Here is a 72,089-nt window from a genome sequence, read left to right as displayed (position 1 = left end):
CCAGCTACTTAGGAGGCTGAGGCAGGAGAATTGCTTTAATCCAGGAGACAGAGGTTGCAGTGAGCCAAGATCATGCCACTGCACTCCAGCCAGAGCAATTGAGTAAGACTCCATCTCAAAAAAAAAAATCTCCAATGTTGGAGGCAGAGCCTGGGGCCTAATGGGAGGTGTCTGAGTCATGGGGCAGATCCCTCGTGAATAGATTAATGTCCCTTTTAGCCTTCTTTGTTTCCTCTCAACTACCCTTTACTTTTCTCCCTCTTTTTTTTTTTTATACTTTAAGTTCTAGGGTACATGTGCACAATGTACAGGTTTGTTACATAGGTACACATGTGCCATGTTGGTTTGCTGCACCCATCAACTTGTCATGTACATTAGGTATTTCTCCTAATGCTATCCCTCCCACAGCCCCCCACCCCCTGACAGGCCCCAGTGTGTGATATTCCCTGCCCTGTGTCCAAGTGTTCTCATTGTTCAATTTCCACCTATGAGTGAGAACATACGGTGTTTGGTTTTCTGTCCTTGTGATAGTTTGCTTAGAATGATGGTTTCCAACTTCATCCATGTGCCTGCAAAGGACATGAACTCATCCTTTTTTATGATCGCATAGTATTCCATGGTGTATATGTGCCACATTTTCTTTCTTTTATTTTTTTTTAAAGATGGAGTCTCACTCTGTCACCCAGACTGGAGTGCAGTGGCGCGATCTCGGCTCACTGCAAGCTCTGCCTCCCGGGTTCACGCCATTCTCCTGCCTCAGCCTCCCAAGTAGCTGGGACTACAAGTGCCCGCCACCATGCCCGGCTACTTTTTGTATTTTTAGTAGAGACGGAGTTTCACCATGTTAGCCAGGATGGTCTTGATCTCTTGACCTTGTGATCTGCCCGCCTTGGTCTCCCAAAGTGTATGTGCCACATTTTCTTAATCTAGTCTATCATTGATGGACATTTAGGTTGGTTCCAAGTCTTTGCTATTGTGAATAGTGCCACAATAAACATACGTGTGCATGTGTCTTTATAGTAGCATGATTTATAATCCTTTGGGTATATACCCAGTAATGGGATCGCTGGGTCAAATCATATTTCTAGTTCTAGATCCTTGAGGAATCGCCACACTGTCTTCCACAATGGTTGAACTAGTTTACAGTCCCACCAACAATGTAAAAGTGTTCCTATTTCTCCACATCCTCTCCAGCATCTGTTGTTTCCTGACTTTTTAATGATCGTCATTCTAACTGGCGTGAGATAGTATCTCATTGTGGTTTTGATTTGCATTTCTCTGATGACCAGTGATGATGAGCATTTTTTCATATATGTGTTGGCTGCATAAATGTCTTCTTTTGAGAAGAGTCTGTTCATATCCTTTGCCCACTTTTTGATGGGGTTGTTTGTTTTTTTCTTGTACATTTGTTTAAGTTCTCTGTAGATTCTGGATATTAGCCTTTTGTCAGATGGGTAGATTGCAAAAATTTTCTCCCATTCTGTAGGTTGCCTGTTCACTCTGATGGTAGTTTCTTTTGCCATGAAGAAGCCCTTTAGTTTAATTAGATCCCATTTGTCTATTTTGGCTTTTGCTGCCATTGCTTTTGGTGCATGAAGTCCTTGCCCATGTCTGTGTCCTGAATGGTATTGCCTAGATTTTCTTCTAGGATTTTTATGGTTTTAGGTCTAACATTTAAGTCTTTAATCCATCTTGAGTTAATTTTCATATAAGGTGTAAGGAAGGGATCCAGTTTCAGCTTTCTACATGTGGCTATCCAGGTTTCGCAGCACCATTTATTAAATAAGGAATCCTTTCCCCATTTCTTGTTTTTGTCAGGTTTGTCAAAGATCAGATGGTTGTAGATGTGTGGTGTTATTTCTGAGGCCTCTGTCCTGTTCCATTGGTCTATATATCTGTTTTGGTACCAGTACCATGCTGTTTTGGTTACTGTAGCCTTGTAGTATAGTTTGAAGTCAGGTAGAGTGATGCCTCTAGCTTTGTTCTTTTTGCTTAGGATTATCTTGGCAATGCGGGCTCTTTTTTGGTTTCATATGAACTTTAAAGTAGTTTTTTCCAATTCTGTGAAGAAAGTCATTGGTAGCTTGATGGGGATGGCATTGAACCTAAAAATTACCTTGGGCAGTATGGCCATTTTCACAATATTGATTCTTCCTATCCATAAGCACGGAATGTTCTTCCATTTGTTTGTGTCCTCCTTTATTTCATTGAGCAGTGGTTTGTAGTTCTCCTTGAAGAGGTCCTTCATATCCCTTGTAAGTTGGATTCCTAGATATTTCTCTTTGTAGCAATTGTGAATGGGAGTTCACTCATGATTTGGCTCTCTGTTTGTCTGTTATTGGTGTAAAGGAACACTTGTGATTTTTGCACATTGATTTTGTATCCTGAGACCTTGCTGAAGTTGCTTATCAGCTTAAGGAGATTTTTGGGCTGAGAAGATGGGGTTTTCTAAATATACAATCATGTCATCTGCAAACGGAAATTTGACTTCCTCTTTTCCCAAATGAATACTCTTTATTTTTTTCTCTTGCCTGATTGCCCTGGCCAGAACTTCCAACACTTTGTTGAATAGGAGTGGTGAGAGAGGGCATCCTTGTCTTGTGCCAGTTTTCAAAGAGAATGCTTCCAGTTTTTGCTCATTCAGTATGATATTGGCTGTGTGTTTGTCATAAATAGCTCTTATTATTTTGAGATACATTCCATTAATACCTAGTTTATTGAGAGATTTTAGCATGAAGGGCTATTGAATTTTGTTGAAGGCTTTTCTGCATCTACTTTTCTCCCTCTTTCTTACTCCAATTCTCTTTTCTCTCAATTATTTCTCACCTTTTTCTTTTTTCTTTTTTTTTTTTTAAATGGAGTTTTGCTCTTGTTGCCCAGGCTGGAGTGCAATGGCCTGATCTCGGATCACCACAACCTCCACCTCCCAAGTTCAAGTGATTCTCCTGCCTCAGCCTCCCAAGTAGCTGGGATTACATGCATGTGCCACCACGCCCGGCTAATTTTGTATTTTTAGTAGAGACGGGGATTCTCCATGTTGGTCAGGCTGGTCTCGAACTCCCGTCGTGATACGTCTGCCTCAGCCTCCCAAAGTGCTGGGATTACAGGCTTGAGCCACCACGCCCAGCTGATTTCTTACCTTTTTCTTCCAAATGTCTCTTCCTCTCCCAGGAACCTCTACCGCAATCCCATGTCCAAAATACAATCAGCCTTGTCAGTCAGGGGAGAAGCTATGGTAAAAATGGGATACAAATTAAGTTTAATCTCTGTGTGACCTGCACTGTACATTTGAAATCAAGTCATTTTATGGGTAAGCAGTATCCAGCTGCGATCCAGGAAATAAGAAGCCTAAATTGCTTTTATTGGTGGGAAAAAGAGATTTTATGTTGGAGGGTTTGTTACATACAAGTGTGAAAAGATAGCAGAATTAAGGCTCTGTGTTAATCCATGTACTCTGAGAAGCAGGCATCAAGACAGAGCTAAACATACAAGGATTTTTAAGCAAATTCTTGGGGGAGAAAATGAGAGGGAGATGGTTGAGATAGCCATCAGCCTACAATGCAAGTCTGACCTCAAAAGAACCAGACAGGGACGAAAAGTTGAGTGGAAGTTTTGTATACAGCTGTGTACTCTAAGGAAGGCTTAGCAAAACTGTCAGAGCCAGTCTTAGAGAAATCCCTTATTTTCCAGGCAGAATCAGCTTAATGAGAATGTCACCTGTATAGTCACACAGGGCCAATACTTGGCTTAATCCTCTGCTGCTGCCATCTTAAATTTTTTCATCATATTTGACAAGGGGCCTGCATTTTCATTTTGCACTAGATCTTGCAAATTATGTAGCCATCTCTGTTCTCAGGAATGGGTCTGCCTAGTATCCTTGCTGAGCTGTCACTGGGCTAGGAGTAGCCCATGAGAAGCATCCTCAGTACAAACATAGCAGTACACTTCAGAGCAAAGTAACTGGGGCCCAGAAAATGAGGTTCCCTGTAGCTGAAGGTCTGTGAGGCATGTCCTAATGGCCACCACAATCTACCCCTTGAGCCGTGTAGATGTACTTCTCCACACAGGTGCAAGGAGCAGCTCCTCCGTAGTCCTCATGGGCCTTCCATCCTAAGGGGCAACTGAGCAGAGGGGGTTGGTTGGATGAATTACAGTCCCAAGATCACCACAGTTGATCACAGGGCCACAATTAGTACTTACCTTCTCCCTCTTCCACTATTCATTCTAAATCCCCTTCACCCTCAGCTATCGCCTTGGCCGGTCTTGGTGGCTTACCTGGTGGTGTAACCCAAACCTTCATTCCTGAGGGGTCTGAACTCATGATAATCATACTCTTCTAAGGCTGAGGTTGCCGCGTCTATCTATTCACAGTTATAATGGGGCTAGGGAGTACAGGAGGTACCCAAATGAATCACCCGAGTTCCACACATCTTCCTCCTTGCCCCATCTTGTAAATGAACTTATCTCCCCCTAACGATCACTTCAGTGCTTTTGCTAGTATACCAGCTCCTCTCTTGTCTGCTGGTGCCTGAACACAAAAAGTACAAAGCGCCCTGTCAGCAGCCACAACTTATAGTTCAGTGGCACCTTTATTATATCCCTGGCAAGAGTGTGTTCCCTTTGAGAATCAGGACCTCCAGTCATGCAGAGCCTAGAGTTGCAGAGAAAGAAAGCAGAAAATCCCCCAGTGGATCGCTGGGGAATGGTAGTAAGTGGGTCACTGGAAACAATGGTAAGTAGGGCCACTTCTCCTTCCACCCCTTAGTTTCCTGACCCTTGTATCCTTCCTACTAGGGAAGTAGAACCATAGAGAGGTCACTGATTTAATAAATGCACCATGTCCTGAAAGATGGCACTTCATTATTTCACATCCTTTCTCAGAGCTACCATTTCAATTGTAACTTTAGAAGACCATCTCAACAATCTATAAGGCCAGTTGCTTCTGGGTGGTGCAGTTCATAACACAACCGGAGAATCCCATGGTCAGGACCCACTCCCACACCTCCTTCACTTGAAGTAGATTCCCTAGTTGGATGCTCTGCCGCATAGGATTCCACAACTGTGGATCAAGCATTCCCTAAGCTTCCAGATGGAAGTGCTGGCTGAGGCTCTGTGGGCAGAAAAGCCATACAATATTAACTTACAGTTTGCCTTAGAGTTATATTACCTATCCCACCTCCTATTATAAGATAGTCTGAGAGATCTGGACCTCTTAAACATCCAAGAACATATCACATTGATCCATTACACTGAGATGACATAAAGCTCATTAGACAGGACCAGCCAGAGGGGCAAGTATGCTGGAGGCCTTGATGAGATGCGTGCATTTCAGAGCATAGGAGATAAACCCTGTGAAGAGTCCAGAACAGGCCATTTCAGTAACATATTTGGAGGTCTGGTGGTTGGAAGTATTCTGGAATAGCCTGTTCTAAAGTAAAAGGCAAATTGATGTATCTTCTAGGCCTGTTTTGAGGAAAGAAGGCAGTGCCTTGTGGGCCTTTTTGTGTTCTTGAGACAACATATTCCACCCCTGGGGGATATATTTCTGGCCCATGTACTGGGTGACACAGAAAGCTTCTGGCTTGAGTGGGGCTAGAACGAGAAAGGGTGCTGCAGCAGGTCCAAGCCATAGTGCAGTCAGCTCTGCCAGCCGACCCCCACGGTGTTGGAGGTGTGAGTGGTGGGAAAAGATGTAGTGTGACCACTGAATGGATCTGCAGGCCTCCTGGGCCCATTGTAAACTGGACTTTATCTAGCACCCCATTTTTTAGTTGGTCCTCCTAAACTCTGCTCTAACAGCAGGGCCATGATGCTTCTTTGGGTCTCTCAGTATCAGTGCAACTCAGACCCTTTGTCCAATAGTTTCTTTTTTTTTTTTTTTTTTAGGGGGAGGGAGTCTTGCTCTGTCGCCCAGGCTGGAGTGCAGCAGTGTGATCTCGGCTCGCTGCAACCTCCGCCTCCTGTGTTCAAGCGATTCTCCTGCCTCAGCCTCCCAAGTAGCCAGGATTACAGGCGCCCACCACCACGCCCAGCTAATTTTTGTATTTTTAGTAGAGACAGGGTTTCACCATATTGGCCAGGCTGGTCTCGAACTCCTGACCTCAAGTGATCCAGCCTCAGCCTCCCAAAGTGCTGGGATTACAGGCATGACCCACTGTGCCTGGCCTGTCCAATTACTTTATAAATGTCTGATTATTCCCCCTTCAGTGTATAGTCACCCAAGAAAATGGCCATAGGTCCCTTTGAGGAGACTAGGGGAATCATCACAGTATATGTTTGCCATCATGTTGCACGGTTCTTCCTTCAACCACCTCTCCAGTCCATGTATCCAGATCTAAAAATTAACTTAAGTCTGGGAACTGGGCAAGGGAGCCGGATTTTTATTGAAATTACTGCCCTCAGCCTCTTGCTCCTCCAATTTGCTTTAAAAAAATAATAGATCAGGGATCAGTATATGATGGCCCGGGAGCCATTGATGGCCTGATCTAGTCAATCATCTATTTTTCATAAACAAAGGTTTGTTAAAACACGGGACACTCGTTTGCTTACATATCATCTATGGTTGCTTTTGTGCTACAACAGCTGAGCTGAGCAGTTGCCACAAAGAGCGTATGACTTGCAAAGTCTAAAATAGCCCTTTACCTGAAGAGTTTGTTGATCCCGTTATAGATGCTAAAAGCATCCCTGTTGACTGCCTGCCTATTTTGCTTCTAAGTGCAAAATAGACACTATGCTCCATTAACCATGTCCACAACCCCCTGCTGGTAAAGCCCAGTGATTGTCCCTCAAACCCTGCCTTTTGGTGGGTAAGGCAATTAAAGCCTCCTGGCTCCTGGCAGTTAAGTGCCACCTCCTGGCCCCCATCATGCCGACAGATGCTGACAAGCTCAGCTTGTAACCACCACTCCTACCATCAGCGCGGCCTGCAGAACTTCTTAGTGATGGTGCCCTTCTCATCAATGCATTTCGATGGCTGGGAGAGTGGTGTATCTTGTGTGCCTTCTCATAGGACATATTCTCTGGTGGGTCTTTTGGCCATATATATATATATATATATATATAAAATATATATAATATATAAAATATATATAATATATATAAAATATATATTATATATAAAACACATATAATATATATAAAACACATATAATATATATAAAATACATATAATATATATAAAACACATATAATATATATAAAATACATATATATAAAATACATAAAATATATAAAATATATAAATACGTAAGATATATATAATATATATAATATATATTTTATATATTATATATATAATATATATCATATATAATATATAAAATATATGATATATAATATATAAAATATATGATACATATTATATATAAAATATATGATATATAAAATATATATTATAAATATAAAATATATATTATATATAAAATATGTATTATATATAAAATATATATTATATATAAAATATATATTATATATATAATATCTAATATATATAAAATGTATATTATATATAAAATATATAATCTATATAAAATGTATATTATATGTAAAAAATATATAATATATATAAATGTATATTATATATAATATATATAATATATATAAAATATATATTGTATATATAAAATATATATAATATATATGAAATATATATTATATATAAAATATACATAATATATATAAAATATATATAATATATAAAATATATTTAATATATATAATATATATAAAATATATATAATATATAAAATATATTTAATATATATAAAATATATATAATATATAAAATATATATAAAATATATAAAATATAAAATATATATAACATATAAAATATATAATATATGTAAAATATATATAATATATAAAATATATATTATATGTAAAATATATATAATATATAAAATATATATTATATGTAAAATATATACTATATATAAAATATATAATATATATAAAAAAATATAATATATATAAAATATATATTATATGTAAAATATATACTATATATAAAATATATAATATATATAAAATATATATTATATATATAAAATATGTATAATATATATAAAATATACATTATATATATAAAATATGTATAATATATATAAAATATATATTATATATAAAATATGTATAATATATATAAAATATATAATATATATAAAATATGTATAATATATAAAATATATAATATATATAAAATATATATTATATATATAAAATATATAATATATATAAAATATATATTATATATATAAAATATATAATATATATAAAATATACATTATATATATAAAATATATAATATATATAAAATATACATTATATATATAAAATATATAATATATATAAAATATACATTATATATATAAAATATATAATATATATAAAATATACATTATATATATAATATATAATATATATAAAATATACATTATATATATAATATATAATATATATAAAATATACATTATATATATAAAATATATAATATATATAAAATATATATTATATATATAAAATATATATTATATATATAAAATATATAATATATATAAAATATATATTATATATAAAATATATAATATATATAAAATATATATTATATATATAAAATATATAATATATATAAAATATATAATATATATAAAATATATATTATATATATAAAATATATAATATATATGAAATATATATTATATATATAAAATATCTAATATATATGAAATATATATTATATATATAAAATATCTAATATATATGAAATATATATTATATATATAAAATATCTAATATATATGAAATATATATAATATATATAAAATATCTAATATATATGAAATATATATAATATATAAAATATCTAATATATATAAAATATATATAATATATATAAAATATATAATATATATTAAATATATATAATATATAATATATAATATATATTAAATATATAATATATATTAAATGTATATAATATATAATATATAATATATATTAAATATATAATATATAATATATATTAAATATATATTATATATAAAATATATAATATATATTAAATATATATTATATATAAAATATATAATATATATAATATATATTATATATAATATATATGAAATATATATTATATATTATATATGAAATATATAATATATATTAAATATATATTATATATTATATATGAAATATATAATATATATTAAATATATATTATATATTATATATGAAATATATAATATATATTAAATATATATTATATATGAAATATATAATATATATTAAATATATATTATATATTATATATGAAATATATAATATATATTAAATATATATTATATATGAAATATATAATATATATTAAATATATATTATATATAAAATATAATATATATTAAATATATATTATATATAAAATATAATATATATTAAATATATATTATATATAAAATATAATATATATTAAATATATATTATATGTAAAATATAATATATATTAAATATATATTATATGTAAAATATAATATATATTAAATATATATTATATGTAAAATATAATATATATTAAATATATATTATATGTAAAATATATATTATATATTAAATATATATTATATATTGAATAATTATAATTATTATATAATTATATTTTTTATATAAGAGCATACTAGCTATGCTCTTTCTTCAAAGCTATGAAGGTGCAAAATAGATGGAGCTGAGTGGTAGGCTACAGACCCAGAAATGCAGGCCCAGGAAGGCAGAATCAAGGATAGATTTCTCCAGATGGTGGTGGGGATGAAATGTCTCAAAACAGCCCTGCCTTAACGGGAATGTCCTAAAATATATATATAATTATATTATATAATTATTTAATATAAATATATTAAATAAATATATTTAATATAAATATATTAAATAAATATATTTAATATATAATATATATTATATATATTTAATATATAATATATATTATATATATTTAATATATAATATATATTATATATATTTAATATATAATATATATTATATATATTTAATATATAATATATATTATATATATTTAATATATATAATATATATTATATATATTTAATATATAATATATTATATATATATATGGCCAAAAGACCCACCAGAGAATATGTCCTATGAGAAGGCACACAAGATACACCACTCTCCCAGCCATCGAAATGCACTGATGAGAAGGGTACCACCACTAAGAAGTTCTGCAGGCCGCGCTGATGGTCAATATTAAATTATATATATATAAAATTAAATATATTATATATTTAAATATTTAATTAAACATAATATATATTTAAATATATATTTAATTAAATATATATATATATTTTTTTTTTTTTGAGACGGAGTCTCGCTCTGTCACCTAGGCTGGAGTGCAGTGGCGCGATCTCGGCTCACTGCAAGCTCCGCCTCCCAGGTTCACGCCATTCTCCTGCCTCAGCCTCCCGAGTAGCTGGGACTACAGGCGCCCACCACCCCGCTCGGCTAATTTTTTTTTTTTTTTTTTTTAGTAGAGACGGGGTTTCACCATGTTAGCCAGGATGGTCTTGATCTCCTGAGCTCATGATCCACCCGCCTCAGCCTCCCAAAGTGCTGGGATTACAGGCGTGAGCCACCGCTCCCGGCCTATATTTTCGATTTTAAAATAAATATAATACCTTATTACAAAAATAGAGATGGGGATTCACCGTGTTGCCCAGGCTGGTCTCGAACTCCTGAGCTCAAGCAGTCCACCAGCCGCAGACTCTCAAAGTGCTGGGATTATAGGTGTAAGCCGCTGCGCCTGGCCTGGCCTTATATAATATAGTCCTTCAAACACGTCCACTTCCTTCAGCCTCTTTATTCTTATCTGTACTATCTGCCTGAGTGAAGAAGTAAAGGAGGGTTGGGGAGAAGCATTAAACTACCAAGCAGAGCTTCAGCAAGGCTAACAGGGAGTCCTTGAACCAAAGTCAGAGAAGTCCCATGTCTTCCAGGAATAGACCTGTCTTAGTATCCCTGCCGGCCTTAACTATTTGCTAGGAGCAGCCTGTATAGGAAGCATGCCTGGGTGCAAATGCAGATAGGTCTCAGAGTACAGCAATGGAGCCCTTAGGCCATTTTGTTCCCTGTGGCTGGAGGTGTGTGAGGCACATTCTCCTGGCCACCATAGGAGCCAGAACAAAGACCAGGATGGGTGTGACACAGCCTGATTTAAATGCCAGTCTGCATCTTTAATAACAGGTCTGACTTGTAAAGTAGTACAAGCTGCTGCTCAGGATGGCACTGCTTTCAGGAGTGTCTTTTGAGTCAGTAGAATAAGACGGCTCCCAGGCAGACTGCATAGGGACAAAGTGATTCGTGTGTGCCTCACCTCCTCTCTCCTTGCTATTATGCTTGCAATCCAAACAGGAAAGAAGTACTTGCCCTGACTCAGAAGCAGTCTATTCCCTGTTCCTCCATTCTGAGAGGGTGAATTGACAGATCTTAGGATTCCTCACTTGAGGCCTAGGCTGTGAGGTGGTTAAAGGCCAAAAACAACCCACCTGCAACGAGTGCATTTGCCTGGAAGCTGCAATTGCAGCAAGAGCCATTGATGTCACAGTACGTTAATGCCAGTAAGAGTCTTAGGGATCACCTCCTGTCTGTACATTTATCCCTAAGGGAAACTAACTTTCTCCAGTGATAAAAATTTCGCTTCTAGTACTAGCTATGCTCTTTCTTCAAAGCTATGAAGGTGCAAAATAGATGGAGCTGAGTGGTAGGCTACAGACCCAGAAATGCAGGCCCAGGAAGGCAGAATCAAGGATAGATTTCTCCAGATGGTGGTGGGGATGAAATGTCTCAAAACAGCCCTGCCTTAACGGGAATGTCCTAACCATCCCGCAGTTGTTAATTTCTCCTAGCAGCTTTGTCTTCCTTCTATCAGCATCATTGTTATCTCAAGGAGACGCTCCTGAGCCAAATCTCACCCAGTTCTAGTCTCACTGTTGCTCATTTCTATCCCTAGAGGTGTGGAGTTTTACCGGCTGTCTAGAATTAAAGCAACCTTGCAGGAAAATAACAGTTCCGTGTATCCTCACCACTAGGCTCTCTCCTAACAGAGAAACTCATGCCTTCTTCACTTTTGTTCTTCTAATATCATCAGACTGGATAAAGAAAAATAGCAGATAGATTGGTGTAGCCCCATAATTCCCCATTATGGATATAGTTTTATCAAGATATTTAAAGTAAAACTCCTAAGGTCAATTTCTATCTCTACTCCTAGGGTCTCCAACTTAAGAAAATTCACCTTTTTCCCAAAATCAAATCCCAGCCCCACCACCTACACCTGTGTGATCCTGGGCAGTTATCAGACCCAATGCGTCTCAGCTTCCTCACCTGTAAAATGGTAATAACAATAGTTACCTCCTAAGGTTGCTGTTATGAGATAACATGTATAAAGCAACTGAAATATAATACACGCTCAACAGAGCTGGGGCTCTGAATTTTAGGTTTGAGAAGGAGCTGACACAGATCTGGTATTAAAAATCCAGCCAAATATGAGAATAAGAAAAGAAATTGGACAACATGAAGGAAACACCCAGCAAAAAAAAAGGGAAACACCCAGGTGTGTGGCCGAGAGGAAGATTACATCTCTGTGCTGGTCATTGATATCTTCGTCCTTGAATTCCTGGATTAGCAGACATGGAAAATACATAACTCCTAAGTAGGATCCTTATTATTAAATTAAATAATGTACATTAAAACATTTTGAAAAATATAACTTACTAGAATAACCTACAAGACAGTGATATGCTTATAGTTGCAATAAACAGAGATCTGTTAGGGACAGGAGGGCGGTATGGTAAAAATGTTTGTGAAAATGTGGAAAACAAGAACCTTAGCCTAGAACCCAAGAAAAGTCTAGCGCCCAAGTCTCACAGAGCCCATACAGGCAAATTGGCTGAGGATCCAAGGCATTTTGAGGGAGCTGGTTACTTTGTCTCCTTTCAGAAGCAGAAGTTCATCAACCTCCTACTCATCTCCACTTAATACTCATCTACTCTGTCAGTATCTGTGTGCCCTCTCACTTATTTAATTACTAAAGGGTTGACTCTCTCTGACTATTCTAGTGCATATTCCCCAGACGGTAATTGACTAAGCCATTGAGATTCCCTGCAGTCTCCATCTAGGCAGAGTTTCTCCTGCCAGGCCAATTCATCACTGACTAGCCCGTGGGTTGGCTACTCTTGGGCCAGGTGTCCACCCCATATCCAATCAGTTAAGGCCTGACATTGTAGGCTCAGATGAATAAAAGCATGGAAACACATGGGATCCCAAAGATCCCAGCAAGATCTTTGGACTGGAATGTTTTTCTTAAATGACGATTCTGAGCATGGCTGTTAATAGATGACAGATGAATTGATCATTAATTGATCAAAACCTCAAGCCTAACATCAAACTGGGAGACTCAAGAAGTTAGAAAATATCTTAAATCCTATAAAATGTTTCAGATAGATTGCTTTCAAGCATCTCACTGTTTAAACAAAGGTCAGACCATACAGAAAATCCTAATTTGCCTAAAAAGTTATAGTTAAAAAGGCTTAGGCCAGCCAGGAGTAGTGGCTCCCACCTGTAATGCCAGCACTTTGGGAGGCCGAGGCCAGGAGTTCGAGACCAGCCCGGCCAACGTGGCAAAACCCCATCTCTACTGAAAATACAAAAAATTAGCCAGGGGTGGTGGTGGGTGCCTGTAGTCCCAGCTGCTTTGGAGGCTGAGGCACAAGAGTCGCTTGAACCCGGGAGAAAGAGGTTGCAGTGAGCCGAGATCGCGCCACTGCACTCTAGTGTGAGCAACAGAGCAAGACTATCTCAAAAAAGAAAAAAGGCCTAGGCCGGCCAAACTTCATCAGACCAATTGAGACAATACTAGAATTTGTAGAACTAGGAGAACAATACCACAAGATGGCAGCATTATCCCTTTTGTGCCTTGCACTGTTAAAAAGTCTGAGAGCCAGATTATCTGTTGAGCCTGCTCTCAATCTGCCCACCTCTTTCCTGAAGCTATTTTTAAGAGAACTGAGCAGCCCCTAGTTGATGGAGAATATCTAAATCTAAATAGACATGGCATCTATTTTTGTATCCTCCAGTTCACTCATTATCTCTGAGCTCATTTGATTTCTAAAATCTCAGGACCTGTTATCATTATTTTTTAGTCTAATTAAATACATAATTAGGCATGGAAGCAGTGGCTTGTATTATCCAAGGATTACAAGCTCCTTAGCCATGTCTGAATTGCAGAAATTCAATTGTTTAATTGTAACATTCTTTATTTGGCATTTATGTAATCCAGTTTTTCATTATAACTTTTAAAAATATATGTATATCTCTTTCCTACAAGATTCAATTCAAGCCCAAAATACATACTGAAAACCAACTATGAATGTTAATTTTATGTGGGAATTTGGGTAGGCCATGGTGCCCAGTATCTGGCCAAGCACCAGTCTAGATGTTGCTGTGAAAGTATTTTTAAATGAGATTAAATTTAATTCAGTAGACTTAGAGTAAAGGAGATTGTCCTCCATAATAGTGGGGGCCTCATCCAAGCAGTTGAAGGCTTTAAGAGAAAAAGACTGAGATCCCCAGGGAAGAGGAAATTCTGCCTCCAGACCGCCTTTGGACTCAAACTACAACATCGACTCCTCCCTGGGTTTTCAGCTGTTGGCCTGCCCTACAAATTTCAGACTTGCCAGCCCTCACAATAAGCTATAGACCAGGCACCGCACCATGGAATACAAAGATAATTAAGAAATATCTTGGGCCGCACACCTGTAATCCCAGCTACTTGGGAGGCTGAGGCAGGAGAATCACTTGAACCCAGGAGGCAGAGGTTGCAGTGAGCCGAGATCGGGCCACCGCACTCCAGCCTGGCAACAGACCAAGACTCCGGCAAAAAAAAAAAAAAGAAAAGTAAAGAAATATCTTTGATCTCATGTTAGGAAAACTCCCTACTGGAACCAATAATTGCCTCCATAAGTGGAGGGCAAGCTCAGACCAAAGGAAGAGGTAGACCACTCCAGGTTGGTAGGTAGCCAAAAATTTATTCAGGGGAAACTTACATAGTAGGCAGTCTTGGGCAGCAGCAAGACAAGGTACATCTCCGAACTTGCAATATACACCTAACCTTTTATACCATGAAAATGAAAGTGCACAGAAAGTCTCTGATGTCATGTTAAGCCATCTGGTTGCTTTCTTAATCTATTTACTCTAGTTACCTTCTATCTCTTTAATTCCTACTTACAAGGATTGTTTGGGTTCCCTACAATGAATGTTCCTAAGCATGCTGGGCAGAGGGTGGGACTGCAGGGAATGGGGTAGGGGGAGGTTCCAGGTGGCAGCAGCAGTTCACTGCTTCCTACGACTCACTTCAGTCATATACCCAGAACGCATCTGAAAAACACATGAACACATAACTCATACTGTAAGTGTTAAGACAATGTATTATGAAAATACTGTAGGAACACAGAAAAATAAATTCTTTGGGTGGCAGTGAGAAAAACCGTAAAGAGGTGCCATTTGACTTGCAAAGAATAAACAGGTCTCCAACAGGCAGACATTAGAGGCAGTGGAAACCCGATGAGCAAAAATAGATGTGCAAAAGGTGGCAAAATAAGTAGTCCCCCATGTAGATATGTGACTTCGAGGTACTATGATATAATATCCAACATTTGAGCTGTTACTATTTTGTTAATAAGGACTTTTATATAGATATCATGAAACTTTACATACTTATCAAGTTACAAGCTCTTAGAATCCTAACTTCACGATTTTAGAAACTTAGGAACACAGAATTTAAGCAATTTGTCTAACGCCCCAAATCAAGCAGGAACATGAACCAAAGCAGTCCGACTTTATTTATTTATTTATTTAGGGACAGGCTCATGTTCTATCACCAGGCTGGAGTGCAGTGGTGGGATCATGGCTCACTGCCTTGACCTCCTGGGTTCAAGTGGTCCACCCACCTCAGCCTCCCAAGTAGCTGGGACTACAGGCATGTGCCACTACACCTAATTTTTTCTTTTCTTCTTTTTTTTTTTTTTTTTGGCAGAGATGGGGGTCTCACTATGTTGCCCAGGCTGGTCTCGAACTCCTGAGCTCAAGTGATCCTCCTGCTTCAGCTTCCAAAAGTGCTGGGATTATAGGTGTGAGTCATCATGCCCAGTTTCAATCTGACTTGAGTTCATAATCCTAAACACCATATTACTAAGGCCCTATATGCTTTAAAATTTTAAATGTTATAATCAAAGTGGAGCCTAGGAACCTTCAGGTTTATAGACATATTTTTGTTTCTTAGTATTCCCTTGTCTTTTTTTTTTTTGAGACGGAGTCTCACCCTGTCACCCAGGCTAGAGTGCAGTGGGGCGATCTTGGCTCACTGCAACCTCCGCCTCCCAGGTTCAAGCGATTCTCCTGCCTCAGCCTCCCAAGTAGCTGGGATTACAGGCACGCCCTACCACACCTGGCCACTTTTTTGTATCTTTAGTAGAGACGGGGTTTCACCATGTTGGCCAGACTGGTCTCGAACTCCTGACCTTCTGATCCACCTGCCTCGGCCTCCCAAAGTGCTGGGATTATAGGCATGAGCCACCGCACCAGGCCTGTATTCCCTTGTACTTTTTAACTCTCTCTTCTAATGGACTAATAAAAGTCAGGCCTAAAAATAACAGTGAAAATCATTCTCAGAGTGATTTTCAGCCCATCCTTATCAGGATTTGAACATTGCAGGCTTCCTAGAGCTCATTAGGAATATATTTATGGTCTAAACCAGAATGAACAGCTACAAACTTTTCCTCCGTTTACAATAAAGTGACAGTAGGGGGCGACTTTTTGTTACTTTTAACCAAAAATAGGTGGATTCTGTTTATTCTTTACAGAAAAATAGGTGGATTGTTTATTCTTTACAGAATAAGCCTCCCTTATTCAAGGTACGTACATGAAGCATAAATTACCTTGACCTTCCACGTTGGTCTAGGCCTGTTCTTTTCTCTTTCTCAATCACCACCCCCATCCCATCCCAAATTTTACCCACCTTCTCTTTGATTGCCCTTCTTTTACAGTGTGTTTCTTTGGAATTTTTGCTTTAAGTGCTTTTCAAATTGCAGTCATTAGAACTGTCTCTCTTGACTACTCACTTCATTCTCCTACAGGTTTTGAAAATAAACTTAGTCTCACTCAAATGCTAACCTGAAGACTAAATGGAATCTGACCTCATACATACAAACTGAGCTAAAACAGTAGGAATAAACTTGTAATCCCAGCACTTTGGGAGGCCGAGGCAGGCAGATCACGAGGTCAGGAGATCAAGACCATCCTGGCTAACACGGTGAAACCCGTCTCTACTAAAAATACAAAAAATTAGCCAGGCATGGTGGTGGGTGCCTGTAGTCCCTGCTACTAGGGAGGCTGAGGCAGGAGAATGGCGTGAACCCGGGAGGTGGAGCTTGCAGTGAGCCGAGATCGCGCCACTGGACTCCAGCCTGGGAGACAAAGCGAGACTCCATCTCAAAAAAAAAAAAAAAAGCATCTCTCAAGCCATGCTGGATGTTGCGGAACAGGATGCAGTGTCAGACATGGGAGTTGTCCACATCATCGAAAAGGACAAAATCACCACTAGGATTGAAGGCCTGAATGGACTAACCCTGTTCGCAGAGCCCACTTTTTTTTTTTTTTTTAATAAAATAGCCTTAAAAAAAAAAAGTTAAAAATCTGACCTAAAATATACTATCAGTTGGAAATTTTCATTTTTTATAAGTCATACATGCAGGGATCCTTTTGAAGCACTTTCTACCAAACTACTAATAGTAGGTATTATTTTTGTTCTCAAAGAAAAGTGAAAAACTTTATGAAATTGGTTTGACTAGAATCTTTTCACACTATCATATTTATTTATTTATTTAATTTTTTTTTTTTTTTGAGATGGAGTCTCGCTCTCGCTCTGTCGCCCAGGCTGGAGTGCAAGCACACCACCACACCCTGCTGATTTTTGTATTTTTAGTAGAGACAGGGTTTCACCATGTTGGCCAGGCTGCAGGCTGGTCTCGAGCTCCTGACCTCAACTGATCCAACCGCCTCGGCCTCCCAAAGTGTTAGGATTACAGGCGTGAACCACCATGCCTGGCCTCTATCCTTTTTTTTTTTTTTTTTTTTTTTTTTGACACAGGGTCTCACTCTCACCCAGGCTGGAGTGCAGTGGTGTGACCTCGGCTCACTGCAACCTCTGCCTCCCAGTTCAAGTGATTCTCCTGCCTCAGCCTCCTGAGTAGTAGCTGGGATTACAGGCATGCACCACAATACCCGGCTAATTTTTGTATTTTTTGTAGAGACAGTGTTTTGCCATGTTGGCCGGGCTGGTCTCGAACTCCTGGCCTCAAGTAATCCACCCACCTTGGCCTTCCAAAGTGCTGGGATTACAGGCATGAGCCACCGTGCCTGGCCTTTCTATCACCTTTCTAAAAGAAATTTCATGAGTGGACCCATAATTCTGTGACACAATAGATGGAGAACATTAAGAGAAAGATAACAGGTGAGAAGAGAAAAGAGTAGAATGTTTGAAATAATGTACATGAAGGGGAGTATATAGCGCTGCGCACAGAAGGATGCTTGATAAATGACATCAGATAATTCAGAGACTTTTTTAATTAAATGTGTAAAAAGCAGTTCTCATCTTACAAGCTCAAAATCAGACGAATGTATGAGGGTGTATAATTGTTATATTTATAAACTGTATCACCCAAAAACTCAATGAGGACACAATCTATATTACATTCAACATTTGCATATTTACATGATACTTACTGCAAAGTAAATACAAAATGAACTCCCATCATTTTAGTTCAGAACACAAGTGATATAATTTCAAAACAAAAGCAATTTTTTTCAACAAAGAACAGAAGTCTCCCAAGTACCAATTCACTATTTTGCAGAAAAATACAACACTAATTTATAAGATTTCCATTCCAGTTTAGTCAGTAAGATACATTGTTTGTTTGTTTGTTTTGTTTTTAGAAACAGGGTCTCACTCTGTCATACGGGCTGGAGTTCAGTGGTGCGATCAGAATTCACTGCAGCCTTGAACTCCTGGGCTCAAAGAATCTTCCCACCTCAGCCTCCCAAAGCACTGGGATTACAGGTGTGAGCCATCACAGTCTAGTAAGGTATGTTTTTGTTACTGAAATACAGCTAAAGTTTTGGATTTTAATCACCAAAATAACAGTACTTCTGGTTTACAATTGACTTTAAAATAGAGGATACTAATATATATTTATTTTCATTTTTTTTTAAATCTTCAAAACTGAAATACAATTCTGAAAGTATTTGTGCCTTGTCATTTGTTCAATAAATTTGATTTGTTTTTAAACAGGTCACAAAAGTTCAATTAACTAACCAGAATTCTATATCTATTGCCTGTCTACTGGGGTTCAGTCTTAAGTCTGACTATATCAAAAGCAGTAGCTCAGAATTTATTTCATAAAATTAATCCCAAGAGTTACTGGGTAGCTTTTAAAGTATTTCATTGCTTATAATACAACTCACTAGATAGATAGTCTATACTAGTGACTCGTGACATCAAAATTATCTGGAGAGCTTTTTAAAAAATACGTGGGATCCACATCATAACTACACTAAGAATCAAGAATGTCTGTATTTTTTTTAACGTTCCCAGGTGATAATGCTATGCAGCCGTGCGTGGGAAACCCCAATGTACCACTAAGCCTGTGGTTCTCAACTTTTCAGGTGCACTGGAATCACTGGGGGAAACTTTAAAAACAAAAAGCAAAGCAAAACAAACAAAGAAAACAGATGTGCTTCAGTAGATAGAGAACTGTGTGCAGGAACCAGCATTTTAAACAACCACTGCAGTTGGTCCCAAATGACTCAGAAACGCTGTACTACCTTTGTCAGATATCATATTATAATGAGTACATTCAGCAATTTAGGTGACATTGTCTGCAAGCCCTAATGAATCCTGCCCTAGGCAGTTTTAGCAAGTGTTTGAGGGCAACACTCAGCGTTTCAAATAAAATATATTTATATTCTTAAATATTAGGTCAAAGTCAACTGAATTGTGAGACCATCATTCATTAAAGAAGGCAAATGCTCTTTCCAACAATTTAAACCTTTAAACAAACCAGTTCTTAGCCCTCAACTTAAACCTAATGCTTTCTCCATCGTTAGCCTGATATGTGATCAGAGGTAGTGATTCCATCTTACCAGAAATGTATTGTGGATTATAAAAGATACCATTCATACATCTTCACAGGCTCTGTACAGTCCCTATGTAATGGAGATTGGAGACCAGTTGGATATTAAATAATACTGTAAAACAGTAAACAATACACTCTTGATTTTAAACGTTGAAATCTCGTATTTCCCTCAACCAATAAATTCTTACATATAATATCCAGAAAAAAATTCTAGAAAACACTAAAGGTATCACGCTGCCTCTTTTGTGAAGCTATTTACTAATTTTTCACCATCCCTGTAATTATCTATAAAGTGGGTACTTGATGTACATCATTCCACTTCAAGAAATTGTTTTTTCTTTTTTTTGGAGACGGAGTCTCGCTCTGTCACCAAGGCTGGAGTGCAGTGGCACGATCTTGGCTTACTGCAACCTCTGCCTCCTGGGTTCAAGCAATTCTCCTGCCTCAGCCTCCCAAGTAGCTGGGACTACAGGCGCACGCCACCACACCCAGCTAATTTTTGTATTTCTAGTAGAGACGGGGTTTCACCATGTTGGCCAGGATGGTCTCAATCTTTTGACCTCGTGATCCGCCCGCCTCGGCGTCCCAAAGTGTTGGGATTACAGGCGTGAGCCACCGCACCCGGCCTCACTTCAAGAATTTTTTACAAGCACAGAAACTATATCTCAGTGTATGATAACTGTTACTATAATACTATATTGTATTATAAATATACAAGCTCATTTGAGTGTGTGATAGCTCCACTACCTCCACCAAGCTTTAGGGATATATATAATCTACTTTGAACCCAAAAGCCACAGAAGCAGTGACAACGACGCTAAGAAGCAGAAAGAGTATATGGTTAGTAGAATCTATCTGGCATCTTGCTCACCTGAACTACACCTAAAGTGCTGTTATTTCCCGTGCATGCACTTTTCCATTATGTTCTTCACAAAGGCTCACCTCTTTTCCATAAGCCACCATGCCCAGTCCACAAACCAAATTATTTTTAATGTTCAACAGAAAAGAAAGGTAGCAACAAGTTCCTTATTTTTGTTAATTCCTTGTTTCTTGTAATAAAGAGTATCACTTCCTCTCACCAAAAAGCTATAGAGCTTCTGATGAAATTCAACTGTTCAAAAGGTTTACCTCTTTTCCAGGGGTAGGTGTGATTAAACAGCTGGCACTTCTTCTTAACAAAGTAATGAAAAGGCAATTACTAAAAAATCAGCATTGTATTACCAGAAAGGCAAGTCATTTCATAAAATAAGAACTGGAGAGTTTTAAATCCATATTCATTAAGAAGCTAAAAAATTCATACTAATTTTTAACCACTTAGAGTTTTGACTCACAATAATCAAACCACTTTCCAGTTTATAAATAATTCAAGATCAAAATAATAAATTTTAAAATTAAACAAAATTTGAAAAACTTACATATAAATATCAAAAACCAAGCAACATGACGTCTGCTACTTGGAAAAAAGGCATGGAGACACAGTAATACCGGAATAAGGATTTCAACATATGACATAATGGCGTAAGGCACTACCTCAACTTCAGTCTACACTTGAGTCATCATAACCCAAATATGGGACAGGAGAAGAAAACACACAAACACAACTTTTCACATCCTTTTGGCTGGTCTGGCAGTTAACTGCTTTTCTCTTTCAAACTCCTTCTCTCGTTGCTGCTCCCTTTCCAACTCTTCTTTTTGCCTCTTCTGCTGCAGTTTAAGTGCTCTTTTCTGTGTTAAAAAAAAAATTTAAAAACCAAGAGAGCAATCAGGGGTTACAGGTTTAGCCTAATTTGAAAATAACAGTGCTCTGCTTTGAGGTAATTCATTCACACTAATAAACTTCATCTTGGACATTTAAATTTGGGATAATTTAAGGTCCCTTTGATTCAAAAAAATTTGTTGCTCTAAACTCTTATTAAATGAGAACTGTAGGGCATATCCAGAGAATCTAAGCCTATCAGCCCAGCTATTAGTAAAAATGCTCAGAGTGCAGTTGAAAAAAAAATGGTATTTTTAAGGCTGCATGCAGTGGCTCATGTCTGTAATCCTAGCACTTAGGGAGGTCGAGGCCAGAGGGCTGCTTGAGCTCAGGAGTTTAAGACCAGCCTTGGAAACGTAGTGAGACCCTGTCTCTAATATTTCTTAAACAATGACATTTTTACAAAGAAAACAATGTACCATGAATGAATTATGCTATTGTATATGAGGGTATAAAAGTCAAAATATGAATACTGGCTGGGCACAGTGGCTCACGCCTGTAATCTCAGCACTTTGGGAGGCCAAGGCAGGCGTATCACCTGAGGTCAGGAGTTTGAGACCAGCCTGGCCAACATGGTAGAACGCTGTCTCTACTAAAAATACAAAACTTAGGTGGGCGTGGTGGCGGGCACCTGTAATCCCAGCTACCTGGGGAGCTGAGGCAGAAGAATCGCTTCAACCCGGGAGGCAGAGGTTACAGTGAGCCGAGATTGCACCATTGCACTCCAGCCTGGGCGGCAAGAGCAAAACTCCGTCTCAAAAAAAAAAAAGAATACTGAAAAAAAAAAAAACAATTAAACCTCTACTTTTGTAAAGAATGTGAAAGAATTTTCAACTCACTTTTAACTTTGATGTTTTTTCATGAAGCATCAGCATCTCTTTTCTTATATTCACCAACTTGGCATGATAGTGTTTAGCCTCAGCAAACTTAACATGGAAAAATAAATGAAAAGTCAAGTTAAAATAGACTAAAATATCAAAATGAATAAATAAGGCAATATATAAATGATAGTTTGTGCTTCCTAAATTGGTCAAAATTTTTACAGCCTTATCTTCACATTTTAATTCCAAAATAAAGATTTCCTTATACTGTTAGTAGGATTTGAAAAACATTTGATTTAGTTCAGATTGACAAAAGTGTTACTAAACATAAAATAGACATTTATATTAAGATGGGCATAGACAATATTTTGCTTTAAAAACATATACTTCTAAAATTTCAGATAAGACTATCTAATAATGCTATCAGTTTCATTTAAGAAAAGTAAAACATTCTCTCTGCCTTTACAAGAGACAGACTGAGCCAGAGCACATGAAACAGTTTAAGTGAAGTGTCTGCCCATAAGGAAAACCCAAACTGTGGCCACAGAGCCCTGGACAGAAAGGACTGTGGACAAGTCTAATCCATTCCTTGGGCTGCTTTAGTCAGACTAAGCAGAATGATCTCTGTGAGGACACTTTCCTTCTTGAGGAGTCTTAAGTACAGACTTTACAACTCAGCCAAGCTGCATAATCTAAAATGAAGTCTTATGTCAGGAGAAGATGGGAGGATGATGCAAGCCTAGAGATGTCAGAGAGAAGAAGAAAAGCACCCTATTTTCAGACAAGGTTACAGAAAGAGAAGAAATGAAAGAAACGTCAGTAGAGAGATTCACAGCCTTAATGTAGCTGCAAGTAAAGTCATTGTCTGATTAGCTCAGAAGTTACAGTCCCTTTTTACATGTCCTGGGCCTTCCAGTTTTCAGTTCCCAGATGATAATAAAAACTACCCTTGACTAAGAGAAGAAGAAAGAGGAAGACTCCATCCTGCCCCTTCAGACTAAAGCAACAGTATTACATCTGCTTGGTTAATTCATTCAACATTCATTCATTCAACAAATATTCCTTCTGTTGCAACACGATTTCAGTGGGGAACACAAAAGTAGGTCAGTGTAGCCTTGCCCACCTCCCTCGCAAGAAACCAGGAACTACTGGGCAGATGGCTCTGTATTTATTTCCACAAGCCTCTAATGCCAGAGAATATGAACTTTGTTTTTAATTGTTACAAATGGAAAACATTAGTAAACCATCTTTGTCCAAAGAAAAGTCCATTTTTTTGAGGTATGCATGAATGGCTACAGTCATGTAAACCCAGCTTCTTTTTTTCTTAATAGAGATGGGGTCTTGCTACGTTGGCCAGGTTGGTCTTAAACTCCACGCCTCAAGTAATCCTCCTACCTCAGCCTCCCAAAGTGCTGGGATTACAGTCATAAGTCACCGTGCCCTGCCCACAAACAAAACTATTTTTAATGTTCATCAGAAAATAAAGGTAGCAACAAGTTCCTTTTTTTGGTTAATTCCTTGTTTCTTAAAATACAGAGTATCACTTCTTCTCATCAAAAAGCTATAGAACTTCTGATGAAATTCAACTGTTCAACTATTTATATTGAAAGATATAACTGATCATTCTCAAAGCGTCCACTTCAGCCTATGGCATTAATTTATTATAGCATTATGAATATGCCATATAATTAAATAAAATGCTAATTTAAGAAACCATGTAATTGGTAAAGAGAAATGCACTTTCTTTAAAGAAAAAAAAAATGGTACCCCAAAGGTTCTTTACTTCCAGTTCGCTCTTTTTGTTTGTTTTTTGAGACAGGGTCTCCCTTTGTCACCCAGGCTGGAGTACAGTGGCACAATCACAGCTCACTTGTGGCCTCGACCTCCTGGGCTCAAGCAATCCTTCCACCTCAGCTTCTGGAAAAGCTGGGACTACAGGCATGTGCCACCACGCCCGACTATTTTTTTAAATTACTTTTTGTAGAGATGGGTTCTCACTATGTAGCCCAGGCTGGTCTTGAACTGCTAGGCTCAAGCAATCCTCCTGCCTCAGCCTCCCAAAGTGCTGGGATTACAGGTATGAGCCACTGTGCCAAGTCTAAGTTCTCTTTTCTAAGTCTTCAGTTATAAGCAGATCTATTCCAAATGCACAAATAAGTTCAATTTCCTACTACAAATTCAACATTTGAAAGATAATAATTCAACACAACAGAAGTTCAATCAAGGTTTCTTGTTAAAAAGACAAATTCTAAGCTTAAAATCTTAGCTATTGCTTAGCTGAGTCTTAGCTATTGCTAAGACAAGATGTCATTAAATTACATCAACTAAATCGTACTTACCAAAGCATTAATATCCAACATAGAATGACATTCTTTAAATTTTGAAATCTCTTGTTCCAGTGTGTCTAACAATACAACTTGGTTCTGTCTGAAACAAAAACACACAGCCAAGACAAACTCTACATATTTAAAGTACCGGTCCATTAAAAGGAATCATATTCATCTTGGTTAATGGTAACAGTTAGAAATTAAGTAGGAAATGTATTAACTCTCTAAGGTTTATTTAATATAGAATAAGATTTTTCAAAATAATATTCTAAAGCCACATTCTGATAACTAAATGTCTTTTATTCTTGCTTCAATTTCTAATAACTAAAATAATCCAATCATTTAAAAGTATTTTATTACTTGTTACTTTTAACAACTCTCTGTATTATTCCAAAAAAGAAGTTTTTTATAGTATTTTGCCCAAGAAGTTCAATGTTTTATATATCTTAAAATTGCAACATTCCCATAAAGGAAATGAGGAACAATGGTTTTTCAGATTAGAGGTGAGGAAGATGCAGTATCAAGGGATAGTAAGTCAAAAAGAATAATTAAGCAGCAAGATGAAAAAAGCATAGGACTGGAAATCATAGCTTTCCCCGGCCAACAGCCAGTTAGTTATATGATCTTAGAAATTCAGTTTATTTCTCTGGCCTAACTCCCCTCATTTACAAAGTGAGAAGATCAGACCAGATAATTTCTAATGTTTCTCATTACAGTTCTGATTCAAAACTCATTGAGGAAGAGAAGCCAACTTCCTTGATATTTCTTTCCACATCAATCAATGTTAGGATCACAGGAATAAGTGACATTAAAAGGGTCACCTACCTGAATATTTTAAAGAATGCTACAAAGAAAAATACGTGATTTGCTTGTAAAACTGTGCTATCTAGAGAATAATGATTAAAAAAAAAAGAAATAGCAACGAACAGGCTCAGGGCAATTACAACATCTCTACTATCCAGCACTGAGTCTGGCATACCCTACAGGTCATAAATTCGTCTCTTGGCTGGGCACAGTGGTTCATGCCTATAATCCCAGCACTTTGAGAGGCCAAGGAAGGAGGATTGCTTGAAGCCAGGAATTCAAGACCAGTGTGGACAACAAAGCAAGACCCTCTACAAAAACAAAAACAAAAACACACACACACACAAAATGAGTTGGGTGTGGTGGCACACACCTGTGGTCCGAGCTACTTGGGAGGCTGAGGCAAAAGGATTGCTTGAGCCCAGGAGTTAGAAACTGCAGTGAGTTATAATCACACCACTGTACTACAGCCTATGTGACAGGGTGAGACCCCGTCTCTACAAATATAAATAAATAAATAAATAAATAAATAAATAACTTTGTCCCTCCAGCTTGGACTAGAGATCACAGAAAGTGAAATACAGAATGGATGAGAGGAAAACCCAGTAAGTCAACCATCCGAGATACGCAGGACAGCAAAAATAGGCTGTTAGAACTAGAAAACAATAGAAGGGGGAAAACAAAAAAATCAATGAGACAAAAAGGTGGTTCTTTAAAAGATCAATAAAATTGATAAACCTCTAGTGAGACCAATCAAGAAAAAAAAACCCCAAAGTATTAGTATTATTCATGAAAGAGCAGTAATCACCACTGATCCCATGACATTAAAAGGATAATAAATGAATATTTTCAACAACTCAGTGCTCATAAATTTGATAATGTGGATGGAATGGACTAATTCTTTGAAAGATACAAACTACCAAAACTTATACAAGGAGAAACAGGAAGTTTATGTAGGCCTATATTTATTAGACAAATTGAATCAGTAAGTAATAACCTTCCAAAAAAGACAGTACCGGGACCAAACGGCTTCACTGGTAATTTTTACCAAACATTTAAGGAAGACGTGATACCAATTCCCCACAGTCTCTTCCAGAAAATATGTCAGTCCTCCTTTATCTGCAGTTTTGCTTTCTTCAGTTTGAGGCACGTACAGTCAACTGCAGCTGTGCTATATCATCACAAGAAGGGTAAGTACAGCACAATAAGATATTTTGAGAGAGAGACCACATTCACTTAACTTTTATTATAGTATAACTGCTGTATTTTATTATTAGTTATTGTTGTTAATCTCTTACTATGCCTAACTTATAAATTAAACTTTATCATAGGTATGTAAGTATAGGAAAAAACATAGTGTATAAAGGTTGACATCCATAATCTGAAAATCCAAAATGTTGCAAAACCTGAAACATTTGGACAATGAATGACCCACCTGACCTCATGTGATAAGTCACAGTCAAAAAACTCTGTTTCATGCACAAAATTATTTAAAATATTGTATCCACTAGGGGTCTTGGAACATATCCTCCTTTGGATAAAGGGCAACAACTGCAGAAGCAAAAGGAGCACCTCCCAACTCATTCTATGAGGCTAGCATTACCCTAAAGCCAAACCAGATAAAGATATTACAAGAAAGAAAAACTATAGACCAGTATCTCTCATGAACATCGATATAAAACTCCTCAACAAAATATTAGCAAATTGAATCCAACAACGTGTAAAAAGAATTACATACCACAACCAAGTAAAATTTCTGCCAAATACGCAAAGCTGGTTCAATATTCAAAAATTCAATCAATGTAATCTACCACATCAACAGGCTAAAGAAGAAAAATTACATGGTCCTATCAATTGATGTAGAAAAAGCATTTGACAAAATCCAGCATCTATTCATGACTATAAACCATCAACAAACTAGAGAGGATCTTCCTCAACTTAATAAAGAATACCTTGAAAAACCTGCAGCTAACATTTAGGGTGAGAAACTACATAATTTTCTCCTAAAACTAGAACAAGCTATGTCCCCTCTCACAACTCCTATTCAACATCATACTTTAAGTCCAAGCTAATACAGTAAGACAAGAAAAAGAAATAAAAGGTATACAAATTGAGAAGAAAGAAATAATACTGTCTTTGTTCCCAGATGATTTCCTATGTGGAAATTCCCAAAGATTCAACAAGAATCCTCCTGAAACTAATAGGCAAGTATAGTAAGATTTCAGGATACAAGGTTAATATACAGAAGTCAATTTCTTTCCTATGTACCAGCAATGAATTTGAAATTTAAAAAACAATACCATTTATAGTAGCTCCCCATCCCCAGTGAAATATGGTTGTACAAATATAACAAAATATATACAGGAGCCATATGCAAAAAGTATAAAACTCTAATGAAAAATATCAAAGAATATCTAAATAATAGAGAGACACTCCAAGTACATAGATTAAAAGACTCAACTGTTGTTGTTGTTCAGATAGGGTCTCACTTTGTCACCCAAGCTGGACTGCAGCGGCATGATCATAGTTCACTGCAGCCTTGAACTCCTGGTTCAAGGGATCCCCTGCCTCAGCCTCCCAAGTAGCTATGACTACAGGTGCACACCACCATGCCAGGCTGACTTTTTAAATTTTTTTGTAGAGACAGGGTCTCATTACATTACCCAGGCTGGTCTCCAACTCCTGGCCTCAAGAGATCCTTCTGCCCCAGGCTCCCAAAGTGCTTGGATTACCAGCATCAACCACCACACCCAGCCCTTCAATATTTTTTAAGATGCAAATTATTTCCAACTTGATCTAAGGATTCAATGCAATCCCAATCAAAATCCCAGCAAGTTATCGAATAGATATCAACAAACTGTTTTAAAGTTCATATGGAAAGGCAAAGACATAGAAGAGCCAATACAACACTGAAGAACAAAATTGGAAGACTCACAGTACCCAATTTCAATACTTACTTTAAAGCTACAGAAATCTGGCCAGGCACAGTGACTCACTCCTGTAATCCCAGCACTTTGGGAGCCTGAGGTGGGGGATCACCTGAGGTCAGGAGTTCAAGATCAGCCTGGCCAACATGGTGAAACCCCATCTCTACAAAAAATACAAAAATTAGCTGGGCGTGGTGGCGCGCACCTATAATTCCGCTACTTGGGAGGCTGAGGTGCAAGAATCACTTGAACCTGAGAGGCAGAGGTTGCAGTGAGCTGAGATCGCGCCACTGCATTCCAGCCTGGGCAACAGAGTGAGACCCTGTCTCAAAAAAAAAACAAACAACGACAACAACAAAAAGCTACAGAAATCAAGACAGCATGGTAATGGCAAAAGAACAGACATACTGATCAATGGAACAGAATAGGAAACCCTTATTAAATAAACCTACACAAAAACAATAAACTTCTCTTTGACAAAGGTGCAAAGGTAATGCAGTGGAGAAAGGATAGTTTTTTCAACAAATGGTGGCCAGGTACAGTGGCTCACACCTGTAATCCCAGCACTTTGGGAGGCCAAGGCAGGAGGATCACTTGAGCCTAGGAATTCAAGACCAGCCAGGGCAATATGGTGAAACTCCATCTCTACAAAAAATACAAAAATCAGCCAGGTGTGGTGGTGTGCGCCTGTGGTCCCAGCTACTTGGGAGGCTGAGATGGAAGGATCACTTGAGCCCAGGAAATGGAGGCTGCAGTGAGCTAAGGCTGTGCCACTGCACTCCAGCCTGGGCAACAGAGTGAGACCCTGTCTCAAACAACAACAACGACAACAATAAATGGTGCTGAAGCAACTGGATATCCATGCGCAAAGAAATGCATCTATTAATAGACACAGACCTTACAAGCCTCCATAAAAATTAACTCAGAATAGGCCGGGCGTGGTGGCTCACACCTCTAATCCCAGCACTTTGGGAGGCCGAGACAGGCGGATCACCTGAGGTCCGAGACCAGCCTGACCAACATGGAGAAACCCCGGCTCTACTAAAAGTACAAAAATTAGACAGGCGTGGTGGTACATGCCTGTAATCCCAGCTATTCAGGAGGCTGAGGCAGGAGAATCGCTTGAACCCAGGAGGCAGACGTTGTGGTGAGCCAAGATCGTGCCATTGCACTACAGCCTGGGCAACAGGAGAGAAACTCCATCTCAAAACAACAACAAAAAATTAACTCAAAAGAAATCATAGGTCTAAATGTAAAATGCAAAACTAGAACTTCTAGAAGAAAACACAGGAGAAAATCTAGGTGACCTTGGTTTGGTGATGAGTTTTTAGACACACTACCAAAAGCACAATTCATAAAAGAAAAAACTGATTATATTTTTTATTTATTAAATAAATTTATTAAAATTAAAAACTCCTGCTCTGCAAAAGATACTGTAAAGAGAGTAATAAGACAAACCACAGTCTTGGAGAAAATATTTGCAAAACACATAAAGGACTCATATCAAAAATATACAAAGAACTCTTAAAACTCAACAATAAGAAAAACAATCCAATTTTAAAATGAGCAAAAGATCTGAACAGACACCTGTTATCTAACAAAGAATTTGTCTGATCTTTGTCCCAGGTTTCTGGCACAGAGCTTCTAAAACCCTTGGAATTTTCCAAGTGACAGAAGTGTCTTTGTTATCCATGAGCTCCTTGGATCACACCTGAGTTTACGCTAATAAAGTGACTCATGATGGGCCCCTAGAGCTTCAAGATGGGAGGCTAATGAAAAATAACAAAGAAAGAACATCTAAATAATAGAGACATTCCAAGTACATAGATTAAAAGACTAAATTTTTGTTGTTGAGATAGGGTCTCACTCTGTCACCCAGGCTAGGGCACAGTGGCATGACCATGGTTCACTGCAGCCTCGAACGCCAAGCTGCTGAACACACTGATGTGCTGGCAGTGGGGGTTTCCTCTCACTGGGAGAGGAAACAGAAGTTTTGTGTTCAGGAACCTCCCAGGCACTACCCTGTGTGTCTCTGCATTGGCTTGTCCTGATCTGTACCCTTTATAATACAACTGTAATTTTAAGTACAGTGCTTTCCTGACCCGTAAGTCTGGCCACTCTCAAAGAAGGTTCCAGAGAATGTGGCTGGGCACAGTGGCTCACACCTGTAATCCTAGGACTCTGGGAGGCCAAGGTGGGCAGATCACTTGAGGTCAGGAGTTCAAAACCAGCCTGGCCAACATGGTGAAACCTGTCTCTACTAAAAATACAAAAAAATTAGCTGGGCGGAGTGGTGCGCGCTTGTAATCCCATCTACTTGGGAGGCTGAGGCAGGAGAATCTCTTGAACCCAGGAGGCAGAGGTTGCAGTGAGCCGAGATCCCACCACTGCACTCCAACCTGGGTGACAGAATGAGACTCAGTCTCAAAAAAAGGGAGAAAGTTCCAGAGAATACAGTGGGGCAGAAAAGATGACTCAACTTCATTCCCTTGAAGCTTTGTATAATTTACAGTAAATATGCTGACAATGTTTGTGAAGCCTTAATGCAGTGTCTGAGGAATGATTATCTGAGAGAAAAGCTACTTCCTTACAAGTTCCAAGTGTGAATTATCTCGAAGGGAGCTCCATGGAGGCCACTGACAACTGCACCTCTGTGGCTACTTTAGGGGCCTGGATCCCAGAACCTTGTTTTTTTAGTTTCCAATGTTCTTAAAATGATAAATACATATAAATGAATATTTATAACCTTTCTTATATATAAAGCTAAATTTTTTTCTTGGTCTTCCTTACTCATTGTTAGCTACAAAATAAACTTAATCCCTACCTACCACTACCTTCTCCTTTACTTCTCTGTGGACCTGTTTCTATAATGGTGAAGAGGCTTTACCAAAGGTTTGATGGCAGAGCCAGGACTAGAATACAGGTGGCTCTCAGTCCAGTACTCTTTCCCCTATATCTTTATTAGTAGTGAAATTTGTGGAGATGGGGAAAAGAGGAGGAAATACTCTCTTTTTCCTTTCTCTGAAATTTGTTTACCTTTCCTTAACAGTCAAGAAGCATATTAACTACTAATGCATCATATTCAATAGCTAATTCTAATACTACCTGTGTAATCTTTTCCAAATTACTTAACCTCTCTGAGCCTCAGTTTCCTCAATTGTAAATAAGGATAATACTAGATACTTCATAAAGTTGGTGTCAGGAGTAACTGAGATATGTTAAAGTGCTGGGCATATAGTACATATAATAACAAACAGTAGCTAATTTTACTATCATCGTCAAAATAATCATTGTTGTCTGGGTGCCTAGGAAGATAAGTAGGGGCTATTCGAAACACTAAATTTTAGACAATATCATCATCAATTAAACTCTGCAATTAAAACTTGATTCCCAGCTTCCTGCAAGTAAAGTATTTTTCAGATATGTTTGCTTGCAGAGTTTCTTACCTTCCATCTATCACATCTCATACAACAACAAAGATTGATTGGCATCAAAATATAAGGTATATCACGCGCTAGGGATAAAAAAAATCTTGTTTGGGATTAGCACAAAACTGAGAAGGTTGCCAACTCCCTAACTATAGTAGTACACATGTAGTCTTAGAATAACTCAGTACCACTTTTTTTTTTTTTTTTTTTTTTTTTTTTCAGAGACAGAGTCTCACTCTGTCACCTGGGCTGGAGTGCAGTGGCGCAGATCTCAGCTCACCACAAACAGCCCCCTGGGTTCAAGCGATTCTCCTGCCTCAGCCTCCCAAGTAGCTGGGGCTACAGGTGCACACCACCACACTCAGCTAATTTTTTGTGTTTTTAGTAGAGACAGGGTTTCACCAGGGTGGTCTAAAACTCCCGACCTCAAGTGATCCGCCCGCTTCAGCCTCCCAAAGTGCTGGGATTACAGGTGTAAGCCACCGCACTCGGCCTCAGTACCACTTTTATATGCATTTAGCACCTTAACACTAAGGATTATAACATTACTTATAATTATAAAATAAGCACAGTTATTATTCCTCTCCTTTTGCCCTAATAAAGGCCTCTTAAGTAAATTTTCAAAGGGTAGGTCTCAGAGCAGCAGCAGTTTGTAGCCAGTGTAAAGCTGACCACCACAGAAAGAAATGACAGACAGACCAGCCTGGGCTATCCAGAGAGGTCCCGACCCAGGAGGAGGCAGAAGCTGAGTCTGTTGTCTGTGGATGGGAGCTGATAAAGCCAGAGTATATGTTTTTGTATACTGATCCCACTCTATGGGTTCTGTTCTATCTTAAACTGTTTTCTTAACATATCCTCTAATCTTTACTTACTAGTAAAGTTATCTACTGGGAATGAAACAGATCATCTCAGAAAAGATACTTACAGATCTCTGGCAACTCATTTGAACTAGCAACTGAAAACAAGCGTGACTTTTATGGAGGCAATTTTTCAACTCTACTCAGAAACAGGTGTATATCCACCTGAACAATCCCCAATAGGCAATACTTTCATAAAATAATGATAAACGCCAAACCTAATCACAGATTCTAGGTAAGATTTAGGAGTACTTCTTAGAAGAGATCAAACACCCTAGGAGTATTCATTTCACTTTTTACATTTAGAATACTATGTACTCCTCTATTCCCATCTGCTATCAATAAAGATATAGACATACTCAATTATAATTGCATGTTAAAAAATATTATGTCTTAACACAGTATACAATTATACAAATTATGACTACACCACAGAGGAAATGAGTGTATATCTGGTTTTTTATTAGCTTACGTGAGTTCCTGGAGGGCTTGTTTTGATCTCTGCAGATCTGGCAAATAATGAGAAAGCAATCCTTCTGCCAGTTGCTCCACAGCTTTGTCTTCTATAGTCAAGTCCTCTATTAACCCTTCATCTGGAGAAGTGTCACTTAAACCTGTCCCCAGCAAAAATCAAATTTAGGAACCTTTTATTTATTTTATTTTTTTAGGCTGGTCAACTGAAGCAGTGGGATTAGAGAAGGAACAAAGAAATCTGTAACTGGTTGTGATCAATTAGTTGTAAACACCACTGCACTCTGACCAGCCGGAACCTTTCAAATTGACACAGCTAATAAAAGGAGGTTGGGGAGTAGCAGGTAGAAAGGAGCCCACAAATGGGGTTGAGAGCACACACACACTCTCCCAACCACAGGTATCCTTCTTTTCTTTTTAAACTTTTACCTCTGAGCTTCCTTTAAAAAATGAGTCATGAATGTTCAAAAAATGTTTTTAAGTTACTACTATAAGGTAAAGTCTATGATAAATGAACATTAACATACACAAAATTCTGTATCTTTATATATTTTTCAGGGCAGAGGACTTATAGTTTTCACTGGATTATCAAAGGAGTCTGAGGGCCAGGGGCAGTGGCTCACACCTGTAATCCTAGCACTTTGGGAAGCCAAGGTGGGAGAAGTGCTCAAGCCCAGAATGGCTGGGCACGGTGGCACACACCTGTGGTCCCAGCTATTCAGGAGGCTGAGGTGGGAGGATAACTTGAGCCCAGAAGTTCATGGCTGCAGCAAGCTATGATCGCACCACTGCACTCCAGCCTGGGCAGCGGAGCGAGACCCTGTCTCAAAAAAATAAATAAATATAAAAATAAAAATAAAATAAAGGAGCCTGAGGCCAAAACGTGGGTAACGCTCACTGAACTAAAGCATTCTTGCTTTCAAAAGCATGAAGAAATTATATAAACAAAAATGCAATGCCTAAAATAAAGTATGTTTTCAATTCTATGGAAACAAAAATGTAGGTCAACATTGATTTTGCATATAGTTCGATATGTTATTTACATGTAAAAGGGGGGTTGTTGTGTTATTTGTTAGGGAGGAGAAGAGGGATTTTCTAAGAATTTCTTCTCTCTTAAGATTCAACAACTTAATTTACCATAGAAAATGGTGTATAATCATTGTCTTGTGTATAAATCTAGACCTGATGCTGGGATCAATGCCTCATCACTTTCCTTTGAATAATAAAAGTGTAAGCATTGTGCCAGGTATTCAAAAACATCTAAGATGAATATCAATCACCATTCCTACCAAGAAAAATACAATTTCTAAATAGGGTTTAATGGTTTGTAAGATGGAATCACTGATTTATAATCAGAGAAAAAAAAGTAAGATGGTCACTTTACTAAAATTATACACTAAAATTATGATTAATATTAAACTCTGAAACATCTCTCTTCAATTATAGTCTGGTAACCATCAGTAACATCAAATTACATCACTCTATAGAACAGTTATCACAACACATTGCTTGTGACACATTTCTAAGTACAATTTGTGCCACAGATTTAAATTTTGGCAAAATTGAGAAAAACAGTCTTGGCACAGTGGCTCATGCCTGTAATCCCAGCACTCTGGGAGACTGAGGTGGGCAGATCACTTGAGGTCAGGAGTTTGAGACCAGTCAACCAGTTTCACCAGTTGATGGTGAAACTCCATCTCTACTAAAAATACAAAAATTTCCCGGGCATAGTGTTGTATGCCTGTAAGCTCAGCTACTCGAGAAGCTAAGACACAAGAATTGCTTGAACCTGGGAGGTGGAGGCTGCAGTGTGCCAAGATTGTGCCACTACACTCCAGCCTGGGCGACAGAGCAAGACTCTGCCTCAAAAAAAAAAAAAAGATTGAGGAAAACAACATGCTATCATATTCGAAGCTTTTTGAAAATCAAAATAAAATTATATAATTTTTATTTTAACCCTACGAAACACATGAACAAACTTTGGACTTCTCAAAGTTGCAAGGCAACATTCAAATAGGTAAGAGCTAACTAGAAACTGAAGCACTATATAAAATAAAAATACAAAAACCAAAAAAAGAAAAAATATATATAGAGAGAGAGACAGAGAAAAGTGAAGCACTTAGGGATATTAATGTACCAACTGTATAGGAAGTGAATAAATTATATCCACCAATTATGCCGTTGCTTAAGGCTTGATTACAATAACAATGCAATCAGCAACTTTAAGTATTAATAAATATAGAAAACAATTTTCTTAATGTTTTATGATAGGAACACCCCAAAAAAGGGCATTTCAACTTTAAGGAATAACAACTAATTCACTTCGCTTAACAATATATACATACATTTTAACTCACAAACCCTCCTCCCACCCCAATGTTCTGGTTAATTATTGGATGAGTCTCAGTTACTCATTTTTTGTTTGTTTGTTTTGTTTTGTTTTTCTCTTTTACCCTCTGCTTCCAATGGCTAAGAAGTCACTCAAGTTTTTATATATATTTAATTACTAAGTTCAAGGTGCTTCATTGTGCGAGGGTAAAGAAGAAGAAAGGGAGGGTCCTTATTCTATTCATACGAGAAAGGTTTGCTGAACATCTATATTATGTACCAGGTTCTGAGATTACAACAATAAATAAGGCAAGTCCCCTTCCCTGGAAGGGCACAATACGAGGAATCACAGAATATGAGAAGTGAGGAATTACAGAAAATGAGAAACAGAAAATGTTATGGAAATTCAGGGGAGAGCGACTTTCATTAGGGAAGTCTAAGAAAAATTCCTAAAGGAAGTGTGGACACTGAGCTAAGGCTCAAAGAATGGATGGAGTTTTCATTCCTCTTTGTCTATTCGAGTGTTACTCACTGTAAAAACTTAAAACACTACAGAGGGAGGCACAAACTGAAAAGTAAAAATACTCCTTCTTACCCTCTAACTCCAGCATGAGCTACTCTGGAGTTTCTCACAGAGCCTTCCAGAAATTGTCTTTGCGTATCTATGCATATATTATTTTTATGACAAACGAAATATTACTCATACCATTCTGCAACTTTTAAAACATATATCTTAGGTATCTTTCCATACCAACATATAGGGATCTACTACATTATTTTTAACAGAATAGAATTCTACCATAGTTTGTTTAACCAGTCCCCCATAGATGGATTATTTAGGTTATTTTCACTTTTTGCTATTTCAAACAATGCTGCAGTGAGCTTCCTTGCTTATCTGCATATTTGTGTCACTTTCTGTAGGATAAATTCTTAGAAGTAGACTGTTGGGACAAAGAGTTTATGCATTTTTTAAACAGACATTGCCAAACTGCCCTCCTAAGAAATTGGCACCAATTTGCACTCCCACCAACAATCTGTGAGGACTATTTCCAAATGGGGAAGAAATCTATGGCAGGAGTGGAATGGATGCAATATGGGTAAAGAAAGCAGCATGAGGAAAGGCTGGAATACAGTACAGGATTCTTCTGGAGAGGCATGGGGCATATGCAGCATAGCAATAGTGAGCTTTAAGACCGGAAGGCCAGTAAGGGCCTCTAAATGCCAAGTTAATGGTTTGGACCTTTGTTAATAAGTAGTGAGGAGCTATTTAAGGTTTCTGAGTTCAGGAATGACATGACTGAAGCTTTATCTTGGGACAGTGATGTGATAGCAGTAGGACAAATGCGTTGAAAGAGTAAGACTGGAGGTGAACCAGCCTTTGAACGGCTGTTTTAAAGGTGAAATTACAAGGAGATGGAATTGTATAGGAGAATCCCCTAGAGGTGGAAGGAGAGAGAGAGGAAAAAGTCCAGAGCAATTTCAAAGCTTCAAGTCAGAGTGACCTACCACCATTAACAGGATGAGACATGTTTTCATTTATGTACATGCCTTACGTGAGATTAGTGCAAAACAGCCATGTCAAAGTATCCAGCTAGCAGATGGAGAAGTAAACAAGAGTTAAGAGAGGGGCCCAAGTTTCAAATACATACAAGGAAGTCATATTTATAGAAGCGACTTAATGAAAGTGTGAAGAGATCCTTGAGGAAAAGCATGAACAGGAAAGTGCTGAGAGCACTATTTGGGGGTAACCCCTATATTTCTGAAACAGGAGGTAAAAGAAAAAGCATATCCAAGGAGCCCTGCAGCCTTTCTCATCTAAGGCCTCATCTGAAGCACAGAACACAGAAAATGCTCTGAGTGACCATTTTCTCAGTTCTCCCAAGGATGGTACATAAATAGTACCATTTTGGGTGCACAGCAAGTTAATTCATTCCATTCAATGGATGCCTTAGGGCATTAGAGCTTAAATCCCTCCTGGAACTCGGTCGAGAAGACTGCTGCAGGAATAGGGATGAAGTAATATCACCAAGCTGACCAAGCATTTCATGAGTGGTCAATATTATAGGATACGTCACCTCTCTGAATTATAAGCTGATCATCTTTCTGGTAAATCCATCCCCCACCACTGCCGTATGACAAATAACCAATGACGTACCGGAGTCAACACATAAACTCAGAATGGCTTCACCATCAACCGCCTTCAATTGCACCCCCAATACAAAGCTTCCCCTCGGGACTTCAGTTCCGCGCATTGCGCTGGGCAGAGGGGCCGGCGCGGTTCCCCATTTCTGCACTCGGGGCAGGGCCCGGGGGCCGCAGCCGCCAAAAGCCGCTTACTCCCCCAGGGTTTCTCCGGAGTTCTACTCACTCAGGTCCCCGCCCCTCACACCCAGCCCGGGCCGCGCTTCCCACCCGACAGTACGTACCAGGCGTCGGCTCCCCGGCCTCCAGGCAGTAGGGTGGCCGTGTCAGGGCCCCGTCCGGAGACGACGGCCCAGGGACACTCATGTCCCTCCAGCTGGGAACACAGGGAAGAAGCAAACGTGTAGCTCGTCAGAAGCAAGAAGGAAGCACCTAACGACTCCAGTGGCTGGCCGGACAGAAGAGATTGTCGCACCCGGAAGTGACGGGGGCGAAAAAACTGCAGGCTTCAGTCACGCGCTCGAGAGTTGGCTCTGCCCCATGGCGTTGTGGGGACCCCGCGCTGATATCGTCGTCTGGTCCCGGACGAAGTGTCAGCGGACTCAGCAGTGTGGGGCTCGAGTCCCTGCGATCCGATTGGTGGGAGCTGGGGGAGGACGGTGGTCGGTTTGGGCTGCTCACGGGGTGGGTCACGAAGACCGGAAGAGCGTTGTCTTTGTTGGACGCGGGCGAGCCGTCAGGCTTTGTTCCCTGAAGCTAGGGAGAAAACAGGACTTTCAGCCCTCACGCGGCACAGCTTTTTAGTGTTGTCTCCGTGTTTAGGGAAAACCTTCAGAACACGGAGTGCTCGCTTTCCCTGCGATTTGGACCATTAAAAAATTCGATGCCTAGGTCTCTGCGAGCCTCAGCCTTGCTAACTAGGGTTTTGCCACTTTTCCGGGCTCCCCTTGTTAAGTGTAGATGAAAGATTTAAGCCCTCCGTTGCAGCAGCTACTGAACAAATTCGGCCAAGTTATCAGAAACTGCACTTGCTGAGATCCTGTGGAATGATCTCTTGAATTCTGTTGGAAAACACTTAGAAAAGGGCATAGGCAGCTTTGGACCAAAGAAAACGATTTAGCTCTGCCATCTCCGGCTTATACCCTCTCATCTCAACTGTAATGGTGGCCTCCTAATGTTGCTCCCCAATTATGCCTGTTCAGTTTTCTCAGCTGCAACCAAAGCTTATTTCAAAAAAATAAGAATTTGCAAGGCTCAGAAACTTGCACTGGTTCCCCATTGCCCTTATCAGTGCATTCACACCCTTTCCTCTTTGGGCCTCTTTTCCTCTTAGTATTAGCTCCTTCTTATTAACTATGGTAGGCAGAATAATAGCCCCTCAAAGATGTCCACAGCCTAAACACCAGAAGCTGTGAATATGTTAGCTTGCATAGCAAATGGGAATTAAGGTTGTTAATTACCTGGTGTTGAAATAGATTATCCTGGAATCGCTTTAACCAGGGAGGCAGAGGTTGCAGTGAGCTGAGCAGCTCCACTGCACTCCAGCCTGGGCGACAGGGTGAGATTCCATCTCAAAAAAAAACATTATCCTGGATTGTTCCAGTGGGCTGATTGTAATCATAAGGGCCTCCAAAACTGCAAAAGAGAGTCAAGAGTGACAAGTAACTATGAAGAATGATTAGAGAGATACAACATTGTTGGCTTTGAATATAGAGGAAGGGAGCCTCCAGCATTGTGGGTGACCTCCAGAAGCTGGAACTGGTAAGGAAACATTCCCCTGAAGCCTCTCTAATGCTCTGATGACACCTTGATTTTATCCTCACGTGATCAATGTTGGACTTCTGACCAACAGAACTGTGAAATAATCTCTTAAGTTTGTGATAACTTGTTATAACACCAATAATAATGTACTACCCTTCAAGACATTCTTTATTCCATGTGAGCATTCTCCTAAAATTATGCCCTTTCATGTCTGCAGTGCTCTTGCTTATGCTTCAACCTGAAATATTCTATCCTTTTGTAAACCAAAAATAAAATTATAAACCCCACAACTGACTGATGGACCCCCTGCCCCTCACCTCTTGGCCAAGGGCATTCCAAAGTAAACCTGAAAATCTAGTTATTCCATCATCTAGATGGAAGTGGGGATGGGGGGTTAGTCCGGGGGTGGGTCGGACATGCCTCATTATACCCTCCTCCCTTTGGAATTCAGGCTGAGCTGAACAGCATTCACATGAAAACAGATCTTAAGACTGCCAGACTTTTTCTAGCTTTTCTAGAACTTTATTTTTGACACCAAGCCAGCCTGACTCTAGTATAGCATCACGACAGATAGCAGGCCCTGAAAGAAATTGAATTATTTAACCCCAAAATATATTCCTTTGACATATTTTTAAATGGCCCTGCAAAGCTGTATCTTGTGGGGGGAAACCTACAGTCTGTAGGAAAGCCTGTTCCTTTCCAGGTGTTTTCCCTTACCCAGGAGAGAATTAACCAAGTCTGGCACCTTTTTAGGTCTGATAAGAGCTCTACCTGAGGCTTCATCTGCATAATAAAACCTTGATCTCTGCAAGGCACAGTGGCTCACGCCTGTTAACCGCCTGTTAACCGCAGCACTTTGGGAGACCAAGGCGGGTGGATCACCTGAGGTCAGGAGTTCGAGACTAACCTGACCAACCCGGAGAAACCCCCATCTGTACTAAAAATACAAAATTAGCCAGACGTGGTGGTCCATGCCTGTAATCCTAGCTACTTGGGAGGCTGGGGCAGGAGAATTGCTTGAACCCAGGAGGCGGAGGTTGTGGTGAGCCAAGATCATACCACTGCACTCCAGCCTGGGCAACAAGAATGAAACTCTGTCTCAAAAAAAAAAAAAAAAACCTTGGTCTTGGGCCGGGTGTGGTGGCTCACGCCTGTAATCCCAGCACTTTGGGAGGCCGAGGCAGGCAGATCACCTGAGGTCAAGAGTTCGTGACCAGCCTGGACAACATGGTGACTAAAACCCTGTCTCTACTAAAATTACAAAAAAAAAAAAAAAAGCCAGGCATGGTGGCGGGTGCCTGTAATCCCAGCTTCTCGGGAGGCTGAGGCAGGAGGATCACTTGAACCTGGGAGGCGGAGGTTCCAGTGAGTCGAGATCACACCATTGCACTCCAGCCTGGGCGACAAGAGCAAAACTCTGTCTCAAAAAACAACAACAACAACAACAACAAAATGTTGGTGTCCACAACCCCATATCTTAACCCAGACATTCTATTGACTCCAGGTCTTTAGATAATAACTTAAGTCTTTTTTGTTTGTTTATTTCCTAATATAGAGGTAGAGTCTCCCTATGTTGCCCAGGCTGCTCTGGAACTCTTGGCCTCAGGCGATCCTCTCACCTCAGCCTCCCAAAGCACTAGGATTACAGGCGTGAGCCACCACGCCAGCCTGATAATCTTTGAATTGCCTGTGACCCTGAAGTCTCTGCTTCCAGGTGTCCCACCTTTCAAGACCAAGCCAATGTACATCTTACATGTTTTGATGAATGTCTTAGGTCTTCCTAAAGTATATAAAACTACACTGTAGCCTTGTCAGAGGCATTTGAGCCAGAGCAACTCCATCTTGAATAGGACTGGGTAAAATGAGGCTGAGACCTATTGGGCTGCATCCCCAGGAGGTTAGGCATTCTTAGTCACAGGATGAGATAGGAGATCGGCACAAGATACAGGTCACAAAGACCTTGCTGATAAAACAGCATGTGGTAAAGAAGCCAGCCAAATCCCAACAAAACCAAGATGGTGCCAAAAGTGACCTCTGGTCATCCTCACTGCTCATTATTTGCTAATTATAATGCATTAGCATGCTAAAAGACACACCCACCAGCACTGTGACAGTTTACAAATGCCATGGCAACATCAGGAAGTTACCCTATATGGTCTAAGAAGGGGAAGAACCCTCAGTTCCAGGAATTGCCTACCCCTTTCCCGGAACACTCATGAATAATCCACCCCTTATTTCGCATATAATCAGGAAATAACTATAAGTGTAATCAGTGAGCAGCCTAAGCCGCTGCTCTGCCCATGAGTAGCCATTCTTTATTCCTTTACTTTCTTAATAAACTTGCTTTCACTTTACTCTATGGACTCAACCGAATTCTTTATTTTGCGAAATCCAAGAACTCTCTCCTGGGGTCTGAATCAGTACCTCTTTCTGCTAACTGCCTGACCACCTTGGGCATATGTTCTCAGGATCTCCTGGAGCTGTGTCATGGGCCATTGGTCACTCACATTTGGCTCAAAATAAATGTCTTCAAATATTTTACAGAGTTTGACTTAATCAACATTTTCAAAGTCCTACTTTTCAGCTGGGTGCAGTGGCTCACACCTGTAATCCCTAGCACTTTGGGAGGCAGATCAGCTGAGGTCAGGAGTTCAAGACCAGCCTGGCCAACATGGTGAAACCCCGTCTCTACCAAAAACACAAAACTTAGCTGGGCATGGTGGCACACGCCTGTAATCCTAGATATTCAGGAGGCTGAGGCAGAGAATCACTTGAACCCCGGAAGTGGAGGTTGCAGTAAGCCGAGATGGCACCACTGCATTCCAGCCTGGGTGACAGAGCAAGACTGTCTCAAAAAAAAAAAAAAGTCCTACTTCTCTTCCAAGGCTCAGTCTTAAAGCCTTTACTTTAAAATCATTCACAATCCCACTACTCCTTTCATTCAGAAGTTACGGTAATAACCCTTTATCAACTACAAAGCATCCTGCTATTTTAGCACTTAATCCGTTCTTTTTTTTTCCCCCTTGGTAGAAACGAGTTTTGCTATGTTGCCCAGGCTGGTCTCAAACTCCTGAACTCAAGCGATCTGCCAGCCTCAACCTCCCAAAGTGCTGGGATTACTGGCATGAGCCACCATGCCTGTCCACTTAAATTATTCTGTATTAGTTATTTCCCTTGTCTCCCTCTATTAGATTGCAAACTCCGAACATACGCTCTTATTCACAGAGAATCATAATAGGTTCTCAAAAAATATTCAATGAATGAAGTAAGTATTGATTCTCTAGCCCCATTTCCAGATATCTATAATCTGTAAAGTCTGCGTCACACAATACGACATTTGATAAACTGCCTGGCAACCTTAGTTGGTAGTTAGCATTATCTCCTAACTAGATAGTAAGGCCATTTAGAATGAAGCCATGTCCTATGGGTTGTCTGTACCTCTTTATCTCTTAGCACAGTATTAACCATATTACATGAATTTGAAAATACTGGTTATTTTTTATTATTATTTAAAATAAAAACAAGGTCTCACTATTTGCCCAGGCTTGTCTTGAACTCCTGAGCCGGAGTGATCCTCCTGCCTCAGCCTCCCAGTGTTAGGATTACAGGTGGAGCCACCACACCTGGCCAAAATACTGGTTATTTAAATTCAGTGGATGAAATTAAATTGTGACACCCTGCCAATTTTTAATTATCTTCTATTTTGCTTTACAGAACAATTCATGTTGGAAATTTGATGATCTTTTTCAGCATTTTAACTTTACTTAATGTGACAAAAACTAATCAGCTAAATAGACAAGGCGGACTTTGTACCAAACCCATCTTGCTTTTCCCTTTCTCCTTTTCCCTCTACCCCCACAGATTTCAGCTCAATGCATCTGTTAGAGGCATTCCAAGCAGAGTGACTCTGTCTTGAACAGAGGCTGGGTAAAATGAGGCTGAGACCTGCTGGGCTGCATTCCCAGGATAGGCATTCTTAATAACAGAATGAGACAGAAGGTTGGCCCAAGATGCAGGTCACAAAGACCCCACTGATTAAAAGGATGCAGTAAAGAAGCTGGCCAAAACCAAGATGGTGACAAAAGTGACCTCTGGTCATACTCACTGATCATTATACACTAATTTTAATGCATTAACACACTAAAAGACACTCCCACCAGTACCATCACAGTTTACAAATGCCATAGCAACGTCCAGAAGTTACTCTATATGGTCCAAAAAGGGGAGGAACCCCCAGTTCCAGGAACTCCCCCTCCTTTCCTGGAAAACTCATTGAATATCCACCCCTTGTTTAGCATATGATCAAGAAATAGCCATAAGTATACTGAGCCAATCAGCCCGTGCCACTGCTCTGCCTATGGATTAGCCATTCTTTTTTATTTTTTGAGACGGAGTCTCGCTCTGTCGCCCAGGCTGGAGTGCAGTGGTGCGATCTCGGCTCACTGCAAGCTCCATTTCCCAGGTTCACGCCATACTCCTGCCTCAGCCTCCCAAGTAGCTGGGACTACAGGCGCCCGCCACTATGCCAGGCTAATTTTTTGTATTTTTAGTAGAGACGGGATTTCATTGTGTTAGCCAGGATGGTCTCGATCTCCTGACCTCGTGATCCACCTGCCTCGGTCTCACAAAGTGCTAGGATTACAGGCGTGAGCCACCGCGCCTGGCGAGTAGCCATGCTTTTGTTTGTTTACTTCTCTAATGAACTTGCTTTCACTTTACTTTGTGCATGCGACCAAATTCTTTCTTGCATGCGACCCAAGAACCCTTTCTTGGGGTTACTAACACATCAGGTGTTTGTTGAATACCCTCTGTGTTCCAGTCTCTGTGAAATGGCTGCTATATGCTTAACATAACACTGCATGTGGCACAGAGCTCAAAAGCAAAATACTAGAATTTGATTGCAAGGATGTAAATACAGTTTGTTGATTTATATCTCTTTTAAAATGCCTTTCATCTCTCCCATTCCCTTTTATGCACCAAAGTTATAATTCACTCCAAACATCTGAATATCTAGAACTGGAAGGCATTGTAGGGGGTAAAAGTAAAAATCCTGGTTCCTGTCCACCAAGAATTTATATTCTACCATTTAAACATAGTAGAATTAGTGAGCATGACAATAAAGTGCTGAATTATGTGGAACAGGACCTGGAGGAATGTAAAGGACATGATGTCATCTTAGTTTCCTATGGCTGGTGTAACAAATTACAAACTTGGTAGCTTAAAACAACACAGTTTTATGGTTTTTTTTTGTTTGTTTGTTTGTTTTGAGACAGAGTCTTGCTCTGTCTCCCAGGCTGCAGTACAGTGGCGCCATCTGTGCTCACTGCAAGCTCCGCCTCCTGGGTTCACGCCATTCTCCTGCCTCAGCCTTCCCAGTTGCTGGAACTACAGGCGACCGCCACCACGTCGGCTAATTTGTCATATTCTTAGTAGAGGTGGGGTTTCACCCTGTTAGCCAGGATGATCTCGATCTCCTGACCTCGTGATCTGCCCGCCTCGGCCTCCCAAAGTGCTGGGATTACAGGCGTGAGCCACAGTGCCCAGCCAACAGTTTTATTTTCTTATAGGTCTGGAGCTTAGAAGTCTAAAATCAGGCTCAGTGGGCTAAAAATGAAGGTGTCAGCACAGCTTCTTACTTCTGGAGGTTCCAGGGAAGAATCTGCTTCCCTAGAATTTTGCCTCTTCCAGTTTATAGAGAGGCTGCAACTTTTTTGTCTCATGGCCCCACATCACATGGCCTTTTTCCCCCTGCTTTCATTGTCACATCACCATCTTTCCCACTCTGATCCTCCTTCCTCCTTTATATAAGGACTCTTGTGATTACATTAAGCCCACCTGCATAATCCAGGCTACTCTTCCCATCTCAAGGTCCTTAATTTAATTACATCAGCAAAGTCCCTTTTGCCATGGAGGCTAGCATTCACAGACTCCAAGGACTTGAATATGGACATCTTTGGGGGGCCATTATTCATCCTATCACAGATGTGCAGTTGTATAGTGCACAAGTGGAAAGTAACTAGGGAAAGTTTTAAAATTTAATAGAGGAATTGGGATTTAAGCCATACCTTAAAAGACAGGTAAAATGTAATCTGAAGAGAAAAATTAGTAAAGTCTTTCAGGCAGGAGAAAAACATCATGAGTAGCAAAAATATACTTCAGATTCAAGGGCCTCAAGGCACTAACTGTCCTCTGGAGAATACAGCAGTGACACAGATTAAATGGTTAGTAGGAGGACCTAATAGAGAAAGGTGTTGCATAGTCTGTTAGACCAAAAGAATTTAAGAAGATAAAAGAACATAAAATGTAGCTCTGAATAAGTTAGTTCAAAGAAACTATATCTAGAAAGTGTTAAACACTTTGTGTGTGTGTGTGTGTGTGTGTGTGTGTGTGTGTGTGTGTGTGTGTGTGTGTGTGTTATATTCATAGCAAAAATAAGGCCATTGGATTTCAAGGACTATGAAATGCAAAAGAGGAAGAGCAAATATAATGCAATAAATAAATCAAAACTTTATTCACCTTTCAGTTTTGCTGTTTTAAATGTTTCTATATCCTTTATTTTTTGCTGACCTAAAGGGAGAAGGTGGGTAAGAGATTCAAGTAAAGAAAAAAATATTAGTCCATGAATATTTTTTACTCCTTTTATGGATCAGATGTCCTATATTTAGAATGTGTTTGACCTACTTCTCTCACAGGCATTTATTTCCACCCTCCCATTTATCTCTCTTTTGATCTTTTTCCAAAAACAGAAGAAAGTATTGGGGGACGACAAAGCAGGGGGTGGCGCAAAATATTTCAGTAAGATGTAAGGACTGGCCAGGTGCAGTGGCTCACGCCTGTAGTCCCAGAACTTTAGGAGACGGAGGTGGGCAGATCACTTGAGGCAAGGAGTTCAAGACCAGCCTGGCCAACATAGGGAAACCCCATCTCTACTAAAAATACAAAAAATTACCAGGCGCAGTGGCTCATGTCTGTAATCCCAGCTACTCAGGAGGCTGAGGCACGAGAATCACTTGAACCCGGGAGGCGGAGGTTGCAGAAAGCAAAGATCGCACCTCCAGCCTAGGTGACAGAGCGAGACTCCGACTCAAAAAAAGAAAAAGAAAAAATAAAGTAAAATAAAAAGATGTAATTACCAGGGCTGCAGAGAAAAAGGGAGGAGAAGGGGGAAGATACACAAGAGAAAGATATTACAGCCCATGACCTTATGCTTCTATTGGATAGATGTTGAAAATATGAACACATTCATATAGGCTGATGCTCTTGCAAAATAATTAAAAGGAAGGGAAGAAATTGTAAGTAGAAAATCAAAGAAATTGAAGTACTAAAGAAAAACAGTTTACCATTTTGCCTATGGTTAGCCACTTTTTTTAAAACCACTTTTCACTTGTATTTACATAAGAAATATTCTTTCACATTAGCAAAGTGCTGAAATACTTCCACCCACTGTAACTCTGCCACACTTTCCACATTCATTCCTTGCATTATATAACAAACATATTTTTACATGGATTATTTCACCAACACCTCCTCCTAACTCTGTCACCAAAAAGTTTTGCAAAATATATGCAGAAGTCAAAAGCAATGGCTTTTGAAATTTTTAGAAAATGAACACAATTACTAGAAACATTTTATTTTAGTGATCATGGCTCACTGAAGCCTCAACCTCCCGGGCTTAAGCAATCCTCCCACCTCAGCCTCTCAAGTAGCTGGGACCACAGTCAGGTACCACCATGACCCAATAATTTATTTTAATTTCTTGTAGAGATGGGGGGGGTCTCCCTGTGTTGCCCGGGCTGGTCTCAAACTCCTGGCTCAAGCAGTCTTCTTACCTCGGCCTCCCAAAGTGTTGGGATTATGGGCATGAGCCACCATGCCCAGCTGCAATATCTTACATAAGCAAATACAAGCCAAGTTTTGTTCAAACTTCTATTTTCTTTTTTTGAGACAGGGTCTCACTCTATGCCCAGGCTGGAGTGCAATTTCTCAATCATGGCTCACTGTAGCCTCAACCTCCCGGGCTCAAGAGATCCTCCCACCTCAGCCCCCCAAGTAGCTGGGACTACAGGAGCGCACCACCACACCTGGCTACTTTTTATATTTTTTTGTAGAGACAGGGTCTCACTATGTTACCCAGGCTGGTCTTGAACCCCTGAGCTCGTGATCCACCTGCTTCAGGCTCCCAAGTGTTAGGATTACAAGCGTAAGCCACTGCACCCAGCCCAAACTTCTATTTTCATATAAACACTAAAGTAATTTTTTTTTTTTTGAGACAGCGTCTTGCTCTGTCACCCAGCCTGGAGTGCAGTGGCACGATCTTGGCTCACTGCACCCTCTGCCTCCCAGGTTCAAGCAATTCTCCTACCTCAGTCTCCCGTGTAGCGCCACCACCCTGGCTAATTTTTTTTTTAAACATATTTTAGTAGAGACAGGGTTTCACTATATTGGCCAGACTGGTCTCAAACTCCCAACCTCAGTTGATCCACCTGCCTCGGCCTCCCAAAGTGCTGGGATTACCAGCATGAGCCACCATGCCTGGCCTAAAGTAATTTATTAAAATAAGAGATTAAAATTCAACTTCCCTTATCTCTTTTATGTTATTCGAGGGTCACTAGAGAACTAGAGATACGATATCAGGTACTACTGCACAGTCAGGGCAGGCTAGGCTATGGTCCTGTAATAACCTTCACATCTCACGGCTTAACACACACACATCTATTTTATGAAGGACTCTGCTTCACAAAGTCTTCACTCAGAGACCCAGGCTGACAGCCTGCACCATAAGGAGGAACACCCCCAGTCATTACCATGGGAAGAAGAAACATGGCAAATTGCACACTAACTCTTGAAGACTTTCACCCTTAAGGTGACAGAGGTTACATTTCATTACCCACAGCCAGCCACATGGCTACACCCAACATCAAAGGGGTGGGGAAGCATTTTCCTCACAGGTGCTTGGGAAAGGAGAAAAACAGAAAGTGAATAGCATCAGTGACTATCACAGGTGCCAGCAATTAGAGTCTTTCTTCTATTAGAGTCTTTCTTCTTAAGGCAATCTGAGAAAAGGCAGGTTTTTTTAGAATGGGATTTTTTTTATAGATTTTTTTTTTTTTTTTTGAGACGGAGTTTCGCTCTTGTTGCTCAGGCTGGAGTACAGTGGTGCGATCTCAGCTCACCATAACCTCCGCCTCCCGGGCTCAAGTGATTCTCCTGCCTCAACCTCCCGAGTAGCTGGGATTACAGGCATGCACCACCATGCCTGGCTAATTTTGTATTTTTAGTAGAGACAAGCCTTCTCCATGTTGGTCACGCTGGTCTCAAACTCCCGACCTCAGTTGATCCACCTGCCTCGGTCTCCCAAAGTGCTGGGATTACAGGCGTGAGCCACCGTGCCTGGCCTAGACTTTATTTTTTGGAACAGTTTTGGGTTTACAACAAAGTTGAGCAAAAAGTACAGAGGTCCCCTATGTCCCCTGCTCACACACACTCATACCCCTCACTACCAACATCTCCCACCAAAATGATTCACATATTACAATCAGTGAACCTACATTAATACATCATCATCACTCAAAGTCCATAGTTTGCATTAGGATTCACTCTTGATATTCCCCATTCTATGGGTTTTGACAAATGTATAATGGCATATATTCACCACTGGAGTGTCATACAAGATAGCTCCACTGCCCCAAAAGTCATCTGTGCCCACCTATTCACCCCTCTCTCCCTGCAACTCCTGGCAACCACTGATCTTTTGACTGCATAGTTTTGCCCTTCCCAGATTGTCACATAATTGGAATTGTATAGTATGTAGTCTTTTCAGACTGGTTTCTTTCACTTAGTAATATGCATTTAAGCTTCCTCCATATCTTTTCATGGCTTAAGAGCTCATTTCTTTTAGCACTGAATAATATTCCATTGTATGGATATACCACAGCTTGTACATTCACCTACTGAAAGACATCTTGGTTGTTCTCAAGTTTTGGCAATTATGAATAAAACTGCTATAAACGCCATGTGCAGATTTTTGTGTATATGTAAGTTTTCAGATCAGTTGGGTAAATACCAAGCAGTGAGATTTCTGGATCATAAGGTAAGAGTATGTTTAGCTTTGTAAGAAACTACCAAACACTCTTCCAAAGAGGCTGTACCATTTTGCATACCAACGTGCAATGAATGAGGGTTCCTGTTGTTCTACATCCACACCAGCCTTTGGTGGGGTCAGTATTTTGAATTTCACCCATTGTAATGGGTGTGTAGTGGTATTTCATTGTTTTAATCTGCAATTTCCTAATGGTATATGATGTTGAGCATCTTTTCATATGCTTCTTTGCTATCTATATATTTTCTTCGATGAGATGTGAGTTGACATCTTTTACACATATTTGAAGCAAGTTGTTTGTTTTCTTATCACTGAGTTTTAAGAGTTATTTGTATATTTTGCATAATAGTCCTTTATCAGACATGGTTTTGTTTTTTTGTTTTTTTGAGACGAAGTCTCACTCTGCCACCCAGCTTGGAGAGCAGTGGTGCAGTCTTGGCTCACTGCAACCTCTGCCTCCTGGGTTCAAGTGATTCTCATTCCTCAGCCTCCCAAGTAGCTGGGATTACAGGCATGCACCACCACACCTGGCTAATTTTTGTATTTTTAGTACAGACGGGGTTTCACCACGTTGGCCAGGCTGGTCTCAAACTCGTGACCACAGGTGATCTGCCTGCCTCAGCCTCCCAAAGTGCTGGGATTACAGGTGTGAGCCACTGCACCTGGCCTATCAGACATGTTTTTGAAAATATTTTCTTCCAGTCTATGGCTGGTCTTCCCATTCTCTTGATTTAATTTTTAAAATGAACATTAGAAAGCAACTTAAGACAGTATGTCTCTATAGAAAGAGGGCAGATTTTCAAATTACTCACAAAAGCACATGACCAGTTTTGACATTTATAGTCAGGGACACCTTTCTGAGGTATACCTCCATAGAAATGATAGCAGCAGCGACTCATCTAGAGTGGCCATTGCCAAGATGCCAGCTACAGCAGGGAGGCACTGGGTAGTTCCTTAAAGGAAAATACACTCCATGGAGCAGGCAGGAGCCCTGCCCTTCGGCTGCAGACCCAGGGGTCTCTGTGCTCTTGGGAGCCCAGAGCCAGCTCGCTCCCAGAGCCCCCTGCCAGCACCTGTTCCTGCTGCCTGGCTTCTCCCACTGTCAGCTCCTGCTCTAATCCTGGAGCAAGGTTGGAGCTGAGCCCCGGCATTGTTGCAGCCCAGCCAGAGGGGCTCATGCTCATGGCAGTGCTGACACACCAGCCCCCAGCCACATCAGTCCCCTCCAGACTTTGGGTAATGAGGATCATGGGAGGGAAGCTGAGGGGGACTGCAGGTAGCTCAACACTGGCCTGCAGGCACCTCTTGGCACAAACATCCTGGGTGCCAATGAATGGCCATGAGAGGCAGACAGGCTCCTGGGAGGAAGGGGGTGGGTCCCCAGTGAAGCTCCACTTTCAGGCCAGGGAAGGTCCTACCAGTCCTGCCCACCAGAGGGGGAACTTGTGGTGCTTTTTCCTGAGCCCACCTATTGCTGCCCATGGACCAATCAGCATATACTTTCCCCACTCTGAATGAAAACCATAAAAACCCCAGACTCAACCAGAGCAGGGCAGACATCGGGATGGCCAGCTGCATAGAGGAACTACCATCTCCGCTGAGAGATGAACATTTTGGGGGATGACCTGTCAGCAGAGAGGAGCCATCCACTCCAGGCCTCCTCTCTGCTGAGAGCTGCACACTCGATGGGACGACCTGCCCACAGAGAGGACCTGCTCACTGCGGGTCTCCTCTGAGCTGTTCTGACCCTCAGTAAAGTTCTTCTTCGTCTTGCTCACCCTCCACTTGTCTGCATACATCACTCTTCCTGGACACAGGACAAGAACTTGGGCAAAGTCACCACCACCCACAGAGGTTTCCAGCCAGAAAAGCAGCACCTCAAATATCCCAAGAAAAGAAATAGCAAAGGGCTAAAGTCAAAAGATTTGTTTCAAGCCCAGCTAAGATAATCATTAGCTGTATTAGATTTTTGTCTAACCAACTAGCAAGTAGAGAAGTCCAGACCTTCCTAAACAAACAAAGGAAGTTTTGATCGACTGAGCTTGAAAGTCCGGGGGCTGCTCTGGCTTCAAGGATTTCTATGTCTTCTCCTCAGCCAAAATAGGAATCTCTCCCTCTCTCTACCTTTGATTCTCCACTCTGCTTTCTCCTATGTAGCATTCACTCTAGCAGCTCTCTCAATGTGATAGGAAAATAGCTCCAGGGTTTCATGATCCTTACATCTCCCAAGTAAAGTCAGCGTGCTCCTAGCATTCATTTATTTCAATCCCTTAAAAAAAAAAAAAAAAAAAAACTCAAAGCCAGGCACAGTGGCTCACACTTGTAATCCCAGCACTTTGGGAGGCTGAAGCAGGTGGCTCGCTTGAGGTCAGGAGTTCAAGACCAGCCTGACCAACATGGTGATACCCCGTCTTTACAAAAAATACAAAAATTAGCCAGGTGTGGTGACGCATGCCTGTAATCCCAGCTACTCGGGAGGCTGAGGTAGGAGAATTGCTTGAACCCAGGAGGCAGAGGTTGCAGTGAGCCAAGATTGCACCACTGCACTCCAGCCTGGGCAACAGAGCAAGACTACATCTCAAAAAAAAAAAAAAACACTCAAATACTTGGATTACATGCCCACCCGTATACCAATCTCTGCATCCAGCGGAATATAGTGGACCCTGATGGGTCAGTGTGGGTCACACATAACAGACAGAGGCAGAGCCCCTTGACTGACAGACTTGCTAGGAGTTATAGAAAGGCACTGGGTAGTTCCTTAAAGGAAAAATCAGAGTCCTATTACCAAAAAGAGGAAGGAAATTGGCCCAACCAAAACAATAGATGTCAACTATATCAGTTATGAGATTTTAGTCAAGTCACTTACTCTCTGAACCTCTGTTTTTTTCATCAGTAAAAGAGGCATGATAATGATAATACCAGACCCATTACTTGGTGTAGTTCTTGTAAGAATCAAGCACGCATTATATGAACAGGATTTGTAAACTGCTGCAAGACACTATTGTAAATAATAGCACCCACTAAACGAGCATTTATTATGGCTAGAAGAAATAGTATTATTTCTGTTATCAGTGCCTTGGATACATATATTCACTAACCTTAATGTGATCTCTTAAATAGACTTTAGGTTTCCTAAGTAACCATTCAACCTTAATTTGGCTTCTTATGTAGACTTCTCTGTTGAAATAAGAGGGACTAAATGACTTAAATGAATATCGGAGGGCTTGGCAATTCTATGTTTTATTAAAATTCACTTCTTTTATACAAATCAACTTCATACAATAGGCAGTTTTTTAGTGGTTAATATCAACTGGTTAAGCTGGCAACTGAAGTTGCAAACCTGCAAAATTAGAAGATCAAGCTGTGAGGGATAGAGAACATCACCAATACCAGTGTTCTGCTTCTGTTGGCAGGTGGGGTATCTTTTTTATTTTTTATTTAGTATTATCAAATCTGACAGTAAATGAATATCCGTAATATTGAGTGTTAATCATTTGAAATAGTATCAGTGTTTTTGAACTATTAGTAAAACTAGTCACAAATGATGATTCATTCAAATAACTTTAAATATTATTCAAAAGACAGCGATTCTTCTTCCACTTTGGGGTTTTCACAAAATTCATTTGTTAATCTGATATGTAGATATCAAAGTAGCCATCAGTCATTATTACTTTATTCTCTATGTTATGGAAAAAGTGTGATTTTAATGACCATAGGCATCATATATTATTCCAGGACTCAGCTTTCCTTTTAGGATAGATTTATTTAAATTAGCTAGGAGATAGATCATGCTTCATTTAAAATTGCTAAAATAAGTACTTGCATTAGCTATGCAAAATAGTCCTTTTTTTACTTAAAATGTTCTCTTCAAAGTGTTTCAGTTGCTAAATGTGAATTATTTCCAAAGATTCTCCAGACCAAAAGGTGAGATGATATTTTAAAAATTCAATTTCCTTATAATGTAATGAGGTCAATAATACAAAGAGTTCAGAGTCTCTGATTCCTTTTTCAGTTTAAAAATGCCAGTGGATCAAGTAATTTCTAAATTATTGCCCTAGTCTTTGGACTTCCTATAAATTTCTTGTCAACATTTTTTGAATTTACTTAGGAAAGTGCTGTCTTTAAAATTAATTATTCACTTACCTTCATTTTAAAGTATTTTTTCTAAACTGCTTATTTGATGTAGTAGATGAAAGGGTATATTTAAAGGCATTAATTTTTATTAACAGCTAAAGATCTCAAGATGTCATTTTTCCCTCTAAGTTTTCAGAAAAGTCTCTATTATGCGCTCCCAGAGAGAAAAATAGACTTTAAATTAATTTACTTAATAAAGAGATAAATATAGTCTGTCTGTATCTCATCATAAACTTAGGAGAACTAATCCCTGAATGCCAATGACTACTGCAGGATTTTATCAGTCCTGGTTTTCCTCAGTCCCACCGTCACCTTCCCTGCTCTGCCCCATACCACAGGAGCTGGCTTCCTGGTCCCTGTGCCAGCTTGCTTCCAGCTGAGTTTGGCCAATGGGAGGCACTAGTAGAGGTTACAGGCTGGGAGATTGGAAGGGGGTGGTAAAGAAGAAATCAAGGTATTTTTCCTTCCTTTTTGCCTCAGAAGGCAACTGGAGCAATGACTGGCTCTCCCATCTGGCCCTAGCTCCCAGTTGGAGAGTCCTGCTGTGAGTCCAACTTTGTCAGATATATCAGGCAGGGTCCAATGAGGAGAAAGAATGCACACAGCAATTTAAACAGGGAAAATTTAATATAGAAATTTAGGCCAGGCACAGTGGCTCACACCTGTAATACCAGCACTTTGAAAGGCCAAGGAGGGAGGATTGCTTGGACCCAGGAGTTCAAGACCAGCCTGGGCAACATAGCAAGGTCCCAACTCAAAAAATAAAATATAATTAAGTTAAATTAAATTTTAAAATGTAGAAAGTTATTCACTATTAGAGAGATATTGGAGCAATGCAGTAAGAAAGATAATTCTAAAGAATACAAGAATAGCAGATATAAGAAGCAGTCACAACGTTGGGACTGAGATAAAGCATCCAAGTAAGATCTCTGCAACCTCACCAAGACAAAAATCCAGATCTTGTTGGAGATGGAATAGTGTTGGTTCACTAGATAGTGAAGCTGAGGTGCCATGCCAGAAGCACTTGCTGAGGTACTAAGACAAGCTATCTGCAGAGAGATACCAAACCTTGCCACCCATTGCAAAGCTACCTTAGGTGATGCTGGGGAAACTCCCCATGGGGAGGTACTGTGTGCTGCCAGCTAGGAAATACTGCAGGAGCTGGGCACTACAGAAGCCATGTGTGTTGCAGGAGCCAAGTATTGCAGATGCTGTACATACTGCAGGAGCACCGGTGAGAGGAGCACATGGAAGTCAGGAAGAGAGAGAAAAGAACGTTTCTCCTGCAATGTCTCTCCAGCACCGTCTACCAACAAAGCTTAATATCATGCCAGAAGAGAACTATTTACAAGGCCTATATTAGTTTGCTATTGATGCATAACATATTACCGCAAACTTAGTGGTTTAAACAACACAAAGTTATTATTGCACAGCTCCTGTGGCTTAGGAGTCTGGCACATTTTGTCTGGGTACTCTGCTTAAGGTCTCACACAGCTGAAATCAAGGTGTCAGCTGGCTACATATTCATCTGGAGGATCAACTAGGAAGTGATCCACTTCCAAGTTCATTTAGGTCATTGGCAGAATTTAGTTCCTTGCAGTTGTAGAACTGAAGACCTTGTTTTCTTGCTGGCTGTCAACCAGGGACCACTCTCAACAACTAGAGGGTACTCTGGCCATGTCACCCCCTCCATGGGCCCTCTTAACTTTGAATCTCCTCGCCCAAGAAGAGTCCTCTTTCCCTTTCAAGAAAGCACCTGAGTAGGTCAGACCCACTCAGGAAAACCACCCTTCGATTAACTCAAAGTTAACTGATTTGAGATCTCAATTATATATTCACCTTTGTCATCTGATGTAACCTAATCATGGGAGTAAAATCCATCATGTTCACAGTCCCATCTATACTCAAGGAAAAGGGATTATATAGGACCTGTACACCAGGAAGGTGAGAATCTTGGGAGCCATCTTAGAATTATGACTATAGGCAATGAAGAATGGATTTGGAGTGAAGAGACAATAAATTGACGATTGGCATACCAGGTAACCCCTACCCCTGGGTTCCAGGAACACCACTCTTCTCCAGCCAAGGGGACAGTGGCTGCCTGTCATTGCTAATCTCTGGATTGCCTCACCATCCCCTGTTGATTAATAATTATCAAGAGTAACAATTCTCTATCATAAACTCTATTTTCAAATACTCAGAATAATTTATGTCTTCCTAGTTAGAACCTTACTAAGACAAAGTTTTGCTAATATCTTTCCACCCAGGTAACGTTAGCTAAAACCATAAAAGTGGCAACGTCTGTAAATGTAACTGGGGTCTGTACTACCTATGTGATAGCTGTACCCCCTGTCTGAGCCTGCCTGTACCCAGTCCAGATGTACCACTTCCCAATTACAATGGGTTGCTGTTAGGCGTACCTGACCTTATGACTTGGTGGTTCAGAAGCTAGCTCATAATGGGCCCTTCTGGCCACATGGATACATATTACATAATCAGATGCTCCATTTCTGTCAAGGCCAGTAGCACACCAGAAGCTGAGTTTTAAAAGGTCTATAAATTCTGTGTAGATGCTGGGCCTTGTTCCAGATCCTGGGGTCTATGTGGGCTTGCCATAAACTGCACAAGACATCTTTTCCCACCACTGATACCTCCAACATTATAGGGGCTTCTCAATCTTAAGACCAAGTAACAGTGCTGCCTGCATCACAGGCTGGACCTGCTACAAAGCCATGTCTTGCTCTGAAAAGCTTTCTATATTACACCATAAATGAGCTGGAGCTTGGTACATGCTGCCACCAGAACATAGAATTCTACCAGGTATTGCGTTTCCTTCCTGGTGATGGGAGATACAAGCTCAACAATGTATCCTTTACTTCAGAGGGGATGTCCTAGCATGCCCTCCACTAGACCTCTAAAGATTTCACTGATGTCTTGGAACACTGAATCTTCATAGGGTTTCTCTCCCACTCTCTGGAGCACAAATTTTTTTCCAAGGCCACCAACATGTTGGTGATTTCTTGCTCATCCAGTTCAATGAAGTCATAGTTATAATAAACCAATGTGATAATCTGCATCTCCAGGTGATCTAAATGTCTTTCTACTACATTATGTGAAAGGACAGAAAAGTTAACATAGCCCTAGGGCAGAAACATAAATTAATACTTATTGTGTCCATTCCCACATGAATGCAAACTGATTCTTTTTTTCTTCTTCTGTTTTTTTTTTAATTGAGATGGGGTCTCACTCTGTTGCCCCGTCTGGAGTGAAGTGGTGCAATCTTGGCTCACTGCAACCTCTGCCTCCCAGGCTCAAGCCATCCTCCCACCTCAGCCTCCCAAGTGGCTGGGACTAGAGTTGTGAGTCACTACGCCCAGCTAATTTTTGCATTTTTTTGTAGAGATGGTGTTTCACCATGTTGCCCAGGCTTCTCTTAAGCTCCTAAGTTCAAGGGATCCTCCCACCTTGGCCTAGACCCATCATCTCACAACCATCTCCATAGCCCTCTTTGTATCAGACTCCTCTGGAAAACAGTCTATTTTTTTCTGCTTACTATGATAATCTCACCCACTTTGCATGTGATGGTTTAAGTGCTACTACCTAACCTCGGTTACATGATAGGATCCTACCATGCCCCTGTCTATTACGGAGCCCAGTTTTACAATGGCATATCTTACTTCTGTGGCCCTGGCCTGTAGAAGATCACTGAGTTTCTCAATGATTCTGGTGCCCCCTTTTACCAGCGCATTCCTTATCCCTTTAATAAATGGACTATCATCTGGATTCTTCTGCAGAACATAGCAGATGGGTTTTCCAGATTTATATATCTACTCTAGAGAGCACATATCTCTGAGCCCTTTACTCCTTTACTATGTTCCAAAGCAGTCTGAATTTTCTATTATATTTCTTCTAAGCTTTCTCAAAAACTATCTTGGCAGCAAGTTAACACTATTTCCCAAGGTGTTAAATCCTGTGTTATGGAAGAGTGCTCCCTTATCCATAAATTCTTCTTTATCTCCACTGATCCAGCCTCTTTAGAATCCAGTTCCATATATTCACTCCCAGCTCCTGCCAATACATACTAGCTATATCCTGCAGCTCTTTTAGCCTGTGATCCATGTTTCCCTTAGCAGCTAAGGGAGGTGGTAGGGTACAGTGTTCCCTGATCCTAGCATTAGTCTGGTGGCCAGGTGGGGAAATGAGAGTTGATTATGGGAATGGATGGATGTGGTCTTATGCATTATGGGGATGATGCAAGGCAAAGGCCTCTATGTCATTTTTTAAAACTATTTACAATTTATTTAAAACTATTTAAAACTTTATTCTTAAATTAGCAACATTCAAAAAAGATATTCACAACTGGAGTCAGAGCAAGTGCAGAGACCCCAAAACAGATGGTTTTTCCTTAATTCATCAGGCTGGAGCAGAGTTTAAACCAAGCTGGAACCACTCAGCCACGGACTGCAGCATCCACTTGGTCCAGAGCTTGTACAAATAGGAGCCATAAACCACGACCTCAGTGAGGTCTGAGGATTTCAGAGCCTTCAACTCAAGCATGGCCTTACTCACCTGCTCAGTGTAAGGGATCTGTGACCCTTCTGGGCCATATGTGACTTCCAGCAGCTGCGTCTAGGCCTGAAACACCTCTGGATCTTCCAGGTCTTTGGGAACTTTCACCCACAGTGAGATATTTTTACATTCTGGGAGAATTCCCATCTTGCGACCCTCACAACCAACCACTCTCCTGCAGAAGCTAGGCCTAACCATCTACATCGTTTTAAGTAAAGTGGGATCATCGGCCTTTCACAGGAAGGACTGAGCTGCTTCTTCAGACCCAGAGGGTCGAGGGGAATCTGAGGATTCAAGATTTTCAAGTTTATCAACCTGTATTTTTCCATCTCAAGTTTCAGGATCCCACTCCCTCCCAGTAAAGACACTGACATTGATGTAACACACTTGGCATGGCTGAGGATTCACTCTTCTATGTATTTTTTTAATTTTTTGAGACAGGATCTCACTCTGCCACTATCATGACTCACTGCAGCCTCGACCTCCCAGGCTCAGGTGAACCTCCCATCTCAGCCTCCCAAGTAGCTGGGACTACAGGTGCACACTGCCATGCCCGGCTTATTTTTTGTAGAGATGGGGTTTCGCCATGTTGCCCAGGCTGGTCTTGAGCTCCTAAGCTCAAGGCATCCATCTGCCTTGGCTTCCCAAAGTGCTTGGATTACAGGTGTGAGCCACCCACAGTGCCCTGCCAATTCACTCTTCTTCTTTTTTTTTTTGAGACGGAGTCTTGCTCTGTTTCCCAGGCTGGAGTGCAGTGGTGCAATCTTGGCTCACTGCAACCTCTGCCTCCCAGGTTCAAGCAATTCTCCTGCCTCAGCCTCCCAAGTAGCTAGGATTACAGGTGCCCACCACCATGCCCAGCTAATTTTTGTATTTTTAGTAGAGACAGGGTTTCACTATGTTGGCCAGGATGGTCTGAATCTCCTGACCTCGTGATCTGACCTCGTGATCTGCCTACCTCAGCCTCCCAAAGTGCTGGGATTAGAGGCATGAGCTACCACGCCTGGCCACCAATTCACTCTTCTATGGAGCAAATTTAGCTCCTGTTTTAGTCCTGGGCCTTTTCTTCAACTTTTGCTGCCATCTGACTTCAAGATTTGAGAGTCTACTTATTTCCTGACTAGGAGACCCTCTGGCTTTCATATTTCATCTTTACATTAGTCCATTTTCACACTGCTATAAAGAACTACCTGAGACTGAGTAATTTATGAAGAAAAGAAATTTAATTGGCTCACAGTACTGCAGGCTGAACAGGGAGCATGGCTAGCCTCAGGAAACTTACAGTCATGGCAGAAGGTGAAGAAGAAGCAGGCAAGTCTTAACATGGCAGGGCAGGAGGGAGACAGAACAAGTGGGGAACAGCCACACACTTTTAAAACATCAGGTCTCATGAGAACTCTATCATGAGACAGCACTGGGGGATGGTGCTAAACCATTAGAAACCACCTACATCAAATTGCCTCCCACCAGGCCCCACCTTCAACACATGGGGATTACAATTTGACATTAGACTTGGATGGGGACACAGAACTGACACTGAAGTAGCTGGGATTACAGGTGCCCGTCGCCACACCAGGCTAATTTTTATAATTTTTAGTAGAGTCAGGGGTTTCACCATGTTGGCCAGGCTGGTCTCGAACTCCTGACCTCAAGTGATCCACCCACCTCAGCCTCCCAAAGTGCTGGGATTACAGGCGTGAGCCACTGTGCCTGGCCCCAAATTCCCTAATATGACATTCAAGGGCCATCACAATCTGGTCCCTACCTAGTTGGACTATTGTTCCTCGACATTCACTGATATTCTGCCTGTTCTGATGGTTATTTTCTAGATACAATGTGCACTTCTATATCTTCGTACCTTTACACATACTGTTTCTTCTTCCTGGAGTGCCCTATTTATCCTCTTTCATTATCAGAATTCACTGTCCAAATCCCAAGTCATATATTGCCTCATGTAGGAAGTCTTTCTTAGTACCACTACAACCAGAATTAATGTCTCCCACCAGCCTTTGTTTATATCTCCAATAAAGTCATTTCCATAGTCTACCCTGTATTACAGTTACTAAGTTTGTGGCTATGTTTCCCACTTGGTTGTGAACTTGTTACAGAAACGCCAGGGGTTCGGTCTAGGTCCTGTTGCTCACTGTATGGAATGTCAATCACTGAGACAATGAGTAGTGCCAGGGAAGAGGCTTTAATTGGGTGCTGCAGCAGAGGAGAATGGGAGATAAGTCTCAGATATGTCTCCCCGACCAACTAAAATTGGGAGGTTTATGAAGCGGGGAAGTTGGGGAAAAAAGGAATTAGGGATGGGTAGAGAAGCAATCATGATGGATGAGGGGGTCTGGCACCTCATTGTGTGGATGTGGTGATCTCATGAGTTTCAATTCTCTGCCTGAGGGTCAGTTTCCTGAGGAAGGAACTGAGGTAAGACAAATGTAAGTTTCAAGTCTTAAGACCAGGGAGAATCAATTCCTACATTTGTTCAAAAACCATAAATATTAGTTCTCTGAGACAATTGGGACAATTTCAAACTCTTTCAGGATTTGCGCTGTCAAGATTTCACTCATCTTTAGATGTTTATTGCCTAATCCAGTCTCTTTCCCATGGTAGGATTTATATTAGAGTATATATTCAGCTGCTGTAACAAAGATCAAGGTAACAATGGTTCAAACAAGGCAGAAGTCTATCTGTTCACACAGGGACATGGGGTTCTGGTAGCTTGTAGCTCTGTCACCCTTTGGGTACTGGCCTCATCTGTATGGTCCCAGAGGGCCCCAGCACATCCCCATGTCAGGAAGCAGGTTGGAGAAGGGTTGGAAAGAGAGGACACATCTCTGTGCCATGACCTGGAACTGCATGTATCACCCCCACTCAAATCCCAAAGACCAGAACTTAGTCACGTGCTAGTCTTAGTTGCAAGAAAGGCTAAGAGATGCAGTCTTTCACTGAACAGCCACAAACATAGGTAAAACATTGGAAAGATGGGGAGTATTGATGGCTGGAAAGCAACTAGCAGTCTTGCTACAGAATCAGTGGGTGTTTGCTTTTAAAAGTTACATTAAAAAACATGAACATTCATTTCACTGACAGAAGTATGCTGGAAGACTGGGAAAGAGAAAAGGTAAGACAGAAAAAAAGACACAGTTGGAACAAGATAGCAAGATAGCTGCTGAGCAGCAAAGAGAAGAGAGAGATGAGATGAGAGAGAAGCAAGAAAGAGAATCAGCATGCCCTGCCCCATTAGCATTATCAGGAGAAGCCCCCCTGGCTGTTTGGAGCCCAGTTCTCTCCCAATAGGATGGCCCTACATGCCTCAGCAAGGACTCCTTCAAAGTCACTTGAGCCTACAATAGGATTCAGATTTCTGGTGTGTCAGAAATAAGAAACAACTCAGGATTGTCACCACCAACAATTATTCCAAATAACTAGGTATCTCAACTGTTTAGAGTCTTCTTTCTTAAAAAAAAAAAAAAAGGTAGAAAAAAAAAACAACAACAGGTGGTCTCGCCTTGTTGCCTAGGCTGGTCTTGAACTCCTGGCTTCAAGTGATCCTTCTACCTTAGCCTCCCAAAGTGCTAGGATTACAGGCATGAGCCATGCACCCAACTGAGTTATCTTTCTTTTAAATACTATTTGCCCAAACCTTCTCCAGTTTCGGGAGTTGTGGGTGCGTCTTCTGTTTCCTTGCCCTTTTCCTTCCTCCCTTCCTCCCTTTTATTTGAGGGGAGGAAGACGGCAAGGAATGGGAAGATGAACCCACAGGAAAAACTTAAGGAGAAATTGCTAGTCCTCCCTGCTTATACCATATTCTCTATATTAACCAAATTTTAAGTCTAGATTTGTTAGTGGGACTATGGGATTGCCAATGTCCCTTTCTTAATGTAGTATTTCTCTCTTTATTCCTTCCTCCACATTTCCTGTGCTATAAATAAATTAATATTCCTAGTCATTACATTGTTATAAAAGTTAAACATATTTCTTTCTTTCTTTCTTTTGTTTTTGAGACTGGGTCTTGCTCTGTCACCCAGATTGCAGTGCTGTGGCACAATTATGGCTCATTGCCCTGCTGACTTCCTGGGCTTCTGTGATCCTCCCACCTCAGCCTCCTGGAGTTGCTGGGATTACAGGTACATGCCACCATGCCTGGCTAATTTTCTTGTGTGTGGGTCTCACTATGTTGTCCAGGCTGGTCTCAAACTCCTGGGCTTACATGATCCTCCTGCCTCGGCCTCTTAAAGTGCTGGGATAACAGGCATGAGCCACCATACCCAGCCCTTTTGTGATTGTCTTGTTTCACTTGGCATAATGTCTTCAAGTTTCATCCATGTTGTAACATGCGTTAGAATCTTCTTCCTTTTTAAGGCTGAATAATATTCCACTGTATGTATACACATTTTGTTTATTCATCCACCTATGGGCACTTGGGTTGCTTCCTTCTTTTGATTATTGCGAATGCTGCTGCTATGAATATGGATGTACAACTATCTGTTCAAGTTTTTGCTTTCACTTTTTTGGGGGTCTATAATCAGAAGTAGAAAGGCTGGATCATATGGTAATTTTATGTTTAATTTTTTGAAGAAACACCACACCGTCTTCCATAGCAGTTGCATGGTTTTTGTTGTTGTTACTGTTGTTTTGTTTTTTTTGGTTTTTTTTGAGATGGAGACTTGCCCTGTCGCCCAGGCTGGAGTGCACTGGCACAGTCTTGGCTCACTGCAACCTTTGACTCCCGAGTTCAAGTGATTCTCCTGCTTCAGCCTCCCAAGTAGCTGGGACTAGAGGCATGCGCCACCACACTCAGCTAATTTTTGTATTTTTAGTACAGACATGGTTTTACCATGTTGGCCAGGCTGGTCACGAACTCCTAACTTCAAGTGTTCAGCCCACCTCTGCCTCCCAAAGTGCTGGGATTACAGGCATGAACCACCATGCCCAGCGTAGTTGCATGTTTTTACATTCCCACCAATGCACAAAGGTTCCAATTTTTCCACATCGTGCCAAAACTTATAGGTGTGTGGGTGTGTGTGTGTGTGTGTGTGTGTGTGTGTGGGTGTGTGTGTATAATAGCCATTCTAATGGGTGTAAAGTGGAAAGTAGTAACTCCTTGTATGCAGATTTTTTAAATAGATAGGATCTTGCAATGTTGTCCAGGCTGGAATATAGTGGCTATTCACAGGTGCAATTATCACCCACTCCTCAAACTCCTGGGCTCAAAGGATCCTCCTGCCTCAGCCTCCCTATTAGCCCAGACTCTACAGGCACATGGCACTGGGCCGGGGGTCCTTGTGGTTTTGATTTGCATTTCCCTAATAATTAGTGATGTTAAGCATCTTTTCATGTGCTTATTGGCCATTTGTATATCTCCTTTGAAGAAATGCCTATTCAAGTCCTTTGCCTGACTTTAAAAATTGGGTTGTTTGGTTTTTTGTTGTTGAAGTATATTTCTTCTTTATATATTCTAGATATCAATGACTTATCAGAGCTATGATTAGCTAGCACATATTTTCTCCCTTCCCTGGGTTGCCTTTATAATCTGTTCATAGTGTCCTTTGATGTACAAGTTTTTAATTTTGATGGAATCTAATTTATCTTTTTTCTTTTGTTGCCTATCCTTTTGGAGTTATAGCTAATAAATCATTGCTAAAATAATGCCACAAAAGTTTTCCCCTATGTTTTCATCTGAGTTTTATAGTTTTAGTTCTTATATGTAGGTCTGTAATCCATTTTGATTTGCTTTTTGTATATGATGTAAGGTAAGGGTCCAAATTCTTTTTTTTTCTTTTTGCATGTGAATATCCAATTTTCCCAACATCATTTGTTGAAAAAGACTATCCTTTCCTTACTGAATGGTCTTGACACTCCTGTCAAAAATCATTTGACCATATTTTTGAAGGTTTATTTCTGAATCCACTGATCCATATGTCCTTCTTTATGCCAGAACCACACTATTTTGATTATTATAGCTTTGTAGTAAGTTTTGAAGCTGGAAAGTGTAAGAAGTCCAACTTTTTTCTTCTTTTTCAAGATTGTTTTGGCGATTTGGGGCCCTGGAGATTCCTTATGAATCTTTTTTTTTTTTTTTTTTTTTTTTGAGACGAAGTTTCCATCTTGTTGCCCAGGCTGCAGTGCAATGGCACAATCTCGGCTCACCGCAACCTCAGGCTCCTGGGTTCAAGTGATTCTGCTGCCCCAGCCTCCAGAGTAGCTGAGATTACAGATATGCACCACCACGCCCGGCTAATTTTGTATTTTTAGTAGAGACGGGGTTCTTCCATATTGGTCAGGCTGGTTTTGAACCCCCAACCTCAGGTGATCAGCCCACCTCGGCCTCCCAAAGTGCTGGGATTACAGGCATGAACCACCGCGCCCGGCCTCCTTATGAATCTTATGATGTATTTTCCTATTTCTGCCAGAAATGTTTTTAGATTTTTTTTTTTTTTTGAGAGCTGCTGGGGTTCTCACTGTGTTGCCCAGGCTGGTATTGAACTCCCGGCCTCAAGCAATCCTCCTTCTTCAGCCTCCCAGTGTTGGGATCACAGGGGTGAGCCACCATGCCCAGCCATTGTTAGGATTTTGACAGGGATCACATTGAATCTGTAGTTCACTGTGGGTAATATTAACATCTTAAATAAGAAAACTTTTTGGCCGGGCGTGGTGGCTCACGCCTGTAACCCCAGCACTTTGGGAGGCCAAGGCAGGTGGATCATTTGAGGTCAGGAGATCCAGACCAGCCTGGCCAACATGGTGAAACTCTTTCTCTACTAAAAAATACAAAAATTAGCTGGGCATAGTGGTTTGTGCCTGTAATCCCAGCTACTCAGGAGGCTGAGGCAGGAGAATCGCTTGAACCCAGGAGACGGAGGTTGCAGTGAGCCAAGATTGCACTATTGCACTGCAGCCTGGAGGACAGAGTGAGACTCTGTCTCAGAAAAGAAAAAAAAAAGAAAACTTTTTGATGATGAAAAAATTCTGTATCTTATGATGATAGTTACATAACTACATGCATTTTTCAAAGTTCAAGGCTGGGCATGCTAGCTTACACCTATAGTTCCAGATGGGAGGCTGAGGAAGGAGGATCACTTGCAACCAGGAATTCAAGAGTGGCCTGAGCAATGCAGTGAGACCCTGATCTCTACAAAAAACAAAAACAAAAACAAAAAAAAGCAACAAAAAAAAACAATTAGCCGGGCATGGTGGCACATGCCTGTAGTCCTAGATACTCAGGAGGCTGAGGTGGGAAGATCACTTGAGCCCAGGAGTTCAAGGCTGCAATGAATTATGATCATGCCCCCGCACTCCAGCCTGAGTGACACAGTGAGACACTCTCTCTAAAAAAAAAAGAAAAATAAAAAGTTGGGGGCGGTGGCTCACGCCTGTAGCACTTTGGGAGGCTGAGGCGGGCGGATCACAAGGTCAGGAGATCGAGACCATCCTGGTTAACACGGTGAAATCCCGTCTCTACTAAAAATACAAAACATTAGCCGGGCGTGGTGGCGGGCGCCAGTAGTCCCAGCTACTTGGGAGGCTGAGGCAGGAGAATGGCGTGAACCTGGGAGGCGGAGCTTGCAGTGAGTCAAGATAGCACCACTGCACTGCAGCCTGGGTGACAGTGCAAGACTCCGTCTCAAAAAAATAAAAATAAAAAAATTCATTGCACTGTACACTTGAAATGAGTACATTTAATTGCAGGTAAAGGATACCTCAAAAAATTGATTAAAAACTTTAAAGGCTGGGTGCAGTAGTTCACATGTGTAATTCGAGCATTTTGGGAGGCTGAGGCAAGAGGATCCACTTGAGCCCAGGAGTTCAAGATCAGCCTGGGCAACATAGCAAGTCCTTGTCTCTTATTAAAAAAAAAAAAATGTGGCTGGGCACGGTGGCATTCACCTGTAGTCCCAGCTACTCAGGAGGCTGAGGTGGGAAGATCACTTGAGCCCAGGAGGTCAAGGCTGCAGTGAGCTGTGATCCCACCACTGCACTCTAACCTGGGTGACAGAGTGAGACTCTGCCTTCCCCCTGCAAAAAAAGATAAAAGGAAAAAACTTTAAAAAGATATCCTGAGCCTGGGCAACATAGCAAGATTCGTGTCTCTACCAAACATTTAAAAATTGGCCAGGCATGGTGGCACACACCTGTAGTCCCAGCTGTTTGGGAGGCTGAGGCAGGAAAATTGCTTGAATCCATGAGTTCAAGTCTGCAGTGAGCTATGATTCCAACACTACACTCTAGCATGGGCAACAGTGCGAGACCCTGTCTCAAAAAATAAATAAATAAGTAAAAAAAAAAGAAAAAGAAAAAAGATTTTGTGGACTATGTGCTGGAGAAGCTTGTGTCACTGTGTATGGGGGAGAAAAAACACCATGAAAAGCCTGCTCTCTCTAGCCAAAAGACTCAAACAGGGCAGCCCAACAAGACAGAAAGCTGAGCACTGAGTCACAAGACATAAGATCTCTCTCTATGGCACCAACACAATTTACAACATCCTCCCTTGACTTTTGGGTATTGTATTCTCTGACATTCTACCTTTTCAACCACTTCTTCTAAATCTGTCCTAAGCCTTAGTGTCTTCTAATTATCAGTAGGCTTCAGCCTCACTTAAATGAAGTGAGGCTGGTGAAAACCTGGTGCCCTAAATGTGAGTCTTCAACCAGCTACATCCTGCATCCAAACCCAGGAGCAGGCTCTGAATTACGCCTTCATCTTTAGGACTCCTTGCATTTGTTCATGTAGTCCACTTAACCTGAAATGCTCTTCTCCATCCATCAAAATCCTTCTTAACCTTCAAGTCCCAGCTGATGGACTCTACTCAGCTTTCTGAAGTCCCTCAATCAGAACACACTGCTTCTTCCTCTGTGTCCTGGGCTTCTAGCACAGAGGGTCAGAATGAAACAAGCCCAGGACACAGAGGAAGTGAATCTGTTTATTTTATTTGCACCACCTGCCAATGCCCTAGACATATATTTGATGGATGAATAAATGAATAATTTGATCTTTGTAAAGACTTCCACAGGAGACAAATTAAATATGGGAGATAAATGTGGTCCCTAAATATATGCACAGGGGTGAGAAGATGGGGGAAGCCTAAAAGTAGATGTTAGGTGTAGATCTCAAGGTGTTCTCATGGGAGGAAACCTAGAGGTGCTGGTGAAGGGTTATTAGGTGGGTACATTGGTGGGGGTGGTAGAGGACTATGTAGAGATAAAATAAAAGATTCAGAATGGCTGATATTTCAGGAGATGGAGGGGACCATGAGAAAGGGTGACCATGCCTGTGACCAGTTCTTGCCTTTTGAATAGGTACCCCACCCCACACATACCTTCGCTATTTTTATTTCATATTGTTCCTTTAAGATTTCTTCATAAAACAAAAATACTCCTGAGCATGCAGCTTCTATCAGCTACATTTTAGTTACCAGTTGAGCCAGTATGTGAAAGCCAACTCCTGTAGGAAATAGAGTGTGATGGTCAGCTTTATGTGTCAATTTGGCTAGACTACAGTCCCCTGTTATTCAATCAAACACTAATTTATGTGTTTCAATGAAGGTAATTTGTTGATGTAAATTAAATCCATAATCAGTTGACTTTGTATAAGAGAGATTATTCTAAATAATCTGAGTGGGCCTGATTCAATCAGTTGAAAGTTTTTAATTGCAGAACTAAGGCTTCTCTGCAGAAGAAGAAATTTATCTGTAGTTAATAGCTTCAGCTGGTGTCTAAGAGACCAGGCCTGCTCTTCTAGGGTGTCTTGCCAGCTGCCACCATCACATAAGCCAATTCTGTGCAAAAACTCTCTTAATGTATACTTCTGGCTGGTTTTGTTTGTCTGGTTGAACCCTGAGGGTTGGAGGTTCAGCATAAGGAGGCTTGCACGGAGGAATAAAGGAAGAGAATCAGGCAGCAAAAGGAGTGCTGGTAGGGGAGTTGATTTGATAATTTTGCCTAAGGCAGGTATTATTTGGGGGGGGGGTGCGGAAAGAAGGACAAAAAAGACAGGAGCCAGAGGAGACCAAGAATTCAAGAATGAAGGTGGAAAAGGTGAGGAGACTGGCTATCCCACAGACTCACTCTTCTTGAGCAACTTCAGTTGTTGGCAGTGCAGGAGTGAGGGAAAGGAGGATTGACTTTCAAATGGGATCTATCTGCAGACTGCTTGAAAGTTATTCTTCAGACAGCACAAGCTCACTTTGCCTTCTTTGTGCATTTCTTTTTTTTTTCCCCAAGCCAAACTGTATCCAGCTTTATTAAAGATGATTTCCATAAAGAATCATGGTATTTTGGGCAGGACATGGGCAGACAATCGTTAACAGTATACAACAACTTTCAAACTCCCTTCTTCAATGGACTACGAAAAATCAGAAAGCCACTGAAAAACCCAATGAAGTCTTCATCTGATGCTCTGAACCAGCAAAGTTTAGTGAGGGTTGACATTTCACATTTAGCATGCTGTTTCATAGCTTTTCATGAACCGACCCTGGCTTTCAGGAAGTGAAAGGAAAATGACAGAATTTATCTGAAGATCCACAACCTAGAAACAGGAACCACTGCTCTTTGGAGGGCAAAGTCCAGATTGCCTGACACACTGGTAACCAATTATTGGGGGTCAGGTCCCAGAAGATGTCTGGGTTTAAGGGATTTAAGTCCATTCTGAAAGGTAGAAACAGAGAAGGGGACATAAAAAACGAATTTGTTTTTCCATACCACAAGGCTTTTGTACCAAGGTGGCCATGTGTATCAAAGTCAGGGAATCCCTCTTCCTGGGACCCAAGAGGAAGTCTCTCAAAACCAGAAGGAAAAGGTGTTTTCCCCACATCAGTCCAGCTTCAGGGGCTTTCTATTAGTGACATATGGCCCTTCTCCCCAAAACAACAATGAAGTATTCTGTGTACTAACAACATAGCTTAAAAAAAAAAAAAAAAAAAAGCTAAACAAAATCTGCATTTTTATAAAACTTGATTTAAAAATAGTATTTCAAACTGTACAGTCACCAGAAGTACACAGTTATCAAAAATGCACACACTTCACTTGGCATCTCCAGCACCTTTGGCTTTCTGTGCCTATTCTGTTTTGGCATCTCCATTTTCTGCAGGGTTACTCCCCTCCTTGCCAGCATCAGCTTTTCCCTTCTTCTCTTTAGGTACCTTCTCTCTCTTCTTTGCAGAGGCCTTTCTGGGCTTCGGCTGTGGCTTTGGAGGAGCAGGTTTAGCAGACAACCTTGTGGATCTTCTCTGCGGTTCCTACTTAACCTTGGCTTTATCTCCTTTAGCATCCCCTTCAGCCTTTCTCTCGGGCATGGTGGCAGCGACGGTGGTGGGACATAGGCGCTGGGCAGCGGAGCGCGGGCTTTGGTCGGTCTAGGGGTCATCGCCTCTTCTTCTTCACACTGCTCCGCTTTGTGCATTTCTATTCTTTCTTGTAGCCAGAGAAGTAAATGCATATCTTTGCAACTAACACTTCCAGACTCATCTGCAAAATCAAGTGCACTAAATACATAAATAAACAAATAATCAATCATGGGTCCTTTTTAGATAGTGTTTCCCCCCAAATACCATGAATAATTTCAGTAAATTTTTGATAAATACTAGTAGGTATTGTAAACTAAATGTGTATTTTAATAACTCAGATGCAAGAAGATCTAAAGCTGGAATAAATTAGATGTTTGGATAAATATACACTTAGGTCAGCTAATAAAAAGATGGCAATGTATGTGAGCTTTAAAAGGAAGAAAATGGCCCTTGACTCTGGTACAGCCTTCAAGGGACTAGCAGAAGTCAAGTGCATGGGCTTGACAAAAACCAGAAATAAGCAAAACATTAGAGATCCAAAACTGGGCAAACCTATAATTGTAAATTGAAAATAATCTGCAATTAGATGAGAAATGTAAAAAATAGGCTAAAATTTTTCATATACAAATTAAATAAAAAGAAATAAGTTGAGAAAAATTTGAAAATCTTTGTGGTAAAAATTTCTTCTGAAAGGAACAAACTATAATATACACCATAAATGGATAAATCTCAAAAACATGCTGAGAGAAAGAAGTCCACACTAAAAAGTGCACACTGTGTGATTCCTTTTATATAATGGTGTAGAACAGGTTAAAACTCATTTGCAGTGGAAACTAATCAAAACAATGGCTAGCTCTGGGGGAATGGGGATGCAGAAAGGGATTGACTGGCACGGGTAAGAAGGAACTTTCTAGGGCAATTATTAGTCATCAGGAAAATACAATTAAATGCAAATTAAGACTATGATGAATTGCCACAATTAAGACTACAACGAATTACCACAATTAAAACTATGCATAAGGATAGGCATATACATCAGTAGAATTGAGAGTCCAGAAATAAATCCATACATTTATGGTCAACTGATTTTCCACAAAGGGATCAAAGCAACTCAGTAAGGAAAGAACAGTCTTTACAACAAATGGTGCTGGGACATCTGGATATCCACATGCAAAAGAATCAGTTTGGACCATTTCTTCACATCATGTACAAAAGTTAACTCAAAGGGGTCATACACCTAAATGTAAGAGATAAAGCTATAAAACGCTTAGGAGAAAACACAGGTGTAAATCTTCGTGACTTTGGATCAGCCAACAATTTCTAAGATACAATATCAAAAACACCAGCAGCAGCAACAACAGCAACAACAACAACAAAAAACAGATAAATTAGAATTCATCAAAATTAAATGAAAAAAAAAAACCCACCTGACAATACCAAATGTTGGTGAGATGAGGAATGATCACTCATACTTTCCTAATGGAGGTGTAAAATGATATAAACACTTTGAAAAATTAGCAATTTCCTACCAAGTTAAACATATATCTATCCCATAACCCAGGAATTCCACTCTTAGCTCTTTACCTAAGAGAAACAGTGAGTACCTATGAATATTCTTACAAAATTCTTTCTTTTTTTTGAGATGGAGGCTTGCTCTGTCACCCAGGCTGGAGTGCAATGGCACAATCTTGGCTCACTGCAACCTCTGCCTCCCAGGTTCAATCTCCTGAGTAGCTGGGATTACAGGCACCTGTCTCTACACCTGGCTAATTTTTGTATTTTTTTATAGAGACAGGGTTTCACCATATTGGCCAGGCTGGTCTCAAACTCCTGGCCTCAAGTGATCCACCAGCCTCAGCCTCCCAAAGGAAAATTATTTTTATGAAGAATGTTGTTGACTCAGTAGCCCCAGTGCAAGGAAGTTTCTCAGGCAAGATGACAGCAAAGAAGCTCTGGTGGTCCCTATTTGGGGGAAGAGTTCAAGCTTAGGATATCTCTTTGGAAGTCTTTATCAAAATACCCAGCTATCAAGAAAAGTCAGTAACCTCCTTTTTTTTTTTTTTTAAGGAACTTATCTGATCTTAGAAACTAAGCAGAGTTGGGCCTGGTTAGTGCTTGGATGGGAGATCT

The 72,089-nt window shown here is 40.3% G+C and overlaps 2 protein-coding genes across 5 annotated transcripts; both read right to left on the bottom strand.

Annotated features, from left to right (window-relative positions):
• Positions 1-18,660: 18,660 nt before the first annotated feature.
• On the bottom strand, positions 18,661-46,435 carry BLOC1S6 (biogenesis of lysosomal organelles complex 1 subunit 6). 4 transcript variants are annotated; one of them, XM_054667523.2, is made up of 7 exons: positions 46,390-46,435; positions 39,573-39,747; positions 38,397-38,868; positions 33,644-33,785; positions 25,168-25,255; positions 22,847-22,933; positions 18,661-21,976 (listed from the first exon to the last, which is right to left on the bottom strand). In XM_054667523.2, the coding sequence occupies exons 3-7, from the start codon at positions 38,476-38,478 to the stop codon at positions 21,857-21,859; spliced, it is 519 nt and encodes a 172-aa protein (XP_054523498.1). In that variant the 5' UTR covers positions 38,479-38,868; positions 39,573-39,747; positions 46,390-46,435; the 3' UTR covers positions 18,661-21,856. The 4 variants fall into 4 exon arrangements, 2 of the variants coding, with proteins under 2 accessions (XP_054523498.1, XP_024204958.1); XR_010151660.1 differs by lacking the exons at positions 38,397-38,868; positions 39,573-39,747; positions 46,390-46,435 and adding exons at positions 26,957-27,130; positions 38,126-38,362; XR_010151661.1 differs by lacking the exons at positions 38,397-38,868; positions 39,573-39,747; positions 46,390-46,435 and adding exons at positions 26,976-27,130; positions 38,126-38,332.
• Positions 46,436-69,695: 23,260 nt separating this feature from the next.
• On the bottom strand, positions 69,696-69,968 carry LOC104001176 (non-histone chromosomal protein HMG-17). The gene is given in 1 exon segment (XM_054667526.1): positions 69,696-69,968. A coding segment is annotated over 1 exon segment (273 nt).
• Between the last annotated feature and the right edge of the window lie 2,121 nt (positions 69,969-72,089).

Source organism: Pan troglodytes, chromosome 16 (assembly GCF_028858775.2).
Source record: "Pan troglodytes isolate AG18354 chromosome 16, NHGRI_mPanTro3-v2.0_pri, whole genome shotgun sequence".
Lineage (NCBI taxonomy): Eukaryota > Metazoa > Chordata > Mammalia > Primates > Hominidae > Pan > Pan troglodytes.
The sequence above is the reverse complement of the archived record's forward strand: the minus strand, read 5'-3'. Positions and strand labels throughout refer to the sequence as shown.

Coding starts and splice junctions, on each gene's coding strand:
- BLOC1S6 (XM_024349190.3), bottom strand. CDS start 38,222: ATGCGCGGAACTGAAGTCCCGAGGGGAAGCTTTGTATTGGGGGTGCAA. Junction 33,786..38,125: donor GAGTTTATGTGTTGACTCCG/GTACGTCATTGG, acceptor TGCTGGGGACAG/GTTTAAGTGACACTTCTCCA. Junction 25,256..33,643: donor CAAGCCCTCCAGGAACTCAC/GTAAGCTAATAA, acceptor TTTTTGTTTCAG/ACAGAACCAAGTTGTATTGT.